The sequence below is a fragment of the Triticum aestivum genome, chromosome 4D (assembly GCF_018294505.1).
Source record: "Triticum aestivum cultivar Chinese Spring chromosome 4D, IWGSC CS RefSeq v2.1, whole genome shotgun sequence".
Lineage (NCBI taxonomy): Eukaryota > Viridiplantae > Streptophyta > Magnoliopsida > Poales > Poaceae > Triticum > Triticum aestivum.
Window position 1 is genome coordinate 279,555,741 of NC_057805.1, and position 72,089 is coordinate 279,627,829.

Sequence of the window (72,089 nt, forward strand, 5' to 3'; positions counted from 1 at the left end):
TGATGCTTTGATGAGGTTTTCTATGGAAAGATGCTACTCTAACGATAAAAACGAATGCTAAACTACTACCGCACAAAGTTCATGACCTATTCAGATTGAATGCTGCTTGAGTTGAAGAACACGAAGAACAGTGAAGAACACCGATGAACAAGGCGAACCCTAATGCTGATCTGAAGCTGAGGGAGATGAACATTTACGGTTGAAGATGGACTGCGGTGGCGCGCCGGCGTTCTCTGGTTTGGTCAGGTCGATGTAGTGGCCTGAGTTGACGCAGTGGACGAAGGTCGACGGCGGCGGAGCTCAAGCGCAGGTGTGGCTGTGCAAAGGAGGAAGACGAAGACGAGGAAGCGAGGGGGAAAATGATAAAGACCCCTGTCCCTATTTATAAGTGGGTGGATACAAGGCATGCGCGGGAATCGAGGAGGCTGAAATCATCATGTGGCTATATGGATGCCTCGGTTTTCGGGATGCTCATTAAGATAAGGATCAGTTAAGATGTTCTAGGCTTCATGCGAAATTAATGCGAAATGACGTCATGGCGGTTTAAGAAGATTCTGTGAGCTGACATCATGGTAGGTTACAGCAAGGTTTATCAAACAAGCGATGCAAGATTTTGACAAGTCAGGTATTGAAGATTGATATGAACAAGTTCAAATCAACCTGGGGCCTAATATTGGGTATGTAACTACTTGGTATGAACCGCCCAGGAGGGGCCGGGTCATACCACTGGTGACTTATTAATGAAGATGGCGGCTCATACAAGCCCATTAACGGCCCAAGACCCAGAGGTGACTTGAGGCCCAAGAGGATGAACCGCCATATGTGTAAGACTTGTTTGTAAGGCAAGCGTAGTTAGTCACCGAGCCGGACACGCTGTGTATGAGCCGGCTGTGACTCCGTGAGCCGCCGGGCGTCTTCCTATGTATATAAAGGACCGACCCGGCGGCAGTTCCGGGCAAGAAACAACAAATCGAGAGCTAAATCAAGCGTTTTCGCTCCCTGGTAATCGAAACCCAAGCAATACAATCCCAAACTAGAGTAGGCCTTGTTACCTCCACCGCGAGGGGCCGAACCAGTATAAACCCTTTGTGTCCTTTGTCCCGATTAACCCCTTTAAGCTAACCTAGTTGCGATGGCTCCATGACTAAGTCCTTCCGCTAGGACATCCGCCGTGACAATTCCACGACAAAACTGTTTGTGGTATACCTGATTATTTCATTCTGTTTTGAAAGACAAAATGGTGTTACAGAGGGAAATTATGGTGTTTGAATTGCTAGAACATTTATCTACAGTGAACATGCAACTAGATGAGTGTCGTGTTAAAATTTGGAATTATTCTGGGTTCATTTGGCATTTTATGCATTTATTGAGTTTCTAGGCATTTAATGTGCATAATTCAAATTTGAACTACAAGCACATGCTCCAGTGCACCAAAGTTTGTTGACAAGTCATATGTGTGTCTTTGGGTGAATTTATAGGTCCCATGCAAGAATGGGAATGAAATTTAAACATTCGGGCGTCGTGGCTTGGCCGGAAACATTGAGAAACTTCGTTTTTAAATTCCTATAAATCCCAAACTTGCCTGAAAATCATGAAACTTGGCATGGTGTCATTTCATGGCACCAACATGATGTGGTAAAAAATTGGCCAAATTGGGACAAGTTTTGGTATAAGCTTCTTGCAAATTGGAGCTTCTCTCAAGAAGGCGTGTGGTTTCGAGGGGGAACATGTCACCTTTGTGTGCGAAACGACATACGCTGCCCCCTCTTGATTTTTTTACAGACCAAACATAGAAGTATATGAGTGTCGTGTTAAAATTTGGAATTATTCCTGGTCCCTTTGGGCATTTAATGTGAATAATTCAAATTTGAACTACAAGCACATGCTCCAGTGCACCAAGGTTGGTTGAAAAATCACATGTGTGTCCTTGGGTGAATTTCTAGGTCCCATGCAAGAAATGAGAATGAAATTCAAACATCTAGGCATCGTGGCTCCACTACTGCAGGATGCTGCTAAGGCGACACTTCGATCAGAGACCCTTTGACGAAACTGCGTGCGATGCATTAATCGCAAAAGGTGATGTAAAAAATCATCAAAAAGATGCGCTGGTGGAGACATCAAACACGGTTCAGATTTTAGTTGCGTGTGCGATGCAGGGCACACGGTTGATCCGTATGAACTGTTTGCGGTGAGACAGAACAGAAACGACAGCCATATCAAGGTGTGTCTGATATACGACATACAGTTCGCTCAGATGAACTGTTTTCTATTAGGGAGTGCAATAGTAACGGTTAGCCAGATCAAGGTGTGTGTGATATACGGCATACGGTTCACTCGGACGAATTGTTTTCGATTAGGGAACACAACAGAAATGGTTCAACTTAACAAGATGTGTGTGATATGCGGCATACAGTTCACATAGTTGAACTATTTGCGATGAGCCAAAAGAACACAAATGAGTCGTGTAAACAAGATGTGTGTGATACTACAGTTAATTCATGTGCGATTCTGTGTGTACAAAAAACTTTGAATGCAAACTAGTTGCTTGCGGTGGCTAGGAGTATCGCACAGGATGCGTCTGCGAGTACTCGTGTGCGATGATTAGTAAGTTACACATATGTTTCCTTACGTTAACACGTGTGTGAATTTGCAATATGGACAATTAATATGAAAATGCCTTCTGGACATCGGTGCTGATCGCCACGTCCAAAACATGGGCGTCCTCTACTTTACCGCTCTACCGGGCACACGCTTAAACTCAATGAACTGTGTACGATACTAATACTTTCCATGAAAATTTAAGAACTTGGCTAAAAACACTTTAGTAACATGTATATAGTGGTTACACTATTCGATAAAAGGAGGATCTTCATACCACGGTTTTGACAACCATATGGTCCATATCTACATACTTAACATAGTAACAACTATCACATTTTAAGAGGCTGAGGGCCCACAACCATATAGTCCATATCTACATACTTGACATAGTAACCGCTAGCACATTTTAAGAGGCCGAGTGCCAGCAACCACAATTATCCGCTGGAAGCAGCTTGACCACGGCGACTCGGCATCTCGTCAATGAAAAGGAAGAGCCCTCCTATGCCTTGGTAGAGCATGAGTAGAACCGTGTCTCCAATTTTCCAATATGGATGCATTGCCACGACAAGCGAGAACTTGTCAATTTGAATGGTTCCATTTCTGCAGGAAATGCAGTACCTTGCAATCACTTTGGCGTCATTAGCAGGCACAAGTGTAATTCGACCACGCCAGGAATTCGATCCACGAACAGGTACATCGGACAATTTCCGTTGATATGTAGAATAAAAACCAATTGTAACATATTGTCGAAGATATATATAGTTTATGAGTATCAACATAAAAGTAAGACTATTTACCAGTGTTTTGTGCGCACAATTGTTCTTGTTCAATGTGTGCACTGTAGGTATAATTAACCCCATCCAAAATCCAGCATTAATACGCTGTGCTATCTCTGTCAGATTATCAACAAAGTTTATGACATGCTTCAAGTCCTTCCAGTGAAATTTAGTACGCTTAGTAACATCAGATCGCTCACTATGCATCCAACATATCCTGCTTAAAAGGTGGAAATGTATTATTTATTCACAACATGGTAGAAGAATATATAGTGCGCATAAATTGGTAAATAAAATGTGTTACTGCCAAGAAAAGAGTCAGAAAATGAAATCACAATTGGTTGCTTAAATAGTGATCAATTAGTCAGAACAAATACCCCGATTTTGCTAAGTAATATGGCAGCATGGAGAAAGTTCAAAGGACACTAACCTCGATCAGACTTTGATCGAATGATGATGTTGGGGAAGTAAACATCGATGTTAATTAGACCAGGTTGTGGGGACGCACTAGAATTTTATTGCCAGCTTACAGTTCATAACACTTAGACATTTTCTCCAAAGGTCCGCATCAAAATAGGAGTGACCATCTTTATCAAGATTTATGCTAACTGTCATTATAAATCCATGCTGCGTTGTCAATATGACATCCATGGAGTCATCAACAAAGTAAAGCTCAAGATTTTCTTCTACTCCTGTTCTTGCAAAGCAAGGGATGTATTGCTTGAAATGAAAATTAAGATCGTCAATTAGATATATTGAAATAATATAGCAAGATACAAATATGGGAGTAACTGATAGAACAGATCAATATATAGATGAAAGCAAAGTACAAAAATATATAATTAAAAATAGATAATGTAACAAAGATTTGATGCAAAATGAGAGTAACTGAATGAACAATACATCATAAATTTGCCTAATATAGGGGGAAAAATCGGCTTCGACATCTAGGCTGCACGTGGCACCGTACCTTTTATCCAAATGTAGCAAGAGACGGTATATATTCACAAATTTAGGCCATGCCGATCATGGTAGGGTGAGATTGGACATACCGAGCGCTTCCTAAAGTCATCCGGAATGGTGAGATAGAACTTCGTTTCCGACTGGCCATGACCATACTTGCCCGATTTGTGCTCGCACTATGGACACATGAATGAAAACCCTTGAATCAGCTAGAAGAAAAATGAATCCACGGGATTTCCGCCGGTTGATTAACAGCGACGGACGGACTGCGATAAGAGATGAGTGAATATTTCACTAACTTGATTACCTTCTCCATGAGAAAAATCCCCAGCCCAATCCACCAGAGTCTAGAATGTCGGTGCAGATAGGCGGCCGAAAGCGGTAGGGGCGAAATCCCGTGCTGTTTGGAGCACAACCTTCGCTCGCCGATGACAGCCGTCGGGCTTAGGGTGGCTGCCGTGATAGAAGTTGATGAGGTGCAGAGTTGCGGAGGAGTCCTCAGCGAGTGGGTGGGGACGAAGTGAGCGAGGGTTTTCTTTTTTCCTTTTGCATGTGTGGGTGAACATACACGGTTAGCGGAGGCGACGGAGATGAATCGTGTGCAATAGTACGTGAACGTGAACCCTGCAAATCACTGTGTTCAAATTTTGCACTTTTCCGGGTTCATTTACAATATTTAGGTGATTATGTGCATTTTCTAGGCATTAATGCACATAATTCAAATTTAAGCAATCGGTGCATGAAAAGGTGCACGAGAACGGTCTGGAAAACCATGATTGTGCTATTTAGTAAATTCTCATGCCTTTTACAAGGAATGGGCAGATATTTCACGGAAATGTGTGGCAATAGTCAACCACAAACATGTCATTTATTGGTTTTTCAACTGTAAAAAAATGAAATACATGCTTGAAAAACACGACGGCTAGCATGGAGCCATGGTATGGCCTCACCATGCCCTGGTAAAAATTTGAGAAGGTTTGGCTTATGTCGTCGTCCACACCATTCATAAATCGAACCATCACCTAGGAATTTTCATGGTTTCGAGGGGGAAATCACCAAGATTGAAGGGGCCAGGAATCCAAATTTCCTTCCTAGTATTATGTGCATTTTCTAGGCATTAATCCACGTAATTCAATTTCGAACAATCGATGCATGAAAAGGTGCACAAGAATGGTCTGGAAAACCATACTCGTGGTACTAAGTAAATTCACATGCCTTTTACAAGGAATGGGCAGATATTTCAAGGGATGCGTGCAATAGTCAACCACAAACGCATCATTTACTAGGTTATCAACTATAGAAAAATGAAATACGTGCTTGAAAAACATGACACCTGGCATGGTGCCATGGTATGGCCTCATCGTGCCCTGGTAAAAAGCTAAGAAGTTTTGGTTTATGTCGTCATGCACACCCTTCATAAATCAAGCCATCACCGAGGAAGTTCCATGTTTCGAGAGGGAAATCACCAAGATTGAAGGGGAATCCAAATTTCCATCCTAGTTTGTCATTCAGTTTTTTTCCAACGATCAACATACCACCTCCAATGCAACGTGTTCAAATTTGACATTTTTTCGGGCTCATTTACCATATTTAGGGGATCATGTTCATTTTCTAGGCATTAATGCACATAATTTAAATTCGAACAATCAATGCATGAAAAGGTGCAGAAGAACGGTCTAGAAAACCATGCTCATGCTATTTTAGTAAATTCTCATTCCTTTTACAAGGAATGGGCAGAGATTTCAAGGAAATGTGTGGCAATAGTCAACCACAAACACGTCGTTTACTGGGTTAACAACTATACAAAAATGAAATACATGCTTTGAAAACATGATGCCTGGCGTGGTGCCATGGTATGGCCTCACCGTCCCCTGGTAAAAAATTGAGAATGTTTGCCTTATGTCATCATGCACGACTTTCATAAATCGAACCATCACCGAGGAAGTTTCATGGTTTCAAGGGGGAAATCACCAAGATTGTAGGGGGGTCCAAATTTCTTTTGTCTTTGTCCATGAGTTTTTTTTCTGCGATGCACACACACCCTGCAAATCACCGTGTTCAAATTTGGCACTTTTCCAGGTTCATTTAACATATTTAGGGGATTATGTGCATTTTCTAGGCATTAGTGCACATAATTCAAGTTCAAACAATCGATGCATGAAAGGTTGCACAAGAACGACATGGAAAACCATGCTCATGGCATTTAGTAAATTCTCATGCCTTTTACAAGAAATGGGCAGATATTTTGATGAAATGTGTGGCAATATTGAACCACAAATGTTTGTTTATTGGGTTTTCAACTATAGAAAAATGAAATAAATTCTTCAAAAACATGATGCCTGGCATGGTGCCATGGTATGGCCTCACCATGCCCTAGTAGAAATTTGAGAAGGTTTGGCTTATGTCATCATGCACGCCCTTCATAAATCAAACCATCACCGAGGAAGTGCCATGCTTTCGAGAGGGAAATCACCAAGATTGAAGGGGAATCCAAATTTTCTTCATTCTTTGCTCTGGAGTTTTTTCTACGATGAACATACACCCTACAAATCACCGTGTTCAAATTTGGCACTTTTCCGGGCTCATTTACCATATTTAGGGGATTATGTGCATTTTCTAGGCATTTAGCGCATATAAATCCAATCCATCTACAGTTGCACCGGTGTGATGTGAGGGACGTGGATTGCCGTTTGATCACGACGCATCCTACGGTGCACTCGTGTGATCCGCGTGGCTGGTGTTCCAGCCAATCATAACGCAACACACAATAAGCTGAGCGCACACTGTTTCCGGAGGTGACGGAGATGAACCATGTGCGATAATGAACGAGCAAGATTGTAAGGGAAGCCAAATTTCCTTCGTCGTTTGTCGTTGAGCTCTTAAAAACCACCGCACTGTATGGCTGCCTGGCCACTCCGTCCCAGAGCTATCTCCAAGCATCGTTCATGGCACTACGGCGCACAGTAACTGGTAAGGAAGCGGTGGCATCCCGCCGCACCGCTTTCCTCGCCACCGGCGACTGCACACATGGTAAGGAAGCGATGGCATCTCGCCACGCCAAGTTCATCGCTGCCGGCGGCCACACAGTTACCTGGGCGGACTTTGAGCCTGCCATGGCCTAATGGGCGGTGGATCTAGAGGCGGCCAAAGCAGCACAGAAGGAGCGGAAAAGGCAGAAAGCAGTCAAGAAAAGAGAGTCCCGCCGCTGCAAGAAAAAAGAGGCCGCACGTCGTGCTGAGGAGAGCTTGGCGGAGATCGAAGCACGGTGGGTTGCCTCCTACAAGGCCGGGAAGGAGAACGCCGACGTCTGGCAAGCATGCCCTGATGGCAGCATGTGAGAAGTAGTTAGTGTGTGTGTCGCTCGTAAGTTTGTATTATTAATTATGAGCATCTACCAGTACTACATAGGTACTAGATTTAGAGCAAATTACCAGTAGTACTTTAAGTTGGTACTATCTATTATTAACGTACAATGTCGGTAAGCGCATCCTTTGAGGGCTTTGAGCATAGATTAGCATGTGTTCACTGAAGTTTTGTAGCCGCACCCCGGCCCTGAATACTCCCGAAACGTCCGCCCGCAGCCACCGGAGGAGACTAGAGCTGGTTGTAGCTGGTTTTTAGTCCCACCTCGCCGCGCGAGTTGGCCGTACACTGTCTTAAATTGCCACGCCGGCGGATGGAGCAAGCTTCTCTCTTGTTGCATAGGATCAAATCTCACTATGCGAGCGAGGCAGGTTGACACTTGATTGCATTTCATAAACCGATGATTGCTCATCGGGTGTCACCTTGCCTCATTCATGTACATTGAATAATCCTGATACAATGAAAGAGATTTTTGAAATTAAGTGCGGTTGGAGATGCTGATAAATAAAAGAATTATTATAAGATCACAAAACGCACGGTTTCTATGGCGTACCCGCGTGTGATTTTTTGCGTTAACGATCCATAAGTCAGTTACCTATGCGATGTTTCCTAATAAACTAGGCGTACCATTGACCCAAAAAAATCAACTACACATGTACATTTTTTTGGAGACAGGATCTGCCAAATTTCTCTTTTCTCGCACACGAGTATTTTACGCGCTTCATCTGCGTTGTGTGTTTCCCCCGCCAAAGTTTCAAGTTTCGCAACAAAATTTTTGTTAGGCGTGCGATTTCAGAATTTATTCCTCCCACTACATCCCCACCCATCAAATTTCCTCAGTATCTCGCCCTCCCCCTCCCCGTACCGGCAGCTCAAACCACCGCCCCCGCAACCACAACTTCAACCACATCTACATTCTGCCCGAGCATCGTCGATCCAGTTAGGTAACCTACGGATCTCTATCACGGCCCCTGCCTAATTTCTTAAATGGCGCCTGCGAAACATCCTCATGCCTTCAAATCCCCACCACCACTACCTCCATAGCATCTCCGCGCAAGCCCAACCATATATCATGTGGAGGTCGAGGAGTTGATGGCGGTCGATGGCGCGATGGCCGCTGTGCGTGTTGACTCGGAGGAACCCCTCGCCTCTGTCGCCGCCGACTTGGTGTAGGCTCTGGCCCACATGAAGTGCCCCAACGACTACCCCCAGGACTTTAGGTATGATCTGACCAGCTCAATCTTACCAATACCACTTGCAATGGCTATGTTTTGTACAGTTGATGTATTAAGCATGTTGGGGCCTTGTTTATTTCAGTACTGCACACTATGTGATGTTCAAGTATTAACTGTCCAACTCAATTTCACCAATACCAGTAACAAACTTACATTATATGACTCAGGATATCACTAGAGATGCTGCCCATTTGCTATTTTTGGTGGATGCTAACCCTGTTGTACTTAACATGCCTGTCCATGTACTTACGAAGGGTCATAACAGCCGATGCTGTTGTTTGCCATCGAGGTTAGCTGCATCCCATGTCTTACAGTATTTCACATCATTTCTGCAATTGCAGTTTAACTTCTAACAATTACTGGTTGCCTGTAGGTACACATGTCAGTGGCACTGATCCACGCATCGACCTAGAGGAAGAGCTCGCCTCCGCAGCCGCTGACTTTCGGCGGGCTTTGGCCAGGATGAAGTGCCCCAGCAACTACCTCTCAGGACTTACCAAGTATGAACTCACTAGTTCAATCTTACCAATACCAACTGCAATTAATGGTATGTTTTGTATGGTCGATGCATTAAACATGTTGTAGTAAACATGCCTAACGTGTTTTAGCTATTTTCCCTACCTTTTTATAGACAACTAGGCCATTCTCTGCTCTGGCAGCACCTGCCTTGTGATGTTTAACTCTGCCAATTGCATTTTTATCAATACCGGTTTCAATGGGTTTAAGCCTGTTGCAATTAACAATTGTATCCATTTTTAAATAGTTGTATTTCAATGGCTACAAACTCACAAAACATGACTTAGGATGCTGTTAAGCCTGTTGCAATTAACAGACATATCCATTTTTTAATTTGTCCCTTTGGCAGCATGCTACTCTCCCCAATGAAGATAAACTAGAGATCCTGCCCATTTTATTTTTTTGGGTGGATGCTAACCTTGTTGTACTTAGCATGCCTTTCCATGTACTTACGCAGGGCTATAACGGGCGATGCTGTTGTTTGCCGTCGAGGTTAGCTGCATCCGATGTCTTACAGTATTTTACATAATTTGTGCAATTGCAGTTTGGCTTATAACATTTACTTGCTTCCTGTAGGTACACATGTCAGTGGCACCGATCCACGCTTTGACCCGGAGGAAGAGCTCGCTTCCACCGCGCTGACTTTGGGCAGGCTCTGTCCAAGATGAAGTGCCCCAGCAACTACCTCTCAGGACTTACCAAGTATGAACTCACCAGTTCAATCTTACCATTTCCAGTTGCAATTAATGGCTATGTTTTGTACGGTCGATGTATTAAGCATGTTGTAGTAAACATGCCTATCATGTTTTAGCTATTTTCCCTACCTTTTTATAGACAGCTGGGCCATTCTCTGCTCTGGCAGCACCTGCCTTGTGATGTTTAACTCTGCCAATTGCATTTTTATCAGTACCTGTTTCAATGGCTATTAAGCCTGTTGCAATTAATAGTTGTATCCATTTTTAAACAGTTGTATTTCAATGGCTACAAACTTACAAAACATGACTTAGGATGTTGTTAAGCTTGTTGCAATTAACAGTTGTATCCATTTTTCAATCCATCCCTTTGCTACCGTGCTACTCTTCCGCAATGAAGATATCACTATAGAGGCTGCTGTTTTATTACCATTTCCTATTTTTGGTGGATGTTAACCCTGCCGTAGTTAACATTGGCTTTCCATATACTTACACAGGGCTACAATGGGCGATGTTGTTGTTTGTCGTCCAGGTTAGCTGCATCCCATATCTTATACACCATCTGTTCCTAAATATAAGTATATTTAGAGATTACAATATAGATTAGATACGGAGCAAAATTAGTGAATCTAGATTCCAATCTAAACTACATCTATAATTCTATATACATCCGTGTGTAGATCATAGTGAAATCTCTAAAAATACTTGTACTTAGGAATGCAGGTAGTTGTATTTTACATCATTTGTGCAATCTCAGTTTAGCTTCTAACATTTACTGGTTGCTTGTAGGTACATATATGAGCAGATCTTATCCATGCTTCGATCCCTTTTGCGTATGGGGCAATGACATATTCATGAACAAGTGTCAAGTGAGGAAACTAAGAAAGATTGTTCGGCGAAAGAAACGAGCGATGGGAATTAAGCTCTTTATTTACACTTTGTCCAAGACAACCGTGAACTTTAGGATGGTAAGTAATGTGTTAGATTTTCCCCCTGGCCACAAGAAGTTACTCTATTAGACCTCAGTATCTGAATTTTTTCTCTTTTAAGTGGTTTCCGAAGCTATTTACTGATGATTACCTTGCAAACTACATGAACAGAGTGGAGGCAACAAAGGTTAAAGTATATAATTCATGCTACCATGATAATGTTCTAGAAGTCTTCCTGAAGGCGGTGAAGGATGGGTGGGCGATCGTCACAAGGGGTTGGATAAAAGTTGTTCATGCCTATGGCATGCAGGAAGGCACATTATGGGCATTCTGCTTGTTCAACACCATCGGCAGTCAAAATGATTTACACTTGTCTCTTCACCTTTACCGTTTCTAAATATTGTGGTTCATCATAGTTAATTGCTGTCTAATCCTGTAATTACTAAAATATTGTACAAACAATTTTATTTATGGATTTGTTGTTGAACCATTGTGCTGAGAATTTGAATTCCACGTTTCATATTTCAAAATTTCCAATTCGAATAATAAATTACAGGGAAAAAATAAAATTATACACGAGCGAATAAAATAATGTGCACACGGTTAGAGAAAAAACAATGTGTGCGATGAAAAATAGAGAACAAACGGTTCTTTGACCTGAAACGCTTGCGGTGCCCGACGGACGCACACACGATTTCGTCTCATATGCGTCTGCGATTGATGGTAATACGACAAATGTTTCAAACCAGTGTGCGTGTGTGATAGGAATACCAATCGCACACAGCTATGAAAATGGACACGTTGGCGTTAGTAGAGGCACCGCACCCATTTTACATTCTTGAACTGTGTGCGATAACGTACCTATCGCAAACATATCGGTAGATTAAATGTTGATGTCCACCTTTTTCACACGACTATAGTGGCGTAATTGTTTGGGATGTCTCTCGAATCAGAAACATAATGTCGAGACGTAACATGTGGGATTGGGGCAGCTTCTCATACGTTTATTCTATGGCGATCGTCAGTAGCCGCTCGCCTATCCCCGACGGTTTCTAGGCCATGTGGGAAGTATCCCCCTATCACAGTCACTCACTTGGCGATGATTCCAAATGCCGTCGCGGAAAGGGGTTACAAACCATTTGTATAGAACCTTACAGTACCAGTGCTCGGCTGGTAACATTGAGAAACTTGGTTTTTTAAATTCCTGTAAATTCAAAACTCGCCTGAAAATCATGAAACTTGGCATGGTGCAATTTCATGGCACCAACATGCTGTGGTAAAAAAATTGTCCAAATTGTGACAAGTTTTGGTATAAGCTTCTTATAAACCGAAGCTTCTCTCAAGAAGACTTGTGGTTCTGAGAGGGAACGTGTCACGTTTGTGTGCGAAACAATATACGCTGCCTTCCCCCCTTTTTTTGACAGAGGCAACACAGAACTACATGAGTCCCATGTTAAAATTTGGAATTATTCTGGGTTCGTTTGGCCTTTTTTATACATTAATTGAGTTTCTAGGCATTTAATGAGGATAATTCAAATTTTAACTACAAGCACATGCTCTAGTGCACCAAAGTTGGTTGAAAAATCACATGTGTGTCCTTGGGTGAATTTCTAGGTTCCATGCAAGAAATGGGAATGAAATTCAAACATCTGGGCGTTGTGGCTCAGTAGGAAATATTGAGAAACTTTGTTTTTTAATTCCTGTAAATCCAAAACATGCATGAAAAGCATGAAACTTTGGCATGGCGTCATGACATGGCACCAACATGCTGTGGTAATTTTTTTGGCCGAATTGGGACAAGCTTTGGTATAAGCTTCTTGCAAACCAGAGCTTCTCTCAAGAAGGCTCGTGGTTTCGAGATGGAACGTGGCACCTCCTTGTGCGAGATGACATACACTGCCTTCTCCCGCCTTGATTTTTTTACACGGGCAGCTTAGACCAATAGGAGTTTCATGCTAAATTTTGGAATTATTGGGTTCGTTTGGCCTTTTTATACATTAATTGAAGTTCTAGGAATTTAATGCACATAATTAAAATTTGAACTACAAGCACATGCTCCAGTGTGCCAAAGTTAGATGAAAAATCATTTATGTGTACTTGGGAGAATTTCTAGGTCCCATGCAAGAAATGGGAATGGAATTCAAACATTTGGGCATCTTGTCTTGGCCAGAAACATCGAGAAACTTGGTTTTAAAATTCCCGTAAATCAAAAACTCGCCTGAAAATCATGAAACTTGGCATGGTGTCATGACATGGCACCAACATGCTGTGGTATTTTTTTTGTCCAATTTGTGAAGGCACACACATTAACAATCAACAAAGTCATTTTGGAACAAGTGCTGTCACGTTACAATCAGAAACCCAAGTATTATTGAAACTGTGGGCGTTCTACTTACCATTTACGTGCCGCCACGCGTCCCCATTTTTGTTGGCTAGGAGGTGCCGTGCGGGGTAGCTATTTGAGTACGGGAGGCATGCGATCAGACCCCTACGCGTGCTCATTAGGAGGAGGGCCCTTTGACCTCTATCCGCCGCCCACCTCTCTCCCAACGTCTCCATTAATGGCGCCTGAGCCCCTGTTTAATGGCGTGGCTATGTCTCACTCGACTGAGATTTAAGAGAGAAAAAAGAAAATCTGAAAATAAAGTTTTGCACGGATCTTGATGCAAGATCTGACGGACCTATATAGCATCGACTGCGACTTATAGCAAGACGGATGAATATAAGGATGATGGCAGTGGATAATAATTGTCTGACCTATTTAGGAAGACAATTGAAAAAGACACATGCGGCAACGCCCGAAATACATAAGGGCAAAATAAGAAGGAAGATGCAGACAATGATCTGGATCGCTAATCTCTACTTTCTTGATGCGTTGCTGTAGGCCGTGGAGACTAGTTCTCGTGGCGAGCGGCAATGATCTCTTTTGTGTCCTCAAGAGGCTACTTGAGAGCATCCACGGATTTCTCCACCAGCCTTTGGCGCTCGATGCGGAGCATGGCATTCTCGTCCATAAGTTTCTTGACGATGACGCCGATCCTCTTCAACAAGGCAGTGGACTCCTCGTGCGGCTTCATTGTTCCGGCAATCTTCGCCCTCAGCAGGTCTGCTCGGTGCGGAGCTTAACCTTGTCCTCCCCTAGTCCTCGGATGATGCTGGTAACATTTTCAAATGAGGCATTCATCCCGTCATGCAGCTTCATCCAGTCGGAGATCCGACCCATCAGGTCATCGAGCATAGCACGCCTGCGCCTATGAGAGTCCACGCCTGCCCGCGAGAGATTTTCCCAGTCCATCGCGGCGCGGGAGGACATCTCTATTGCATTCGCGGCACGGCGGGACATCTCTGCTGCTATGCGGTGCGGTCGGACCAGTCTGCTGCATCGACGATGCAACGGGACCTCTGTGTTGCTTGGGCGGTGTGGCGGGACCTCTGTGCTACTGCGGCCGCGTGGCGGGACATGTCGGCTGCTTTCGCGGCAAGGCGGGACATCTCGCGTGCTTCCGCTTCCATGCTCGCCTCTTCCTGGTAGTAATCTCTCCCCCCAGAACTCATGCGGGCCATGGGAGACGCAAGGGAATGACGATGAATGACTTGTTTGTTTTTATGGATGAGGAGTTGAGGAGGAGTGTGAAGTCATCTTGGAGTAGGTAGTATATGTAACCGAGTACTAATACGCTCCTAAGTGGGAAACCATTTAGGTTTTGATCGGTGTGAACAGGTTTGTAATTAAATATAGCATTGTAGTAATTTGGAATGTGACGGGATGCAGGCTCAAAATTTATTGATAGTTCTATAATTTCTAAGTGCAACACTATTCCCGGACGGCGTAACGTGGGCACGCGTTCTCGACCACATACGTTGCGTTTGCAGGGTGCACCACAATAGGTGATGTTAGCACACATCTTGTTCCATCAACCGTGCATGCTCGTTATTACCATCGCGCATGCTTCTTTTAATTAGAATGTGTGCCCGTCTAGCGCACACACATTGATTTGTCTAACTGTTTCTGTTCGTTGTCACTAATCGCAAAGAGTTCATACGTGTGAAGTGTATGCCGTCAATCGCAGACACCTTGATCTGGCTGACCATCTCTGTTGTGTTGCCTAATTGCAAACAGTTCATCCGTCTGAAGTGTATGCCCTCAATCACAGACACCTTGATCTGGCTGACCGTTTTTGTTCTGTTGCCTAATCACAAACAGTTAATCCGAGTTAACTGTATGCCATATATCACACACACCTTCATCTGGGTATCCGTTTCTGTTCTTCTGCCTCATCGCAAATGTCGGATTTCAGGCTCCGCAGACACTAGATAGATTCAAACTCTGGGGTGTGTGCGAAGAACTCAACCTCCCCAGTCTGCCAACTCATCTATCCCATGGCCTGGCTCGATGAACAGGAAGGAGATGGGACACGACAGTTTACCCAGGTTCGGGCCACCTTGCGGTGTAAAACCCTACTCCTGCTTTCTGGTGGATTAGCCTCGAGGCGGGCTGAGGATGAACTAGTATAGTGAAGAACAACCTCACGAGGTGTGTTCTTGGGTGAGCTGGTGGGTGTGAGGATGGAATGGATCCAATCCGGGTGTCGCACTCTATGGTAGTGGCTAGGCTCTATTTATAGTGGCCTTGGTCCTCTTCCCATATGACGGCGGGAAGGGCTCCCACAAGGGCCAAATTTGAAGGGAGACAACTGGTACATCTTATCCTAACAAAAGGTGGTCTTAGCCTGCAAAGCTTCTGGGCATGACGCCGCGGTGGGCTCGGCGATGAACTTTGTCCTGCCGTCCTGGCGGTCTTGGTCTTGTAGCATGGAAATGGAAACCTTTGGTTGATTCCTCGAGACTCCGCGCCTGCGCTTGCCTCCTTAGCACCAAAGAGGAAACCTGCTGCTCTGCACCCGCTGGCGCACGCCTGGCCTTGGTCGTCATGGCTGGCATCATCCAAACCTCACGAGGTGAGGGCTTGCATAGAAATCTCCGCTCCTCCGGAGCCAGCCTGAGGAGGCCGCTCCTCGTGGAGGTCTTGATGTCGTCCGCCTCGCGAGGCTTGGCCCCTCGCGAGGGTCTTGAGTTATTGGTGCTGAAGATGGGCCGTACCAGGCTGCCGATGGAGCCACGCGATGGGCCACAGGCAGGCAAGTCTGGGTACCCCGGTTCCCAAAACACCGATAGTAGCCCCTGGGCCCAAGGCGCGCTCGGACTTGGCCTCGAGGCGAAGCCAAAGGGAAAGTGCGGAACGCCATGGGCCCCAACCACCCGCGGCCTCGGTTGACGTGTGGCGCTTGATGGGATGTGGGCATCTCCGCTTCCCCAAGCGGCCCCGGTAACTGTTCGACTTGACGAAAGCCTGCTTCATGCAGAAAGCATCATTACTGGGGATCATGGAGGCCGGCGGTTGGCCTCCCTCTGGCTATAAATGAGGGGAGGGGCAGAGCCACCCTGCTCATCTCCATCTTCTCACCGCCCGCTCTTCCTTCTTCTTCTTTGTCTCTCTGTCTTGCGCAGCATCCATGGCGCCGATGAGAAGGTTCTCCGCCGCCCAAGAGAGGTCGTGGTTGCCCCCGCAAGCATGCTGTGACCCCGGCGGTGGCCCCTCGGGGGCGCGGGCACACCTCTTCAAGGGCAGGCGTCGCCTAGGGAAGTCGCAACAGTGCTTCCTCTCATGGCGGGAGCCGCCGAGGACGGGGCAACCCCTGCAATGAGGGGAGTCGCGCCGTGGTCGCCCGGCCTCCTCGGCTATGCTTCCACTCGGCGAATGCGTTCCTAGAGTTTGTCGCGTGGTCGGAGAGGCCCGCTGGCACCTGGATCCCACTCCCGCGCTTCTTCATGGGTGAGCTGCCGACCACGGGGCTTGATGGCCTCTGGCTGCAGGCTGACGACTGCTGCAGCAGGGCCTCGTGAGCTGGGGTCGAAGTCACCCCTGCGGGCAGCGTGTCCTTGACCCGTGGTTGGCAGGCGTTTGCCCGTGCGTGGGGCCTGAGCGGGAGTTGCACCCTCCATTTCAGGTACGACGGCCTTGCGACCCTCAATGTGAGGGTGTTTGGGGAGGACGGCCGTTGTGCGGGGTGCTGCCCGGAGGATGGCAGCGGCGACGATGGGCTTGCCCTTGGTGACGGCCACGATGACGACGAGGGTAAGCTTGCCCTTGGCGACGGCGGCGCTACCTCTAGTAGCTACGGCTCCTCCTCCGGCGGGAGCACCAGTAGTGGCGGCTATGACGAAGCACCACGTCACCGGGCTCGGATCGGGGAAGGAGACGAGCCGTCTCGTCGCCGTGCCCCGGTGAAGCGGGAGGAAGACTCAGACTGAGATCGGGCGCTGCCACAGGCTAGCCTCAGGAGCTGCTACAACCGTGCAACCTTCTTTTGTTTAACCTTTCCTTTCTCCTGCAAAAAAAAGTAGAGGGCCCCTCTGGGGCGTGTAATGAACCATGGCGCTTGCGCCACTATGCTATGCTTGTTATTTTGATGTCGTGCCGTGATACCTGTGTTTCTAGTAGGTTCAGTTAGGGTAACTTAGCTCGAAGTGCTTGTGGTAGTCTCCAACCTCGCGAGGGCACGCCTATCCAGAGGTAGCCCGCAGGGCTTCCTTCCCGACGACTCAGGAGCCATCGAGCCTCAGGAGCCGTCGAGCCTTAGGAGACATTGTATATTTGTAGAATTTATTTGAATTGGGGGGCCTTGTGAGGTGTCTCGTCCTTCCTCGTACAAGCCCCCGAGCGTGGGTTGGTTGTGGCTGGTGCACCACGTCGCGATGCCCAGAGGCACAGACTTAGGGGGTGCGCATGCCCATGAGCTCGTTTGAGGGCATCTCGCGAGGATTAAGGATGCCGAAGCTCTGGGGCGACAGGGCTTCGGTGAGGTGTGGTCGCGGGCGAGCCCGGGCGCACACACCTACCTAGCCCCCGAGCGTGAGACGCGCGAGGAGGAGCAACGGGTAACTGCCGCTCCCCCTGGGACAAGGTCGGAGAGGCGAGCAAAAAAGAGAGAAAATCCCATATTTTGTGAACGTAAGACACGAAAAACTCCAAATTCATTCAAGAAGCTGAAAACCAACTACAGAAATCAAGCAAAAGAATAGCCACGTCATGCACGTAGACTAGTCTTCTTGTCTTCCCACCAGCACGGAGCATGGGGCCTCCACTAGGACGTGGGTGGGAGCCCCCGTGAGGCGCAAGGGCGACCTCAGGAGACTTCGGGGCGTGTACAACCCCAACTCATTATTACGTGAGAGTGTCACGAGGGAGACCTTCACAGGTGGCAGGCCTTGCTTCATGGGTAGAACTTCAGGAGGTGCTGGATGTTCTAGGCGTTGTGGATCGGGATCCCGTCCTGAGTCTCCAGGCGTGCGACGCCAGGCCGGGAGATCCTTAACGGCCCCTCCCACATGGGCGAGAGCTTATGCAGCCCTTCCCTGGAGAGAACCCGCCTCAGGACAAGATCACCCACCTCGAGCGTCCTGGAGCGGACGCTGTGGCAGTGGTACCACCGCAGCGCCTGCTGGTACCTCGCCGCTCGGAGCGAGGCTTGGCGGCGGCGTTCCTCCCCCAGCACGAGGTCCATCCCCCGCGAAGCGTCTTGGCGTGCCTCATCAAACGCCAAGACCCGCGTGGAGCGATGCCTGACCTCGTGAGGGAGAACCGCTTCAACTCCGTAGATGAGGAAGATTGGAGTCTCGCCCGTCGGCTTGGTCGTGGTGGTGCGGATGGACCACATCACGGACTAGAGCTCATTGAGCCAGCCCCTACCGCAGGCCTCGAGCTTCTTCTTGAAGGTCCTTACCTTGAGGCCTCTCAGGACCTCTGCATTGGCGCGGTTAGCCTGGCCATTGCTCCGGGGGTGTGCCACCGAAGTGTAGCATATCTGTGTTCCAAGGTTAGCACAATATGTTTTGAAAAGGTTGCTGGTAAACAGCGAGCCATTGTCGGTGATGATGCGGTTTGGTACCCCGAACCGGCTCACGAGGCCCTTGATGAACATAACTGCCGAGCCAGCTGGGATGGTGCGAACGACCTCCACCTCCGCCCACTTGGTGAACTTGACAACGACGACGTAGAGGTAGCGGTAGCCCTCGGGCGCTCGAGGGAACGGGCCCAGGATGTCCAGCCCCCAGACCGCGAATGGCCATGAGAGCGTGATGGTCTGGAGGCCCTGAGCGGGCTGGTGGATCTGCTTGGCGTGGAATTGACAAGCTTCACTGAATCTTACCAATTCTGCGGCATCATTGAGCGCCGTGGCCAGTAAAATCCGCTGCGGAACGCCTTGGCCACGAGGGTGCGCGATGAGGAGTGATGCCCGCTGTCCCTGCCATGAATGTCGTCCAGCAGCTCGCATCCCTGTTCCCTAGAGATGCATCGTAAAGAAACATCGTTCGAACTCTTCCGATAGAGCTCACCGTCCCGGATGCAGTATGCCGTGGCCTGGCGGGCCACATGCTCCGCATCTTCCTCCTTCTCCGGCAGGGTGCCCTGAAGTAGGTACGCCTTGAACTCCTTAGTTCAACACCCCTCCCGAGGCTCGAGCGCGAGGAGGAGGCGGGATCCCGAGGTTGGACCGCAAGCTGGGGCGCTGGTGGGAGCTCCTCCTGAGGCATTGCTGGTCCTCGGGCGGGGGTAGCTGCCGATGGCTTGAAGAGCCGCTCCTCGAAAATGCCATGCTCCTGAGGCAGACGCCGAGACGCCCTCTTGGCGATGTCGTCCGCTTCCTTGTTCGTGCCGCGTGGCACGTGCTGCAGTTCTAGGCCCATGAATCATTTCTCGATTTGCGTACCTCCTCGAGGTATGCCTCCATGTGCTCGTCCTTCGGCTTGTACTTCTTGTTGGAGAAGTTGACGAGGAGCTGCGAGTCACCCCCTGATGGTGAGGCACCTGACCCCCAAAGCTGCTGCAGCCTTAAGGCCGGCGATCAGGCCTTCATATTTCGCGATGTCATTAGAGACCATCTCGGCTTGCTGGAAGCAAAGCTGCACGGCGTAGTAGAGCTTGTCCTGGGTATGCGAGATGAGCACGGCTCCAGCCCCCATGCCCTAACGCGCAAATTCACCGTCGAAGTACACCCAGCCATCCGATGCCTCATCTCCGGGTATGAGAGAATAGTCCTCGCCCACTTCACGGCCAGGGACGTCAGTCCATTCCGCCACGAAGTCCATGAGGGTCGCGCCCTTGATGACCCTGGTGGTGCTGAACTCCAACTGGAACGCTTGCAGCTCGATGTTCCATTCTACAACCCTTCCCGCATCATTGGGGCTCCGGAGCACCCCCTCCAAGTGATAAGCTGAGACAACCTTGATTGGATGGCCTTGGAAGTAGTGGCACAGCTTTTGCAGCATGGGTAGCGCGCCCGCGCATCACGTAGCATTGTGTTGACGAAGCACAGCGGGTGCTCGACGAGGGACGAGGCATCGGCTGGGTCTTGCACCTCGTGGGGTAGAGGGTCCTCGGGAGCCTGGCTGTCCGGAGGATTTACCGGGGTCTCGGGAGCGCCGCTGACTGGCGGGGCGGTCGGGGCTTCAGGAGCGCCATCCTGAGGCTGAGGCGCCTCAGCTGGGTGCGAGGTGCTTCGTAGTGAGCCCTTGGTCGGGTGCTCCTCCCGCACTGCCACTAGTGTTGCGCTGGAGGAGTGAGGCATGGCGGCCAGGTAGAGCAGCAAGGGTTCAATGGGGCGCGGCGCTACCATCACCGGTGGGTGATACGTCTCCGTCGTATATACTTTTCCAAACACTTTTGCCCTTGTTTTGGACTCTAACTTGCATGATTTGAATGGAACTACCCCGTACTGACGCTGTTTTCAGCAGACTTTCCATGGTGTTATTTATGTGCAGAAACAAAAGTTCTCAGAATGACCTGAAACTCCACGGAACTTATTTTTGGATAATATTAAAAATACTGGAAGAAGAATCCACGTCAGGGGTCCCACACCCTATCCACGAGGGTGGGGGCGCGCCTGCCCCCCTGGGCGCGCCCCCCTGCCTCGTGGGCCCCCTGACGCTCCACCGACCTCAACTCCAACTCCATATATTTGTGTTCGGGGAGAAAAAAATCAGAGAGAAGGATTCATCGCGTTTTACGATACGGAGCCGCCGCCAAGCCCTAAAACCTCTCGGGAGGGCTGATCTGGAGTCCGTTCGGGGCTCCGGAGAGGGGAATCCATCGCCGTCGTCATCATCAACCATCCTCCATCACCAATTTCATGATGCTCACCGCCGTGCGTGAGTAATTCCATCGTAGGCTTGCTGGACGGTGATGGGTTGGATGAGATTTATCATGTAATCGAGTTAGTTTTGTTAGGGTTTGATCCCTAGTATCCACTATGTTCTGAGATTGATGTTGCTATGACTTTGCTATGCTTAATGCTTGTCACTAGGGCCCGAGTGCCATGATTTCAGATCTGAACCTATAATGTTTTCATGAATATATGTGAGTTCTTGATCCTATCTTGCAAGTCTATAGTCACCTACTATGTGTTATGATCCGGCAACCCTGAAGTGACAATAATCGGGACCACTCCCGGTGATGACCGTAGTTTGAGGAGTTCATGTATTCACTATGTGTTAATGCTTTGTTCCGGTACTCTATTAAAAGGAGGCCTTAATATCCCTTAGTTTCCATTAGGACCCCGCTGCCACGGGAGGGTAGGACAAAAGATGTCATGCAAGTTCTTTTCCATAACCACGTATGACTATATTCGGAATACATGCCTACATTACATTGATGAATTGGAGCTAGTTCTATGTCACCCTATGTTATGACTGTTACATGATGAACCGCATCCGGCATAATTCTCCATCACCGATCCATTGCCTACGAGCTTTTCACATATTGCTTTCCACTTATTTACTTTTCCGTTGCTACTGCTACAATCACTACAAAACCCAAAAATACTACTTTTGCTATCGTTACCGTTACTTCCATACTACTTTGCTACTAAATACTTTGCTGTAGATACTAAGTTATCCAGGTGTGGCTGAATTGACAACTCAGTTGCTAATACTTGAGAATATTCTTTGGCTCCCCTTGTGTCGAATCAATAAATTTGGGTTGAATACTCTACCCTCGAAAATTGTTGCGATCCCCTATACTTGTGGGTTATCAGTGGGCTGGTGAGGTACCTCTTGAGGTCTTAGAGGGCCGCATCAGCCTCCAGAGTCCACTCGAACGGGCCTTTCCTCTTCATCAGCTTGAAGAAGGGGAGGGCATGCTCCCCTAGCTTGGAGATGAAACGCCCGAGCGAAGTTACATAGCCTGCCAGCTTCTGCATCTCCTTGAGGGTTTGCGGCGGGCTCATCCTATGTATGGCCTTGACCTTCTCTGGGTTGGCCTCGATCCCCCTATGCGACACCAGGAAACCCAACAGCTTGCTGGATGGGACACCAAACACACATTTCTCTGGGTTGAGCCGCAGGTCTACCTTATCGCTAAAAAAATACACTTCCGTGATGATACGTGTTTGTCACAGTAGGTCACGTTTCCTGTCATGCATGTACATGCATGAAAAATTTATGACAGAATCAAGATAGTCATACCTGTGCTGTCGTAGAAGTGTTCCATGACATTACCAAAATTATCATCACGGAAGTGTCCACTTCCATGACAATAAATCGCGCGTCACAGAAGTTCTTTCGTCAAGGGTGACCGACACGTGGCATCCACCGTAACGGAATGCCGTTAAGCTATCGGGTCCGGTTTTGGATCCGATAACCTGTTAACAGCCCCGACCAATGGGGATTTTCCACGTGTAAAATCATCATTGGCTGGAGGAAACACGTGTCGTCTCACCGTTGGGACAGATGTCGTCCACTCATTGGACCCAAAGCGCCTATGATACGTCGACACATGGCATGGCCCAACAGAGGCCCATATAGGTTAAAAAGGCCGGCCCAGACAAAGGCATGTAGTACTTACTCAGGTTCTAGTGGGCCAGCCCAATTACGGCCTGCTTAATAAAGGCCCATTTATGGCCCGAAGCCAGATCTGGCCCGTTAATTGTTCGCCAAATATTTGGGCCCATTTACGGCCCGAAGCCAGATCTGGCCCGTTAATTGTTCGCCGAATATTTGGGCCCAATTACAGCACAGTGACTTTCGGCCAGTTAGAGGCCCGATGTAGACATGGGCCCATTTAAGCCCGGTGTGACTTTCGGCCTGGGAATGGCCCGTGCTGCCCATGGGCCATATATGGTCCGACAGGACATCGGGCCCACTAACGGCCCGTGGTAAAGGTGGCAACAGTTAAGCCCAACGTGACTTTGGGCTTGTTAAAGGCCCGTCGCATAATTCGGCCCGTTGATGTTTGTACTAAGCTTCCGGCCTCTTAAAGGCCCATGATATCAGTGGGCTATCTAAGGCCTGAGATATGTTTCGGCATGGTAACTGCCCGTGATATAACTGGGCCCAAAAAGGCCCGGTCTACATTTCAGCCTGCTGAAGGCCCGTCGACGACTAGTGAAAATTGAGGCCCAATATGCATTTCGGCCTGCTAAAGGCCCATGGTTTCATCTGGGCCGTAACAGGCCAGTCCAATATTCAGCATGTTAATGGCCCAACGCTACCTGGGCCAAACTAAGCGCTGGGACCACAGAAGGCCCAACTAAAATATAGGCCGGTGTAAGTTGTGGGCCTCACGCAAAGTGTGAAGGCCCCAATGATTCGGGCCCAAGAAAGATGCAGGCCGACCCAATTGTGGGCCGCTAAACACCAGGCCCGTTAGAGGCGAATGCTTCGGCCCGGTCGACTACATCTGATTTTTTTTCAAATAGCGAATGATGGGAGTAACTAGTAGGAATTAAGAACAAACCTACTCTATACAATAAAGAAATTACGACATGGTAACTAAGAATAAACCTACACTATACAATAAAGAATTTATGGTATATTACTGTTGGAGATCGTTGCAGAAATTAAAAAATTTCTACGCATCACCAAGAACAATCTATGGAGTCTTCTAGCAACGAGAGGGAAAAGAGTACATCTACATACCCTTGTAGATCGCGCGCGGAAGCGTTCAAGAGAACGGGGTTGATGGAGTCATACTCGTTGTGATCCAAATCACCGATGATCCTAGCGCCGAACGGACGGCACCTCCACGTTCAACAGACGTACGGAGCGGGGACGTCTCCTCCTTCTTGATCCAGCAAGGGGGGAGGAGAAGTTGATGGAGATCCAGCAGCACGACGGCGTGGTGGTGGAAGTAGCGGGATCCCGGCAAGGCTTCGCCAAGCGCAAGCGGGGAGGAAGAGGTGTCACGGGAGGGAGGGAGGCGCCAGGGCTTGGGGTGCTGCTCCCATGCGCCTCCCCACTATATGTAGGGGTGGAGGGGGCTGGTTTCTTGCCCTCCAAGTCCATTGGGGCGTTGGCAAAGGTGGGGGAAAGAAATCCCATCATTTCCCTTCCCCACCGATTGTTATCCCCCTTTTTTAGGGATCTTGATCTTATCCCTTCGGGATATGATCTTATTCCTTCTAAGGTGGGATCTTGGTGCTCCTTGACCAGGGGTGTGGGGCCTTGCCCTCACTACCCACGTTCATGTGGGTTCCCCCATGCAGGTGGGCCCCACTTTGGAACCTTCTAGAACCTTCCTGGTACAATACCGAAAAATCCCGAACATTTTCCGGTGGCCAAAATAGGACTTCCCATATATAAATCTTTACCTCCGGACCATTCCGGAACTCCTCGTGATGTCCGGGATCTCATCTGGAACTCCGAACAACTTTCGGTTAACCGCATACTAATATCTCTACAACTCTAGCGTCACCGAACCTTAAGTGTGTAGACCCTACAGGTTCGGGCGATATGCAGACATGACCGAGACGACTCTCCGGTCAATAACCAACAGAGGGATCTGGATACCCATGTTGGCTCCCACATGTTCCATGATAATCTCATCGGATGAACCACGATGTCGAGGATTCAATCAATCCCGTATACAATTCCCTTTGTGAATCGGTACGTTACTTGCCCGAGATTCGATCTTCGGTATCCCAATACCTTGTTCAATCTCGTTACCGGCAAGTCACTTTACTCGTACCGTAACGCATGATCCCGTGGCTAACTCCATAGTCACATTGAGCTCATTATGATGATGCATTACCGAGTGGGCCCAGAGATACCTCTCCGTCATACGGAGTGACAAATCCCAGTCTCGATTCGTGCCAACCCAACAGACACTTTCGGAGATACCTGTAGTGCACCTTTATAGCCACCCAGTTACGTTGTGACGTTTGGTACACCCAAAGCATTCCTACGGTATCCGGGAGTTGCACAATCTCATGGTCTAAGGAAATGATACTTGACATTAGAAAAGCTCTAGCAAACGAACTACACGATCTTGTGCTATGCTTAGGATTGGGTCTTGTCCATCACATCATTCTCCTAATGATGTGATCCCATTATCAATGACATCCAATGTCCATGGTCAGGAAACCATAACCATCTATTGATCAACGAGCTAGTCAACTAGAGGCTTACTAGGGACATGTTGTGGTCTATGTATTCTCACATGTATTACGGTTTCCAGTTAATACAATTGTAGCATGAACAACAGACAATTATCATGAACAAGGAAATACAATAATAACGATTTTATTATTGCCTCTAGGGCATATTTCCAACAATTACATCCACTTGGCATCGAAGTTCGCCACCAGTGATCATAATGCGCAACGACGAAGCAGATTACAAAAACTGGGCACCATTGCGGCGTAACAAAATAATACTGAACCGAGACCACTTCCAAGATAGTTCAAGAAAGGTTAGCGTTGCGCGGGAACTGCTGCGCAAGCTGCTGAGCAAGCCTGTGAGACCGGCCTAGCATGTCGGTCATAGCTTCCACGTGTTGCTGTTTAGCGATGAGGTTCTCATTGGTGTTCTCCGCAATCTTTCTTAGAGATAGAACTTCAAGTCGAAGTTGAGTTGCAAAATGCCTTTCTGCTAGAACTTGGGACTAAAGAAGTCGAACTGATTCAGACAACAAATTCTGCGAGCTTGTCTAACTGCGAGTCTCAAGTAACTTGAACACTGCATCAAGACAAGACTTTGGGGTTGTCTGGCTATCTTCAAGATGTTTTGCCTTCATTGCTGCAATATTGTCGGCGTTCTGGGAACGGGGGTCCCCAGACATGCCTGCCTGCGGCCCATGGCGTGGCTAAGTCAGTGGGCCGTACGGCCCATCTTCATCAACAAGGCATCCAAGACCCTCACGAGGGGCCAAGCCTCGCGAGGTGGACGACGCAAGACCTCCTCAGGAGTGGCCTAGCCAGGCAGGCTCACGAGGAGCGGAGATATCAAGGCGTGGCAAACCTCACGAGGCTCTCATGACGTGAGCCATGACGATCGGCGCCAGGCGGGCGCCAGGACGCGCAGCGTCCTAGTTTCCTCTTTGGTGCTAAGGAGGCAAGCGCAGGCGAGTACCGAGGCATCAGGCAAAGGTTGCCATATCGGTGCAATGAGACCAAGACCAGAAGGACGGCAGGATGGAGGTCATCGTGGAGCCCAAGACAGCGTCACCACCAGAGCCTTTCGCAGGCGAAGACCACTTTTGTCAGGATAGCTTGTACTAGCTGTCCCCTTCAAATTTGCCCGCCGTTGTTGGCTCCCTTCCCGCTCAATATTTGGTAAGAGGACCAGGGCCTATATAAGTAGAACTAGCCACCACAGTAGACAGGAATCTCGGCCTGATCTGATCTGATTGAGAGGCTACCCTAGACACAAGAACACCTCAACCTCAGGACGCTGTTCTTCCCCTTGTACTGTTCATCATCAGCCCAAGAGGCAATCCACCACCACACACCGGAGTAGGGTATTACACCACAACGGTGGCCCGAACCAGTATAAATCTCGTGTCTTTCTGTGTTGCGAGTTCGTCGAGTTCATCCGCGAGATCTTAGCGAGCTAGGGCGTGGATCGGTAGGAGGGAAAGACTTTGCGCGCACCCCAGAGTTCGAACCTTAAGTGTTTGCTGGAATCCCACATCCGATATTTGGCGCGCCAGGTGGGGGTGCGCCGTAGCTTCCCTTCCATCAATTCGTCGCTCCGTCGCTCCGTTGTCTCCATGGCGGACGCTCGCCGCGCTCAAGCTGAGCGCCGGGCAGCCCTCACCGCCCGCGTTGCTCAGACAGCTCCCATCGGCAGACCACCTCGTCGTTCTCCGTCTCCCGCCACCAACGCTGCCACCGGCCCGGCGGGGAACAAGCAACAAGCGTCCTCGCTGCATCCGTCGGTGCGGCAGGACGGCCGCACCGCCACTCCATCGCTGACCCCGGCTGGTTCTTCGTCTCATGCATGCCGCGCTCCCATGGAGGCACGGGCCATGGTCCTCACGGCGAACGAGCTCCTGCGCTACCGCGCAGTCGACAACCTCTACGAGGAGTGGCTCGACCGCGTCGCCGAGCTCATCCGCGCCGCAGGGGGCTCCCCGGCGCCATCCCTCTCTCTGCCTCACCCTCCGCCAGCCACAGGCGACGTGGCTCATGGTGCGCCTCCACCGCCTTTGCCCCAAGACTGCGCCTTGGAGCCAAGGCGCGCGGCCCCACGGCGAGATCCGCCACGTCCGGTGCCCGCGCGCGAAGAGAGAAGCTGCCAAGAAATCCCTCGGCCGCGAGAAGCTGCACCTGCGCTCCCCGCGCCGCCTACTCAAGACCGCGCGCTGCCTGCGGTGGCGCTGCGCGGACCTGATCAAGACCAAGCTCCACCTCCAAGGCGGGCCCCGGCAACCACGGCTGGCTGCCGCGCCTTCACCCCCAAGCTGTGTAGCGTCGCCTGGCCAGGCAAGTTCAAGCCGGATCTTCCTCCCCGGCAACAACGGCACTTCCGACCTCGCGGAGTTCCTGCAGCTCTACGAGCTAAGCATCGAAGCGGCCAATGGCGACGAGAAAGTCATGGCGAACTGGTTCCCTATGGCTCTCAAGGATGGTGCCCGCTGCTGGCTCCTGAACCTACAGCACAACTTGATCTCCTCCTGGGATGAGATGCGCGACCACTTCGTTGCCAACTTCCAGGGCACCCGCGACCGCCCGCCGGCTGCGGGTGACCTGCGCCGCATCAAGCAACAGCCAGGGGAGACCCTCCAGAAGTACATCCAGCGCTTCAACAACACTCGCCTCAAGATCCCCAATGTCACGGATGAGGCCATCATCTCCGCGTTCTCAGTCGGCGTCCGTGACGTCAAGATGAAGGAAGAGCTCGCTATCCATGAGGAGCTGTGCACCTCCCAGGAGCTGTTCGACCTGGCGACCAAGTGCGCAAGAGCTGAGGAGGGGCGCCTCTCCCTCCTCGAGCTGCCAGCCGCGGGCACAGAGGAGAAGAAAGCCAAGGCCAAGGACATGAAGCGCAAGGAAGCGACAGTGCTCGCAGCGGAGCCCGACACCAAGCGGGGTAGGGATCAGCCCGAATCGTCCAAGGGCGGCCGACCGTTCTGCGCATTCCACAACTTGAACACCCACAACACCAGTGACTGCCAAGAGCTCAGAGCCATTCGCTAAGGACATTTCGGTCGATGCCCCGAGCGCAGCGACCGGGGCTACGACCGTGGAGGAGGACGTGGAGGCGGACGCTGGGACGACCGTGGCCCGCGCCAGGAGTGGCGCGACAGGCCTCGTGAGGACCGCTGGCAGGACCATCCTCGCGAGGGCGCCTGGAGGGACCAGCCTCGTGAGGATCGCCCCCAGGGCAACGCTGGTCTTCCCCCGCTGCCGCCACCAAGAAGGAACGACGATCACCATCAGGATGAGGGGGTTGGGGGCTTCCAGGAGCCGCGTGCAATCGCCTGCATCTTGGGCGGCGTGCTGGCCCCAACCTCTCAGCGCATCTTCAAACAGTTTGCTCGAGAAGTTTACGCGGTGCTCCCCAAGCTCGAGGCCACGCGCCCGCTTAAGTGGTCCCAATGCGCCATCACTTTCAACTCGGCAGATCAGCTCAAGTGCGCAGCCACCGCTGGCGCCCTCCCGATGCTGTGCTCCCCAATCATCAGCAATGTGCAGGTTACCAAGACCCTCATCGAAGGCGGCTCAGGGCTCAACGTCCTATCCGTCGACACGTTCGACAACCTCCAAGTGCCATATGAGCAGCTTCAGCCTACCAAGCCTTTCTCAGGAGTGACCGATGGTTCCACCACACCGATAGGGCAGGTCCGCCTGCCTGTCACCTTCGGAGAGCGCAAGAACTACCGCACCGAGCTCATCGAATTCGACGTCGCGCACATCTGCCTACCGTACAACGCCATCCTCGGGTATCCGGCCCTGGCCAAGTTCATGGCAGTCACCCATCACGGCTACAACGTCCTCATGATGCCAGGAAGCGGTGGAATCATCACGGTCCCATGTGAAGAGAGAGATGCGGTGCGCTCCCTCGAGCGCGCCTTCCAAGATGCAGCAATCAACGACCCCGACAGCAAAAGTGAGGGCCCTCTGGAGGCCATCCCCAAGAAGAAGAAGCTCGCCGTGCCGGGCCTCAGGAGGGTGGCATCATAGTTGTAGCCTCGTCAGGATCAGCGCCCGCTCCAGGGGCGCCTCCCTCCATCGCATAGGAAGGCGCGCCCGGCGCCCTCCTCGGGCAGGGCTCGGGGGCTCTCTTCTGGTGGGCCTTAGACCTTGCGAACCTCACGAGGTAGGCGCTTGGGAACCACTTGGAGGCGTGCTTCGCGGCACGTTTCCCTCAGGAGAACACAGGGCAAGGAGTGCCCACCACTCAGGAGTTCATCACCAAGACCACTCAGGAACTGCAAGACGCAAGAGCCATGCGCGGCGACAGCCGCTCACGAGGCGCAGCTCCCCATCCAGGCGAGGATGCTGAGCTGCGTGTCTGCATCAACGTCCCAGGGCTCAACAGGGCCGCATCTCAGGAGCGCTTCTGGCCTTCACGTGTGGGCCGTTGCGAGGGCCCGCCACACAGCTACGTTCGCTTGCCCTTCGGCTTGCCGAGTGTGGCGTCAGCCTATCAGCGCAATGTGCGGCGCGTCCTGGCAGCTCAGGAGGCTAGGTACCACGCCGTCCTGGAGGAAATGGAGACGGTCTTCAAGGAACCTCCCGAGCCCCCAGAGCCTCCCGAGGCTCAGGGCCCCGGTGGCTCATGAAGAGTCATTCCTTCGACGCACGCCTTCAGCTGCACGAACTCTACTTCGTCTACAGAACCAGGTGACATTTTCCAAGCTCGTTTAGCTGGGAGCGCCCCTCGGGCTGCATTATTCCCAGGCCGCACGGGTCCGTCCCTGTGCCATGTATCCCTTTTGCTTATGTCTTTAGCTTACCTTGCTGGGGGCGCCTCTCGGGGTGGATCATCCCCAAGCCGCTCGGGCCGGACCCAGTGGCATGTATCTTCCTGCATTTACCCAAGCTGACTTGCCTTCCATGCTTAACCTGCCTACGGTTATCACCTGCTCGATCATCGCCTCCCAAGGGGCCTCCTCACAGGCACGGCGCTGGAGCATGGGTCCGTCCCTGCCACGTCGACAAATATGAGCGGTTGAGCTCTGGCTCGCGGCACGCCCCGCGCACGTCACCTCACCAGGCCCTCAGTGCCTTCACCTCATCTCAGAACAACCAGCGGCAGGCTGGCAGCTATAACGGCAAACCGTGTTTCTTCTTGTGCCTGTTCACAGGGATCCCATGGGGAGGATAGCAGGCGGCACCGCGAGTCTCCTTTTCTCTCGTGCAATTCCCTTGTGCGTTGAAAGGGGGGCTCCTGAGCATCGCGACTCAGGAGCTCTTACTGGCTCTCCAGCCCTCTCTGTCGTGGTTCTAAGTCTGACAGTAGAATGGGGGATAGGGATGTAGAGGCAAGATCCTAGCTATGGAGAAGTTGTACACCCAAGTTTTACGAGTTCAGGCCCTTCTCGGAGGAAGTAACAGCCCTATGTCTCGGAGCCTAGAGGCGGTTGACTGGATTATATGCATGTGTGTTACAGGGGGTGCGAACCCTTGTCCCAGAGGAGGGGGTGGCTTATATAGAGTGCGCCAGGACCCCAGCTCCCCTCTGTTACACAGGGTTCAATGTTCATAAAGAAGGAGCGTTACAGGTAACGTCCGTAGTAAAGTGCTATAAATGACTATTAAGTCTAAGGGTAAATGCCCGACCGTTGCTGCGCGGAGTGTCTTTAGGTCTTCTGCACGTCGAGTGGTTTAGTGGTCGAGTGACCTAAATAAGCGGGGGTCTCCGAGTGAATGGTAGGTCGAGTGGATTGCACTCGACACCTTTGTTGGGTCCCCTCTATTTACTCTTGAACCTCTCGACACCCCAGGTCTATGTCCTCATCATTAGCCCCCGAATGGATTGAGGCCCGAGTGAAAAGGAGGTTGAAGTTGACCTTGCTTTGACTCTTGCTGTCATCTCCAAATGGATGCCAGTTGTTGGAACTTCGGCTTCGTTTCAGTCGCCTTGATCGATTCAGAAATGGCCGACTGGTTTTTATAACGTCATCCGTCGAGTGTTATCCTTGACATGGAATCTTTGGTGTGATCGGTTGTAGTGGATCCTGGATTTTGCGGGATTCAAAATTTTGGTGGAAGCGCGCCAGGCAGAGCGCGCCGTGGTAAGCGGAGTAGATAAAATAGGACGTTTTGATTTCCGCGCCACCTTTTTCGCCACGTATCCCATGTGCGACTGTTAAGTGATTTGACAGGATCGTCTGGGCCCACGCGTCAGCCACTCGGAAGTAGGCCTTTAAAAGCGGCGAGGCCGGGGCGTCCGCACTGTGTGTGCCCATTCTCCATCTTCTTCCTCTTGCTCCTTTACCTCATTCAGCTTCTCCACTCTTGACGCCGCCGCTCCGCCGCCATGGGGAAGGAGAAAACGGCGGCGCTGGAACGCGCGAAGAAGGCGACGAGGGCGGCGAAAAGCAAGAAGACGAATCAGGGATCTTCATCGCGCTCGGGGCTGCCGTCGGGTTGGATCCAGGGAGATTGGATCCGATCCTCACTTCGGCAGGAAGACTTGGACGATATGGCCGAGTTAGGGCTGATCGTCCATGAGTCCGCGCGGCTGCCGGACGGGGAAACGGAGCCACAACTGCGACCGGGTGAGTGTGTTCTGCTCGCCACTCATGTCGACCGCGGTTTCTCGCTTCCTCCACACCCCTTCTTTCGAGGTTTCTTGAATTTCTTCAGGGCTCAACTCCATCATTTCACTCCCAACACCATCACATACCTTGCCGCATTCATGTCCATGTGCGAGAATTTCCTGGGGTGTCGACCGCACTGGGGTCTTTTCAAGCACATTTTCACCATCTGCTCCCAAACAGTGAAGAAAGCGAACTCGAGCGACGAGAAAACCCATGTTATCCAGATGTGTGCGGGTCTGGGTAATCAGAAGAGGAAGAGGAGTTCCTTCCCTTCGATGACTCTTCCTGAGTCGGTCAGGGGCTGGCAGTCGACCTAGTTCTATTGCCAGGATATTGTGACCCCAGGCCAGTCGACTGGGCTTCCCCCTTTCTCTTTTGATCGTGTTCAAACTCCATCTTCGTTGAAAGTGACCGCCGCAGAGAAGGCGGAGACGGGCATGCTTGTCGAGAGAGTAGTTCAACTGATCAACCAAGGTGTCACCGGCATGGATCTGCTGGAGGTGTTCCTCAGTCGGCGCTTTCTACCACTCCAAGCTCGTGACCACTCCATGTGGATGTACTCCGGGGCTGGTTATACCTCTCGGGTTCATCCGGAGGAGGTGGCGGCCAAAACAGTGGCCTAGTGGCTGAGGGGCATCACCGGGAACAAGGACAACCCCAGGGGTGCCAGGAGAGTCAACCCTTTCAGCGACAGCAACCAGCCAGACAAGGTTTGGCCACTACAACTGATTGAATTTGGATGTGTTTTCTGACTGTTTGTTGATCCGACTGATTTCCACTCAGCTCCTTGTTTTGCAGATTTATACAGAGATGTACTCAATGCCCAATGGCGAACAAGCTCTGGAGCAGGACCATGAAGGCGAGGACAGCGCGGAGGAGAGCGGCGAGTGGGAGTCACCAGCCGACGATGATGAAGATGAGAGCGATGATTCGGACGGCGAGGAGGTAGCCGACTCACCACCTTGTTCCGAACGTCGATCCAAGCAGCACCATGATCCCGCGGGCAGGCGTGGCAAGGCTGTGGCCTCGAGCGCTCCATCTCAAAAGCGCGCTCGGTCTTCGACTCCAGAATTGGCTGAGAAGGTCACCAAGCAGCCCAAGATCAATCCTTCGAAGGCTCGGAAGACCTTGCCTAGAATCAAGATGGACGTTCTTGTTGCTTCCGGGTAAATGTTCTCCCCGTATTTTCTTGTTCTGACCGATTCTCTTGTACTGACCGAGTGGATGACGAACCTTTACAGCCTGGCCTCGGCTACGACTGATATGGATATCGACAAGACTCCAGAAGACAAGGAAACTGACGATGCAGCTACCTCCAAAGCTAGTAAGTCTGCCCGACTCGAATTTATTTGGACGACTGGATTGTTTTGTTAGCTATCTCTTTGACTTTCTCTGTTTGTTGCAGCACCACGGGACGTTGTTGTGCTCCCGGACGATGAAGAAGAAGTACCGCTGAGGGAAGGAGGAGGAGGGACAAGGAACTCAGCGGGAAAGCGCCTGAGGCCCAGGTTCCTTAGTCGACTGAGATGCCTGGGACGGCAGTCGAGCGATCGACAGATCTGGCACGTACCAACGTCACTTTCGCTATCCCGCTATCGACTGATTGCCCATCAGGATCAGCTGCTCAGACTTCTGCTGCACCAATACAACTCCACGCATCAGACCCAGCGGTTGCTCCGACTGCTCTGCCATCATCGCTTTTCACTGCGTATCAAACTCCGGACGACCCACCGACTGCCGCCAAGGAAGCTCTTCTTCAGTTGAACCTTGTGATGGGGCAAATGAAAGTGGTGCATGAGGCCAGTCAGGTGGCCTTCAACCTTGATCAGGAAATGGCCAAGAAGAATCTCAAGACTGCTCGTGATGAAGTAGCTGCCATGGGAGGTAACCAATCGTCAACTGTCTTTCTCACTGCTGGCACTTTTCCTTTCCATTTTTTGAACCAAGTGACTCCACTCGAGCAGATGTATGTAGTGAAAACTGTCAACTCCAAGCCCGTCTGAAGAATGTTATTTCTTTAGAGAAAATGAAGCAGGCTTTGGAGAAGAAGGATCTGGATCTTGCTGTTGCACAGAAGGAAGCGCGAGAGAAAACGGCGCTTGCTGACAAGAAGCTTGCTTCAGTCGGCAAGTTAGAAGAGGAGAACTCCAAACTGAAGACTGCTGTCTCTGACGCCAATCGGGAGGTCGAGCGACTGAAGAAAGACAAGGACAAGCTGACTGACGAGCTCGGGAGCCTCAAGGCCAAGAAGGGCGAGTTGGAGTCTTATCTGGGCCAACTTGCTGCAAAGCTGGTCCTAAAACTTGAAGGTACTAATGATTGACTGACTTATTATGGTCGACTCTCAAGCTTGATTATATTGTCGACTCACCATTTACTCAACTGTGTAGAGCTTTGCCAAGACTTTGAAGCGGAAACTGGGCGGGTCGAGACGGGTCTCGATCCCATAAATTGTCCAGTCAAGGATGATGTTGCGATGAATGTGCTACGGTTGGAATCTCGCATGGACAGCGCGGTTGCTTATCTTGCTCGCCTGAAGGCAGCGATGACTCGGGTTGATACTGAACTCTCGCCTCTGGTGGAACTGTCTCAAGACCTCGATTCTCTGATGGCTCGACTGAATCAAATACCTGACCGAGTGCAAGAGTGGAAGAAGTCATCTGCTCGCTGTGGTGCTGATGTCGCGTTGTCCTTGGTCCGAGTGCACTGCAAAGACGTCAAAGAAGACAAGGTGGCGGAGCTCAAGGTTGCTAACACAAAGAGGCACAACTTCCAATCCTTCATGGACACTTTCCTTGACGCTGCCACTCGCATTGCAGACAGCATAGACCTTGACAGTTTCTGCGACCCAGCCAGTCCTTCTCCTGACGCGTGACCGAGAAACATTATGCTCCACCTTTATTTGCCTCGGAATGCCGAGTGATTGTGTAATCGTTAAACTTCTTCGGTCTTGATGCTTGAATACATTTGATCCGTTGTCCGGAATTTTAGGATTTATCTGAACTTGGTTTATCTCTGAATATGCTTGTGTTTGCCTTCGAGTGGAATTCGCTTTTCAATTGGAATAATCTTTGTACTTGAGATGCAGCTATTGTACTTATGGCACAGCTCCGAGGAGAAGGTTGCAGTCGACCTGCACCTCGCCGTCCTTGCGGATAGGGAGGGAGCATACGTTGTACTTGTGGCGCAGCTCTGAAGGAGAAGGTCGTAGTCGACCTGCACCTCGTCGTCCTTGCAGATAGGGAGGGAGCACACGTTGTACTTGTGGCGCAGCTCCGAAGGAGAAGGTTTCAGTCGACCTGCACCTCGTCATCCTTGCGGATAGGGATGGAGTGCACGTTGTACTTGTGGCGCAGCTCCGAAGGAGAAGGTTTCAGTCGACCTGTACCTCGTCGTCCTTGCGGATTGGGATGGAGCGCATGTTGTACTTGTGGCGCAGCTCCGAAGGAGAAGGTTTCAGTCAACCTTCACCTCGTCGTCCTTGCGGATTGGGATGGAGCGTATGTTGTGCTTGTGACGCAGCTCCGAAGGAGAAGGTTTCAGTTGACCTGCACCTCCTCGTCCTTGCGGATAGGGATGGGTTTCAAACTTGGGCGAGTACTGGACTACAGCTAAGCCCCCGAGTGGGAGGGTTGCTCACCACTCGGTAGGATTTTTCAAACTTAGGCGAGTACTGGACTGCAGCTAAGCCCCCGAGTGGGAGGGTTGCTCACCACTCAGTAGGATTTTTCAAACTTAGGCGAGTACTGGACTACAGCTAAGCCCCTGAGTGGGAGGGTTGCTCACCACTCGGTAGGATTTTTCAAACTTAGGCGAGTACTGGACTGCAGCTAAGCCCCCGAGTGGGAGGGTTGCTCACCACTCGGTAGGATTTTTCAAACTTAGGCGAGTACCGGACTGGAGCTAGGCCCCCGAGTGGGAGGCTTGCTCACCACTCGGTAGGATTTTTCAAACTTAGGCGAGTACTGGACTGCAGCTAAGCCCCTGAGTGGGAGGGTTGCTCACCACTCGGTAGGATTTTTCAAACTTAGGCGAGTACTGGACTACAGCTAAGCCCCCGAGTGGGAGGGTTGCTCACCACTCGGTAGGATTTTTCAAACTTAGGCGAGTACTGGACTGCAGCTAAGCCCCCGAGTGGGAGCGTTGCTCACCACTCTGTAGGATTTTTCAAACTTAGGCGAGTACTGGACTGCAGCTAAGCCCCCGAGTGAGAGGGTTGCTCACCACTCGGTAGGATTTTTCAAACTTAGGCGAGTACTGGACTGCAGCTAAGCCCCCGAGTGAGAGGCTTGCTCATCACTCGGTAGGATTTTTCAAACTTAGGCAAGTACTGGACTGCAGCTAAGCCCCTGAGTGAGAGGCTTGCTCACCACTCGATAGGATTTTTCAAACTTAGGCGAGTACTGGACTGCAGCTAAGCCCCCGAGTGAGAGGCTTGCTCATCACTCGGTAGGATTTTTCAAACTTAGGCGAGTACTGGACTGCAGCTAAGCCCCCGAATGGGAGGGTTGCTCACCACTCGGTAGGATTTTTCAAACTTAGGCGAGTACTGGATTGCAGCTAAGTCACCGAATGAGAGGCTTGCTCATCACTCGGTAGGATTTTTGAAACTTAGGCGAGTACTGGACTGCAACTAAGCCCCCGAGTGAGAGGGTTGCTCACCACTCGGTAGGATTTTTCAAACTTAGGCAAGTACTGGACTGCAGCTAAGCCCGAGTGAGAGGCTTGCTCATCACTCGGTAGGATTTTTCAAACTTAGGCGAGTACTGGACTGCAGCTAAGCCCCCGAGTGAGAGGCTTGCTCACCACTCGGTAGGAATTTTCAAAGTTTAGGCGAAACAGATTCGCGGCAAAGTCACCCACTGGGGGATACCAATGAAATAACAATGCCGCAGTCGGGCGTCAAGGCGACACCACATAAAGGGCTTATAATGAAAAAAATAAGTAACAGTGCGTGCCACAGTCGGACGTCCGAAGCGACATCACATAAAGGGCTTGTATTGAAAGTAAATGACAGGAGTGCCACAGTCCGACGTCTGAGCGACATCACATAAAGGGCTTATATTGAAAGTAAATGACAAGAGTGCCACAGTCGGACGTCTGAGTGACATCACATAAAGGGCTTATATTGAAAGTAAATGACAAGAGTGCCACAGTCGGACGTCTGAGCGACATCACATAAAGGGCTTATATTGAAAGTAAATGACAAGAGTGCCATAGTCGGACGTCTGAGCGACATCACATAAAGGGCTTATATTTCACAACTTAATATTTCAGTAGCTCATGAACTTAATTCATTGCAAGGGAAATTTTCAGGTACGAGATAAAATAAAGGTTAGTCCATCCACAGGAATAACAATTTAAACGGGTATACCACTCAAGCTTGTTCACCGGGGATTTACCACGAGGACTGACATAGATATGGATATACTAGCCATGGTCCTTGACCATGGACACGATGATTCGGAAGGATTTGACTCTGCAGAGTTTGTACTTTAACCACAGCCAACGGATTTCAGTAGTCACAAGGACTAGTTCCGTTTATGGTGTTTTGGAAGAAACACATCTAACCAGTACACACCCATTCAACATTACGATGCCAGGAATCACCCTCGGCAACGTTCAAGAAAAACCTTGAGATGGGGAGGCTACAACCTCGCATAGCATGGGATCAAATTTATATACGCGCGCTCTAAGGGGTGCCCCCCTCTCGGTCCCAACCGGAAACACCCATGCCCCCTGACCGGATGACTGGCTTTAATCCAGGGCCATGGAACCCTCATCCCGGCCCCTCTATTTTGTGTGTACACGGAAAGAGGTTAACAACTTACTAAACCGTATTCTTTGCAGAAAATATGTGGCAGCACGAAAGGGAAGAATGATAACGTGACTCAGTCCACGTTAACGTCGGAGTTTATCGGATGACGTAAGACTGGCATGCTACAACAATACCATCTTACTACCTTTCATGTCACCACATGATCAGGTCATCTCTCATCAAAGATCATGATAACTTCGAAACACACGGTCAGTTGCCCCGCATGCAACGTAATACTCACCGATGCTCATATGCCATGCACAAACCTTTCAAGAAAACATGCAAAACACCTATCATATCAAAGGTTCAAACATGCTTGCCTGGTTCGGAGAAGTCGGAGTCTAGCTCGGCGAAGTTCGCGGCTCCGTCACCTCCTCCGGAACCTACGGTATAACGAAACCGTATGCTAACGTGAACATCGTAGCGAGCATAAAAATTGTTCCAAATTTTTTCCAAATAAATACTATAAAAAACTAGACAAAAATACAAGCCTGACAGAAAAAGAATCAATCAAAAAGCTTCTTTTATTAAAAAGTTATAAGGGTTTTAGTCCAAGGACCAATCTGTGATGAAACAGAAAAGATCCAGGGACTTGTTTGAAAAACCAGAAAACGGTTCGGAAAGAAATGCGCCAGCCCAAAGGGAAAGCGCATTTGCCCGAAGGCGCTTTCAGAAAATGGTTCGAAGGGGGAAAAGAGAGAGACTGACGGGGGGTCCCACCCGTCAGGTTTAAATCTCCCAACGGAGTTCGCCGGCGCCCGAAGGCTACGGTGGTCGCCGGCGTTGAACCACGGCGAGGCAGGGAGATCGGAGGGTACCAAGAGGTTCAGGGTGTTCTTCCGCGTCAGTGGGTGGTGGACTTGGTCGTCGGAGAGCACCACGTCGACGGCGACACTTTCTCCGGCGGACGGTGGTTCGGGCGATGGTGGAGTACTCCGGTGGGCGCTGCAAACTCCAAATTGAAGCGCGGGACAGAAGAGTGGATGTACTAGGAAGCTACTAGCAAGAGCTGAGAGGTAGAGGTGCACGCACGGGGGTGAATCGAGCTGGACCCCGTGGCGGGTCGAGGCGGCCGGAGTTGGGGAAGAAGGCTCCCTCGGGGCTCTTCCAGTGGCTTGGCGTGGTATTGGTGGAGTGCAGAGGTGGTCTGGGTTCGAGTTCGAGCTCGGGGCCTCCTTTTATAGGCGATCCGAGGGGGTGGCCGTGAACGGGGTAGCTCCGGCGAGCGATTACGGCGAGGCAGGGGTTGGGAAGGGGGTTTAGGCGGCTAGGCACCATCAGGGAGAATCATTGGTGCCGTTCCCCCGCTAAACCTTGGTCGGGCTTGGCGTAATGCGCCAATACTCGACGGGGCGACCGTACGGGCACGACGGCGGCAGAGAGCGCGCTCCGCGCCTAGCAGTTCACGACGACGGATGCCAGCGTGCACGGGTGAGTGGATGGCCACGCGGCGGCCTCCGGTGGCTTGGGCGGCGCTGGACGGCGCCGTCCACGCCGCGCCTCTCTCTGGCAGCTGCAAAGCCGCCGCTGCCGTCGCTCACGGGTGGCGCACCTCCTCCTGCTCGTCGTCGACGCCCACAACCTTCTAGGCGATCGTGCGGCGCAGGGATAAGAAGGAGGGGACAGGGAGCAAGGCGCCACCGTGGTACTGGCGAGATCGACAACGGGCTCTGAAGAAAACGACAGTGTCCACTGAAACTGTTTACTGAACTTCTGAACATTGACAGCAACAGTGCCCATCAGGTGTTCGACGAAATGATTTGGCATGAAGAATTTTTTTCTGGAGCTGGGACTTGGTGAGGTGACCTCTCAATGCATCCAGAGGCTGCCTGAATTTTCTCAGATTTTTAGGAGGAGAAAACAATTGAATTTCATCAAATTTGGCAAATCTGGTCCAAACTTGCAGCAAGCACTATTTGAAATATTTGAACTGGAGACCAGTGGATCTTCATGGATCTTGGTTGAGGGCTCTAAGGACTAGCTAGGGAAAATGGTTTGGAGGCCAAACTCAAAGTATAAAGGGTAGCTCCTTTGTAAATCTCCAAGAGCCAAAGTAGAGGGCAGAAATTATTTTTGATGAGAAAAAAAAGAAAGAAGAAACATGGGGAGGTTCAACTTGCTGGATTTGAAGTATATCATGATCCAAAGATGGGGAAAGGCTTTTGGGAGGGGATTTCCACTTGGGCCATGGCAAGAGGGATTTTTGAAAGAGGAAAAGATCACTCCAAATGCCATAGGGTTATTTAAAAGATTTTTCAAAAGAAACTTCCCAAATGAAAAGCATTTGGTTTTGAGTCCACATAAGATGGAAAAACCTCCAAGACCAAAAAACAAGTCTTGGGTGAATCCAAACAAAACACTTGCCATAAAAGAAATTTTTTGAGAGGCAGAGTTCTTTTAGAAGAAAATTTTAAATACCCTCCTCAAATCAAATAAAAGATTTTGATAAAACCAAATAAAAATTTTGGGTGTCACAATCACGTCAGAGAAGAACCGCGGGAAGCGGATCCAAGAGCTTGGAGGCATCGGGTGTCACAAACCAATATTTTTTTTATTTTTTACTTTTTTGCAAAACTACTAATGGCGCACCTGGGGCAGTGCGCCATTACTAGTTTAAGCTAGTAATGGCGCACTGCTCCCCCGTGCGCCATTAGTGTTTTTTTGCAAAACTACTAATGGCACACCACCAGCAGGTGCGCCATTAGTAACCAGGGTTACTAATGGCGCATTATGTGGTGGTGCGCCATTAGTAACCTGGGACGAGCTAGATATTTTGGACAGCCACACCTACCCACTCACTTTCCCCACTTCATTCTCTCCACCCTCCTCCAAGCTTGTCTCGGCTGCCTCCTCCTCCTCACCTCATTTGCACCATAAATTCATCCAAATTACGTGGTTAAAGGCCCTTTTTTTGATAGATAAGTAAGGGGGAAGCTATCTTTATGTTGTTCTCCCTCCAACAACGTGCACATGCACTTTTTATGTCCTAGCTAGATCTATGTATGTTTGTGGTGTTGCATATGTTTGTGGTGTTGCATATATGTTTGTGTTTGCAGGTACCGGTATTTGAAATGCGATAGTTGCCAATATTTTGCCGGAATGTTGATTCATTTCCGTTTCGGCGAGAATTTTGGCACTATGCATTCTTTTTGGTCCTATTTTTAGGGAAAGTCATGCCAAATTTTTTCTTGGTTCTAAAATATCGTTTTGCTCTACCCCGCAGGTGACCATGGTCCGCACGATGACCGAAGGCATCGTGAATAGGTTTTTGAGCTCCGCGAAGGCCGAGATGCTTGAAAAGAACGAGACGGAGATAAGATGTCCGTGTCGAAGATGCAAGCTGAAGAGCCTTATTGCGGACCCGGATTCCGGGCAGGTGCGGGACCACCTGCTCTTGCGTGGTTTCATGGATGGCTATCGGTGGCAAGGTGATGAAGATGACTATGAAGTCGTCCATGGGGGTCGGGCAAGAAATGAGGATGGGCAGCAAGACAACCACCGCGGCTCGGGCGGGCGAGAAGACGAAGAATCTCTAGGACATGATCACGACGGTGATGCTGTACACAGTCATCATGTAGAAGATGCCGGACATGATGATGAGGAAGATGCGGGAGCAGACGAAGGGCATGATCATGAAGATGCCGGCGGAGCAGACGACGATGGACCATCGATGGGCTGGGTGGAGGACCCTCATATTCAAGAGCTGCTTCTCAAGCAGACGGATAACGCAAGAGCTGCCGCCCGAGAGAAAGCCAAGCTGGATCAACTGGAGATAGACGCGGTTACTCCATTGTATGAAGGATGCAGGCCCGAGGATACCCGCCTGAAAGTAACGCTCATGGCTCTGCAGATGAAGGTAAAGCACAAAATGACCGACGCATGCTTCGACGAGAACATGTCATTCTGGCACGAACGTCTTCCCAAGGGGAACAAGTGCCCGACCAGTTTCGAGGAGGCGAAGAAAATCGAGTGTCCTCTGGATTTACCGCACGTGAAATACCATGTGTGCATGAACAATTGCATCATTTATCGGGACGAGCACACGGAGTCTACCATATGTCCGGTGTGCGGCGTCACTCGATACAAGAAGAGGAAGAAAGCTCCTCGAAAAGTGGTGTGGTACTTTCCGATCACTCCTCGTCTGCAGCGGTATTTTGCGGACCCTAAGGTAGCAAAGCTCCTGCGTTGGCACGCGGATAGGGAGGAGAAGAAGCGAGAAGATGACGTAAAATGATCCGGAGATAAATAAAAAAGACAAGATGCTGAGTCACCCTAAGGATGGGAGCCAGTGGCAAGCGTTGAACTTCGAACACCCAGAATTTGGGAACGATCCAAGGAACATCGTGCTGGGCGCGAGCACCGATGGAGTCAATCCGTTTGGCAGCCAGAGAAGCACACAAAGCACCTGGCCTGTGTTTTTGTGGATTTACAACCTTCCCCCTGGTTGTGCATGAAGAGGAAGTACATTCACATGAGTATGCTAATTGAAGGGCCGAAACAACCAGGGAACGACATCAATCTGTATCTGGAGCTGCTGGAAGAGGAGCTAGACACGCCGTGGAAAACGCCAGCCAATACGTGGGACGCTGCAGAGAAAGAATATTTCCCTATGAGAGCCGCACTGCTCACGACGGTGCACGACTATCTCGGTTTCGGATATCTCGTGGGGCAGGTGGTCCACGGATTTTCTGGATGTGTCAGGTGCATGGATGACACAACGTATCGCCAGCTAGATAGAGATCCCGGGTCTTCGAAAACCGTGTTCATGGGACATCGAAGGTGGCTTCGCGACGATGACCCGTGGAGGAAACGCAAGGATCTGTTCAATGGTGAAACCGAACCCCGAAGACGCCCGCGTACGAGGAGCGGCAAGGAAATAGACGAGTTGTTAAAAAATTGGAAAGATTGCCCACTGCCGGGAAAGAAGCAAAAATGCGCCAGAGCCGGGAAAGAAGCGAAAGGCGCCAGAGCCACTGCTGAAGGTATGGAAAACGAGGTCTGTTTTCTGGGACTTGCCGTACTGGAAGATCCACCGTGTGCCTCACAGCCTTGATGTCATGCATATCACGAAGAACGTGTGTGAGAGTCTGCTTGGTACCCTGCTCAACATGCCAGAGAGGACCAAAGATGGGCCGAAAGCAAGGGCAGACTTGAAATCAATGGGCATCAGGGAGGAGCTTCACGCTAATGATGATGATGATGATGAGGCGAAGCAGGACACGGAAATTCGTCGCAAAGGCAAAAAGGCCAAGAAGACCAGAAATGACTTCCCTCCCGCGTGCTTCACTCTAAGTCGGGAGGAGATCGATCAGTTTTTCACCTGCCTCGTAGGAGTAAAACTTCCTTACGGTTACGCAGGGAAGATAAGAAGATACCTAGACTCAGTGAAGCAGAAGTTCAGCGGGATGAAGTCTCACGACTGTCACGTGCTGATGACGCAGATACTTCCAGTTGCAATCCGTGGGATCATGGACGCGCACGTCCGTGAAATGCTATTTGGCCTATGCAACTTTTTCGACGTCATCTCTCGGAAGTCGGTTGGCGTGAGGCAACTCAGAAGGATACAGGAAGAGATCGTGGTGATACTATGCGAGCTTGAGATGTACTTCCCTCCCGCATTCTTCGACGTTATGGTGCATCTGCTGGTCCATATCGTGGAGGATATCATCCAACTCGGGCCGACGTTCCTGCACAGCATGATGCCGTTCGAAAGGATGAATGGTGTCATCAAAGGATACGTTCGCAACATGTCACGTCCAGAGGGAAGCATAGCCAGGGGCTTTCTGACCGAAGAGTGCATCTCCTACTGCACGAATTATCTAGGCATCGAGAACCCCGTTGGTCTGCCCGTCAACAGGCACCTCGGCAGGCTCGCTGGATGGGGTCACCGTGAGGGTCGCCGCGAAATGCATGTCGACTTCGATGGTTGACTCGCCGACTTTGAAAGAGCAAACCTAGTCGCTCTACAACACATAGACGTGGTCGATCCTTGGGTGGTAGAGCACAAAACGTTTATTGAGAAGGCGTACAATGACCGAGGCCAATAGAGGACAGACGGAGATATAATCAAAGAGCACAACTCATGTTTCACGCGTTGGTTCAAGCAGAAGTTTCTGTCGTACCCTTTACATGAGGATTCTTCCGCGGAAGAACAACTCATATTCGCCAAGATCTTGGGCAGCGCTGGGGACCGGCAAGTCGCGAGTTCACACCTCGAAGGCGTCATTCTGGCAAACCCAGATAAGGATAACTTCCTCGTGCCTTACTTTCCCGAGTAAGTCATCTCCTAACCGCCCCGTAACATATGATTTCTTAGATTTCGATCGTTCTTTTTTTTCTTCTAACATTCCGTGTTCTGTGCAGTGACACACATTGCACACTCATCCTTTTAAGCCCGAAATATTCCATGGCCACGTATCTCGACCCGGACCGTGACTCCAAGATAGACTACACAAATATCAAGAAAGTTCTTGATGATGCTCTCCCCGGCTACGCCGCATCTGGAGGCACCTTTAAGAGGCCAGTTCATAGGTACGGCAGGCACGTGTTCACCCACAATACGACGTTCCCCTGCGTCAAGCAGCCGCCTGGCGGTCAGAAGGATGCCTACTACGCCCTCCATCACATGCGGGCGATCGTGCGGGACCATAATCACCTTCTGCTACCAAATAATCTCAAAGATTGGGCCGCAAGCTTGGGGGCAATCCAGGACGCGGACATCCGACAAGAATTCTTTTGCATCCAGTCGGAGTTTGCAGAAATCATCCATCAAGATGTCCTTCGTACCTCGGGGCAGTTCTACCTCAAATTTCAACTGTCCAACAGCGAGATAGACACAACGCTACAAATGCAGGCTGACAACGCCCGCGACTTCATGACCATCACGACAGACGGCGGCTTCATCCACGCTCCGGTCCCATGAGTCGAGTCGAAAGTTGTGATGCTATGTGTAGTTCTGAAACATTCATTAGCTCATGTTGTAATTAAACTGTAGTGAACTTGTATGTCTCTTTGGTTTGGACAGTCGTTCAACTTAGATGTAATCGATGCTATTTGTTAGTAGGACCATGAATCGTGCTATTAATGTCTTGCTTTTCTCTTCCGATCCTTTTGTTGCATACTTATATATTGCTTATGTATTGTCTGTTGTTTGGCTAGTGCATAGAGATGCCGTCGTATGTCGTGTACAAGGGTAAGTTTCCCGGAGTCTACGACGACTGGGAGGAGTGTCGGAGACAGGTTCACCGTTTCAGCGGTAACAGTTACAAAGGGTACACCACTAGGGCGGAGGCGGAATCTAGATACGCGCGCTATCTAGCGGGAGAGAGGAGGGAGCGTTGGAGGAACCGGATGAAGACCAGTTTCATCGCGATGATGCTCATCGTGATGACCGCATCTCTCTTCTATGTGATGGTAGTTTAGATGATCGATATCGACTTGTAATGTGAAGACAAACTCGCTACTCATGGTCTCGAGACTTGTAATGTTCTATCTTTGTTCGGTCTTTTGAATTCGGAGACTAATATGATGAATTGTATTCGGAGACTAATCTTCTATTGTATTCGATGAATCTGTTGTTGTTGTGTCCTGCTGCTTATTTTCTGTCCAATAATATATTTTGTAATCTGTGCAAAAATCAGAAAAGAATAAAAAAATCCCTAATATACATACTAATGGCGCATCACGCCAACGTGCGCCATTAGTATGCCAAAGGATACTAATGGCGCATCCCAGAGCAGTGCGCCATTAGTATGCCAGAGGGTACTAATGGCGCATCACCCAGCAGTGCGCCATTAGTATGCCGAAGGATACTAATGGCGCATCACACTGCAGTGCGCCATTAGTATGGCAAAGCACATGGGTATATATGCCCCCCTGGGAGGCATACTAATGGCGCACCGTGGCCTATACTAATGGCGCACTGCCTGGTGCACCATTAATATAACAGATACTGGTGCGCCATTAGTAAAAAATATTAGTGGCGCACCAGTAGTGCGCCATTAGTAGGCAAAACTGGTGCGCCACTAGTAAGCCTTTTTCTAGTAGTGCCAGAAGGACGGCAGGATAGAGGTCATCGTGGAGCCCAAGACAGCGTCACCACCAGAGCCTTTCGCAGGCGAAGACCACTTTTGTCAGGATAGCTTGTACTAGCTGTCCCCCTTCAAATTTGCCCGCCGTTGTTGGCTCCCTTCCCGCTCAATATTTGGGAAGAGCACCAGGGCCTATATAAGTAGAACTAGCCACCACAGTAGACAGGAATCTCGGCCTGATCTGATCTGATCGAGAGCCTACCCTAGACACAAGAACACCTCAACCTCAGGAGGTTGTTCTTCCCCTTGTACTGTTCATCATCAGCCCAAGAGGCAATCCACCACCCACACTGGAGTAGGGTATTACACCACAACGGTGGCCCGAACCTGTATAAATCTCGTTTCTTTCTGTGTTGCGAGTTCGTCGAGTTCGTCTGCGAGATCTTAGTGAGCTAGGGCGTGGATCGGTAGGAGGGAAAGACTTCGCGCGCACCCCAGAGTTCGAACCTTAAGGGTTTGCCGGAACCCCACATCCCACAAATATATGTTGGGTTTGTCTCACAGCCTTCAGCAGACTTGTGCATGCCATTAGGCATATCACCCTGAAACAAAGCAGAGAGATGACAGGTTTTGCACGTGTATAAACAAAGATGATAACTGTGCTGTCAATTCCATCCAATTTCAAATTAGAAAATAAAGAGTAAGTTCAAAATATCAATAGCATAATTTGGCATTGTTCATAATGCGGGGAGCTTCACCACACTACTGGATTACCATGTCAACATAACAAGCATTGATGAAGGGCAAAGAAAATCATTGTATCTATTTTGGTAAATGTGCATGGCATGTTGTTCATATCACCAGCCACATCAGTAAGATAAAACAGGAGATGACAAGGTGCAAACGTGGGCTGCTTCACCACACACCGGATTATAGATCCACAAAAACAAGCATACATATAGGGAGTATTGAGTAATGTGCATGGTATGAATAAGGAATTTGGTTTTACAAGTAAAACATAAAACTTACGGTTCTTGCGAACATGAATTTTGGTAGAAACAGCAAACTAAACAGCAGTAAATGATAGGGAGTATGAGCAAATTAAACAGCAGTTGAGGATAAAGGCTTTAGAAGGACTGACTTACATTAACAGTTAACACCGGCTTTATAATGCCCTTCTCCATGTCAAGGGAAGGATAACTCAAGAATTTCGGCACATAATCGTCTTCATAAGCATTGCCTGTACTCTACATTTTGTAGAGAGTAATTATAGATATGATAATACTGGAAGGTATAGAGGATAATGAAGATAAGATGCAGATTGGTGCTACATAATCAACTACCAATCCCTGGAAGTACAAGCATTACAGTACTGACAAGAGCAATGGGCTACACTTCTGCACTAGCATTGTCTGTGTATTCTACTTTTTGGTAAGATTAAATATAGATCTGATTTTTTTTAGTAAATGGTGGGCGAGGGAGATAAGATGCAGAATGCTACACAATGAACCAATCCCTCTTCCCATAATACAAGAGTGTTTTGAACACTGGTGTACTGTACAAAACGTTCTTATATTATGGGACGGAGGGAGTAGCTGTTAATGTAAGTACAGTGATAGACGATGTTCAGTCCTTACAAGAGGACCGTAGAGCTAAACCTCTTGAAAAGCATTGGGTTGATTCTAAATTTATGTAAGAGTCCATATGGATCTCATAATGTCCACCAAATGGACGATAACGAGGCTAACATGTGCAGAGATGCTACATAATCAAACAACTATGAAAGTAAGTATGGTCTTACAGGGCAAGAGGTACTCACAAGAGCAATGCAGTGTGCAATATAGTTGCGAGATTCTGTGGTCCCTTGAGAATGAATGTTCTTCTGCTAACAGTTTTCGTACAAGTGAGACGTTAAGGCAAATGCAGAAATGTAGTTCAAATTGTGATGTGATATCATAGATAGTACCTTATGTTGCAGCCGAGACCAATGTGTAACAAGATTATTCCAGTCACCGTCGGATAAATGTAGCACTGGAGACTTTACAGAAATTTCGTTTAGAGGCTTGCCATCGAAGTGCGCTTGCCTCAGGTAGGAACGATACTTCATCAATGAGTGCTTGAAAAGCGCAACCAACCCTTACTCGTCTTCACAATCCAGTTTGGTCCTCGCCTATTTAAAAGAATGAAATCTTGTGTCTTCCGTCAGCAGAAACATATGCAATAATGACCATGAATAACAACAGTACATTACTTACATGTAAGTTGCGGAGGAAGACTAGAAATTGTTCTGTGTCTGCGGTGTAATCTTTCCATGAAGGAAAGATGCGCACAAAGTTCCTGACAACAATATGAGCTTTGTCTTCTAAACTAGGAAGAGATGGAACACGGGTCCTATTTCCTGCAATTGGGGCTCTCTCGGGTTCGAAAAGGGATTTGGCAACTGGATTTGGTGTACTCTTTGCTGGAATGGGGGTTTTGCGTCGTAGAGTTGGTGCTATGTCAACTGGCATAATCATAATGTTTGCTGCAGTTGGGGTCTGCTGAGTTGGGGCATCAGAAATGACCAGTGTTGTAGGGCTAGAGTCTGCTAGAGTTGGGGTGTTTTGTGGGTCAGGTGATATTGCAACTATACCTAATGGGCTATTTGATTTATCAGGTGCCACTACCTTTTCCAAATACTTTGCTTGTGCTCCTGCATGATCAGCAATCACCCTCTTCCTTTTGAACATCTGATACACAAGAACAACATTTGAATGGATAAATGTGGTATGATGACAGATGGAATATGTACTGAAAATGGACAGGCAGGGCATATTCACATACACGATGTGTAAACTAAGCTAATGGTTGTTCAACAAAGTAGAAGCAATGCAAAGCATCAGTTGCAAGATATGTGCGACAAATATAACCTTGGAAAGTTAGAGCAAGCACCTTGATGGGTGAATAAGATAGGGTATCTTCCTCTGACTCCTCCACTAGGGAGCTACATTGACTTAGGTCTCCCTCTAGCTCAGAATCACTGTTAGGATCATATTCTGAGCATGAATCTGTAGGTGGAGAGCGTTTGCATTGCATTGCATCCAGACTTGATTTCAGTCCCTTAATGCCAAGTTTGACAGCCATGGCATTGTTCTGCTTTATTATTTTCATGCGCGCAAGCTCATAATCATTATGATGCTGTTCAGAATTTGAGATTCATGAAAACATAAAAAGTAGTCAGATTATCTATGGAATGCATTGCAGATTCAACTCGAAGAGTGTCTCCCTATAAACCCCTGCATATGCAAAGTTCACCCCCAACCGTGCTGACCAGACCACACACAGAAATACAAACCCCTTATGTCTCTATAACAGGCAAACACACATTTCAAAACTGAAGTAGGAACATTAGAATCATATGAAATTCGTATTTGAACAAATAAACTAAGGAATTATGAGTGGCATAATGTTTAGCTTCATGGGTGGAGTGTTGGTAGTGCGACACAAAGCAAGTAGGCAGATTGTATTCATGTAAAAGATCGAAGCCTATGTAAAAGCTAGAAATGACACTTTCTTTCTATACAATGCAGTGTTCGTTGCCCACACATGATGGAAGAGATGACATAGAGAAATACTATTCACTCATGTCTAAGGTTGCAGTATTTAGAGACAGGGTGGTCCACCCTAAAAGAATATTGACAACAAATATGACAAGGCAAGCATAGATGTAGTGAATCAATCATTTACTTGTGAGCTTACTAGGAAAAGTATGCAGAATTGTAACTGCAGTAAGAGACCATCCAAAATCTGAATCAAGAAGTTTGTCTAGCACTTATTGTTTGCAACTAATCGACATGAATAATTGGATATTATATTGAATGAGTAAGAAAGACAAGTAAAATTGTGAACAAACCTGGCTTGCAGTAGTAATCTGGGTCAATGTCACTACGACCAACAATCCAAAATGACTAGTGTCTGTTCCTAGGGCCGGAATTTTGAAAACCCTGTGAACTTTATAGGTACTAAAGATTACCGAAATACATCTGAACCATTAAGTGTAGGTAGAACTGAGCACACAACAAACCGTAATGACAGTCCTGCCTAATGAGTAATGAATCAATTAGAAAATGGGTGATGAGGAGTGGCTGCTGAGTGTTGAGGACTTATCTCAGGATAAATCGGGTTGGCTTAGTGGGTGCTGCACGCCCGAGCCCTGAACGGACTGGGAAGGTAGGCACGGCGGCGCGCCCGGGCAGCGGTGACGCTGTTGGGAGAGCGGCTCCGGACCTCCTGTTAGTCCAGCGTCTCCTCCTAGAGTCATGCCGTCTGGGGACGACAAGTCGCCGGCGAGGCAGGCGGCTGGGGGCGAGTAGAGATCAGAAGCACGCAGCAGAACAGAGGGGAATCGGGGCCTGGGATGACCCAAAATCCCAGGGTGGGCCGGCCCACCGTGGGCACCCTGTAGAGATACACACCCGAGCGGCGAACATGCATTTTTGAAACTAATTTGGGAACATTTAGCTGACCAATTAAACGAATCTGTTTTAATAATATCAGATTCGTATTTGAACAACTAAGCTTGTTTAGCTTGATGGGTCGAGCAGTGCTATTATGACACGAAGCACGTATTCTGATCATATAGTGATCATAAAAGGGGGAAACCGGAGAAATGATATTTAGCAACCATTGTTTGCTTCGAACTAAGAACTAAATTCTAAGAGGTGAAAAGAAAGTAGAGTAACCAAGTTAAGATCTATTTTCTGGTTGAGATCAAAAAGTTGAGGAGATATGAAGTACCACCTCTCTTGCGGAGCCGTGTAGGCATCGGGGGTGCGATGGCTGTCGGTGGGCTTGAAGCAGATCTGCGATGGTAGCCGGGTTCATCGGGGGATAAGTCCCGTTGCGGTGGAAGAGAAGGTCGTGTGAGCGGCCCCGGCAATGGGGACGACGGCGCCGATGAAGCGAGAGGACGTGATGAAAGGCTCTTGGTCCGTCGCCGTGGATGAGAAACATCCATCTCTAGAAGTGGACGGCGCGGTCTTGCTAGGCGCTCCAGCATGGTGGAGGACGGTGGTGATGGATGTGGTGGAGGACGGCGGCGATGGATGTGGTGGAGGACGACGACGATGGATTGGGTGGCGGACGGAGGCTGGTGTGGGGATGGTGTTCTAGCGCGGATGGTGTATGAATGGGAAAATGGAGGGAGAGGTACGTGGAACCATGTTTTTGGGACGCGCCTGTCTGAAATATGGGAAAGTTACGAACTTAGCCCCCGTTTAAAATTTGGACGACTCGTCGGTTGGGGATACGACGGTAATCTCGCATCTCGCCAATATTTGCCCAGAGCGATTTCGGGCGAGGAGAGGGTGGTTGGCGCCCATGGTTGGCGCCCATGGTGTATGAACAGGGCTGATAGGTAGGGCGGTTGTGTCACGCCTGAGTGAAGTTACAAACCTGCCCCTATTGAAAATATTTGCCTACATCGATTTCGGCCGAGTCGAGTTTGTTTTGCCGCCCACTGTGTATGAATAGGGAATGGAGGGAGAAATAGAGGTCTTTCGGACGAGCTTGAATCAAATGTGTTTTGCCGCCCACCGTGTCGGAATGGGCTCAGAGGCGGTCGTGTCACGTCTAATTGAAGTTACTATCCTACCCCTATTTAGAGCAGTGGAAATCGGGCCGATGGATTGTCCGTGTAATGGGTTGATAGTAATTTCCATCTCCCAAACACTTGGCTTCGGGCAGCTGACGTGGGAGTGGACATTTTGCCGCTTCTTTCGAATTTTGGGACAATAAGCATCCACGTTTACCCTGGCAATTAAATTCGAATCCATTTTGTATTCCTATACGAATCTTTATATATCATTCTATGTGTTTTTATATATCTTCAAAAGGACGACAAAGATGTATTCCACTGTCATATATGAATATGGTTTACAAATGTCGATACTCAAATTCAGAAGCTAGAATCCAGTTTAAGGTGAATTCGAATATTTGGAACACTTCATGTCCAACTCAAATGTCACACGCAACATAATGTGTACTCCCATTCAGATATGTACACAAGCGATGTATCAAGGTTCAAATACCGAGTCAATCAACCAAGAATGTACAGAACTAACAGACATATAAACACTTATAGAATATATGGATCAATAATATCAACTAACATACATAAGCCAGGCCGCTGTACTTTTCTTTGCTACAACATCATCCTTTTTTTAGCCAAGCTACTACAGCATCTTGGCCCTTTCCGATGCGTGCCACTTATGGTCCGCCTATACTACTATTATTGCTGAATGCACATTCAGCCCGATTGGCATATTTGTTGGTCTGGCACAGCAATCAAAATGAAATGTCTCCGATTCTTATCAATTAATACAGACTTGTGCTCAAAAAAAATTACAAACCAAAAAACAAAAAACAATTATTACATGATCTCTAAAACAAATGGTTTGATTGATGTTCCTAAAAAAATGGTTTCATTGATTACATGAACAAACAACACAAAGGTTATTCAACGATGGAAAGAACATTTCACCTATGATTTACCAAGTGAGAATTTAATTTCCTTTTTTCCTCCAGGACCTTAACAATGTGGTCAGTCTCATCTTGCTTCGTTTTGAAATCCACCAAATATTTAATGGTTGTCTTGAGTACTGCTACTGATTGTGCTGTTTGCTTCCTCAACATGTCAACTTCATCTCTAAATGCAGAAGTAGAATCTCTTTCTACCACTAGTTTAGCCTCTAGAGCATCAGTAGTTGGCAATTCATAATGCACGATTGGGCCGGTGCCACTGCTGTGGGATGATACAACGTCCATGGGGACCTCTGTCTTTGATCTTGGGCTAACCTATTTTGCCATTAAAGTTCCGATTGCATTCAGAAAAGTTGAAGTTAGCAAAACATCTCAACTGGGAGTTATAACAGCAAACTAGTTAAACAAACAAGGAATTAAAGAGTTTCAATTCGATGCTGAAATGTAGTTATTAACATCATTGTAACCTGTTGTTGCAGCAGCAAAGCAGTTAAACAAACAAGTAGCTATTTAAGTTCGGGCAAACAGGTAATTCTTAACAGTAAGTATCAAACACATAGATAGGCGCAGTCTATAATAGGATTAACAGGCTGTGGCATTATGTAATCATTAGCAAACTAAATTAAGCCAAGCAACGTAATTGAACAATTTTGCAATAAGTGGCTAACTAAAATTCCGAGAAGCAGGTAACCGAACTTACTCTAGTTCTTTGTACAGGCACACTGCAACTTCTTTTTCGCTTACAAGGTTGTACGAAGGAGTCCATGGCATCAATTTCTTGGATATACAGTTCCAATACTTCTTTCTTCCCACACTGCATTGGTAAGTCGAATGGTTAATCTGGTAAGATGGTGCGTCCTTGATATGTTATATGAGGACGTGTAGTCAGACTAGTTGTAGCCACACACATCACACTGGCTTTTACTGTATATATTTCATGCGATTACTTTTGGCATATCGAGATCTAAGAAATCTACAATAGGATGAAAAGACTGGCATCCTTCACATTATTGGCGAACTCAGTTCATAGAAACAAGCAATTCAACCATTCTGTGGGTAAATCAAAAGCGCCACTGGAGTATTTTTCACTACCCCTATCATACACGCACAAAGGGGCAACGCCACCATAGGGGCTGGTATGGGCGGCCGCCTCGGGTGGCTCGAAAGTGTGCACCTAGTTTGAGTCGTCCAGGTTGGCCCAGGCTAGTTTTGTTCGTCCCAACGCACGAGCAGGCAATGTAAAAATGAAGAGAAATGTTTCAATTTGCATAGGCCAATAACATAAGTGCAAAGCAGGCCCTATAGCAAGCTCGCGGCCCAAACGAGCGCCTCCCATATCAATCGACAGCAGGAAAAATCTCAATTCATCTGCCCCAGCCTCCAGTCTAGTTTGCTCCTAACCTAGCCGCCGCTGGACAGACCGACACAACACTTCCTCGCGCCCTCATTGGAGGGCGGTCGCCGGGCTTTAAGCGAACGGAAGGACAAGAAGATGAAGATCCAACCCTGGGTGTAGCCTGCGTGGGAGGCAGCGGCGGGAGCACGGGCATGGCATCGAGCTTGCGCAAACAGACAGTCACAGCTTGCAAGAGTAGCATGCGCAACGAGCGGGTACATCACATCCTTGATTATATCTAATTCAACTCTTCAATTTCTGGCCAATAGTTAAACCTGACGGTGTTGTAAAACTGCTTGTATGTAGGGAATCTATGAGAAAATGAAACCAATTTCTACTTATTTTATAACTCCCCCAATCAATACTGAACTGACTGAATCTGATGTATCTAATCAAGTTTCCGGTGCAAACATCCAAGCTCATGTTGTTCTTGAGCCTAAAGTGTCTAATAAACAGACTGCTAATGAAGGATTTGATGCAAACATTTTACATGCTCCTGGTGATGAACATATAGTGTCTAATGAGGCATCTAATGCAAGCATTTTGCAAGCTCCCATTGAAGGATTTAGTGTCTAATGATGATCTGCTATGTTGAGAGAGACATAGAGATTTGCAGGCATTGATGACAAGCAAATTATAGTGCATTTTCATGGCTTGAGGAAACGTCGAGGCCATCTACCAGAAAGTCCCCGTATCATGACAACGTAGCATAAATACTTTTCTAATCTGTTGTTTGAAACTATTGGCATACTTGTGCAGGATAGATATATTGATATGCAGTTTGCGCACTGGTTATAGGTGCAATTACACTTCGATATTTTCAGCCAGAGAACGAATAATTCAAGCAGGTACAGACCATGTTTGTAGTCCTTGTACACCATGTTGCATTTTGTGTTTTTTGGTGCTTGCATCATTTAGTGTTTATAATCTGAACTACTTTGGATCATTAGCTGGTTATCAAAGTGCATGTAGCTTCACATTTCTCAAGTTATGTTGATTTCTGGAGTGCAAGTGCCTTCGTATTTTTTAAGTTAAATGTTCGCCCCTGGTAACTTGAATTCGTGGATCCGCCACTGCACACAAATCATACACGAATGCCAGTACGAATTAAATGAAATACAGGGACTTACACAAGCTCGTTGTATAGGCTCACTGCAGCTTTGCTTGCGCTTGGGATGTTCCATGTACAAGTCCATGTTACCACTTGCTTGGATGTGCAGGTCTTGTGCTCCATGCATCCCCTTTGCATTTTTGACAGGGTGAATGGCTGATCAAATAAGAGGAATCGACCTTGCTATTGTACCAGAGGACAGATACTTGCAAGGTTATACGGGTGTGTAGGATGTGTACCAGATCCCATAGCGCCGTCATGCTTCACTAAAAATGGATTTGCTTGTTTCAGATGATATCTCTAGAAGAAATAAGAGTTAAAGTCAGAGCTGGATAGGCGTGTAAGCTAAGAGAGCAGTGAAAGGATATCCAAACATTGTCGGAACAGTGCACAAGGGAGTGATGTGTGGATACCTAGTTCGGGCCGGCGTTTGGGCATGCTCGCCTAGCTAGAGTGCGGGTCACTTCAGAGCCATTGAGGGTGATGCGCTGGCATTGGCTGGCCGCGTGCGGATGCAGATCATGAGTGGCAGTGGAGCGCTACGATGCGGTGGAAGAGACTGTGGTGAAGCCCCAGCAGCCTCGGGGGGCGGAGGCGCGACAATGTGCTCGGTGAAGTAGCCTCGGTGAGCTGGGAGACGGCGTCGGTGAAGCGCACCTGATGCGGTGGAAGTCGGTGTCTGTGAGGCACGTCGGTTGCGGCGGCCGACGTTGCCGGTGGACCACCCGGTGCGGTGGACGAGGGCGTAGATGAGGTAGCTCCGGTGCGGTGGTGAAGCGCGACCGTCGTCTTCGGCTTCGTCGTCCAGCACAGAGGTGGGGAAAGAGACGAGACGAGGGGCGATTCGAACTTTGCTTGGGTTGGCGACGAATTAGGGATTTGAGGAATCTGGGCGCGGAAGGGGACGGTGGAGGAGGGAGATTTTGCAGGGCTGGAATTGGGGCCGCCAGATATTTCAATCCAAAACGTGGAGGCGCGAACTTATTTTGTCGTCGTCGTTTTTTGGGGGGGGGGGAGGGGGTGGGTGGCTGGGTGCTAAGCGTCCGTCCGACACATGCGACCACCACGACACGACCCTGGTCTGCCTGGTGCGCCTACATTTGAGAATGCAAACGAATCTTCTTTCATTTGCAAATGAATATGTATGTATTACCATGCCCGTGTTTTCCTTGCAATAATTAGTCATTTGAAACGAGATACTATCAACTAATTAATGAGGAGTTAGTTGAAAAAAATCGAAACGGTATCCACGGTATCCACGCTAACATGGATTAGAGTGTGTGTCACATAATTAGTTATTTGAATTAGAGTGTGTGTCACATAGCGATCTCCAATTCTAATGTGGATTTCGCATTTCACTGTATCCACGCTACTTTTTAATACAAATTCATGTGTATATGATGAACACCATGGTAGTGAGAAAACTTTTGGATGGATTCAAACATATGACCTACAAAATAGCACAACAAATCGAGACAATGTCAACTTTTCGAAACCTAGTATGGCACGAATTCGAAATAATTACCCAGATGCATGGTCCTCACTTCAGATCTTACAATGTACACCGAATTGAAACATCGATATTAAGTCTCGTACTATCTACATTCAAATGTTGTTTTTAGCCCCCCCCCCCGCACACACGCTACATACTTCTTGTATCGGTCAATCTTCCTCTCCTAACCACCTTAGGAAGCTATCGATTTCCAACACACATCCATTCTTTCTCTCCATGTTTCGATCTCTAACTCTCTCAACTACACAACCCCCTTTTTCCACCCTGTTATGAAATGTATTTACCTCACACACCCGCCATTGCACCCCATGCCGAGCTCTCTCTCTCTCTCCCTCTCCCTCTCACCCTCTCGCGCTAAATACATGCATTGCCTATCTAGCCCCCAACCTCTCGTGCGCATGCACGCACGTTGTTTATCTAGGTCACTCCCTCGACACTGTCTCACTCTTTCTTCCACACGGCGGGCCACACTCGCTCAATCTCACTCTCTTTATATGAGTCTCGTTTAACCTCGTTTTCTTTCACACACGAATGATATATCTCACTGTTCGGGCCTCGATCGACACACTCTATACTCTCTCACGTAGATTGTCTATCTAGGTCAGTCCATCAAAGCCGCCCCCACTCTTTCGACCTCATGGCGGGCCATGCTCTCTCTCTCTCCCCCTCTCTCTCCCTCTCTCTCTCTCTCTTTGTATGTCTCGACTGACCTCGCTCTTTCTCGGACAAAAATGATATATCACCATGTTTGAGCCCAATTCGACTTATTCACATTGTATACTCTCTCACGCACGTTGTCTATCTAGGTCACTCTCTCCAACCCGTCTCACTCTTTCGATCGCAGACGACCCTATGTGATCGATTGACCTTGCTTCCTCCCACGCACAAAATATATCTACACGTCTGTGACTGGATCATCTCTCAAGCTCTATTTTACAGCCCTCACCCTTGCCAAAAGCTCAATCGGACAATATCTCTCCAGAGCATATATATTTGTTCAATGAATGTCGGACCACACTCACTTTGTCTCTCTATCTATATGTCTCGCGATTGACCTCGCTTTCTCACGCCGTATCTTCCACACATTGAAGCTACCTCTCCATCCCTCGCAAAACCGGAGCTATTTACGTTGCGAGGGGCACTCCAACCTTGGATTAATTTGTGTAGGCATTTATTCCGGTCGGTTTAGATTATATTTTCGTAGCATTCGGCCCACAACTACTCGAAACACCGTTGCATCCCCCGCAACTCCCCTAGTTGATTTCCCTCTGGCTCGGTCATCGCTCTCTCGCACATCCTTTCTTGCCTTCAACGTCGCACCATGGTATTATTGCAAAAAACTCTGTTGTTCTCTTTAATTATTATAAATAAGCTACAAAAATACACACCGATAGTCCACTTGGAACGGAACAAATTTCGACCCACAAATTAAAGTGCTACAAACCACACACCGAGGGGCCCACATGTCATGAAACAAATTTGGACTCATATGCAAATTAAAAAATAAAGGACAGGATCGAACATGCGACCAGGGCCTTCAAGCCGCACGTTAATAGGCAACATACGTAGAAAACCAATGTTTCTTGTACCTCCCTTTGTTCACATAATGTTTTTATATTACCACAACCTATTTAATTGATAACATGTAATATTATTTTTAGCACTATTCGCCTTCACTTACTGGTGGGTTCCATGTGTGCTCTCTCTCTCCTCCCCTTCTGCGTTTAGACGCACGGGCAAACACGAAGAACTCGCGGGCGATGTTGCCGTTGACCATATCTGGACGCGTTCACAAGTTACGGCACCAGTTTCACGTGCTAGCAGCACTAGTCAGTGTGTACGTGCAATGCACGTTAATTTGGAAGTATATTAAGTGCATGCGGATATTAAGTAGGATATTATTTGTGTGTTATTATGTGATTAGCACTATTTTTGGCATGAAATTAACTGCACGCTAAACGTGTTGAGCGCTCGACATTGAAGCAGTCTAGGTCGTTGGATGACAAGGAATGCATGTGGCTTGATGACGTTTTATATTTAATTTGATATGGCTCTAGCAGAACATTCAATCGATCAAACCATAGATTTCGTTCAGTCTGACTCCGACTTTAAATTATACGACGATCGATCTAAAATAAACGGAGATGATAAACGTTCGGATTTTAAGCATGGCAATCCGAATGTTTTTCATGGCAAATTTAGATTACGGGGCGGCGGCGGGGGCGTCTTGCGGTGGGAAGCGGATCCTCTGCCGTGCTCTGTGTGTCGTCGGGCCACTAACCGACGGCGACGGCGACACCTTGCGCCATTGTTGGCGTACTCCTGGACGTTGGCCTAGCTTCAAGGAAGGCCAAAATGTTCAGGACTTCAGAGAGAGTCAACTGGCGGGAGGAGGCGACTGGCGTTGGCGCAAGGAAGTGGTCGACGGCGGCCATCCATGCTGCTGAGGGGGGCACTGGCACCCGCGCGGGGACAGGCGCTGTCAACGGTGCGGTGGAGACATTCTTGTCCACGGGCACCGATCCGGGCGCGCACATCAGTGCATGCACAGGCGCATGCGCTGGCAGGTGCACGGGCACCAGCACGGGCGTGCGTGTCAGTGCACGCGCATGCGCTGGCAGGTGCACGGGCACCGGCACAGGCGTGCGCGTCAGTGCACGCGCAGGCGCATGCGCTGGCAGGTGCACGGGCGCGTGAAAGTCGGCGGGGACCTCGTGGAACCCCGTGGCATCAAGCTCGGCGACAATCTGCGGCTCCCAGCCCATCAATGCCACGGGGATGGGCGCTGGCGCAGTCGGGGCGACGGGAGCCGGAACGGGAGCGGGGACAGGCGCGACGTCTTCCCGCAAGGCCAGTTCAAGCTCGTCCCAAAGCGCCTTATGTTCTTGAGACTCCGGCTGGGTGCCTTCCTCAGGAAAATGGAAGACTAAGGGCAGACCATCATGATGCGGCATGGCGTACGTTTAGGTCAGGCTGGTTGGAGGTAGACGACAGGAGAATCGGAGAGGAAGAGAGAAGATTGTAGCGATACCGGGTAGTGCGGGGTTGATTTTAAACTACGGCGCCTACGACATTAAAAGTGGGAGCAGTTGGGACGAAGGTGGGTGGCGGAGCCTGGTCAAAGGGCTCGCCTCCCGGTGAGCCTGCACAGCGGTGTGCTCGCACGCCTCCCTGTCAGCCGGTGCAGCGGTCTGCTCGCACGCCTCCCGTCGACTCACATGCTTGCTCGGACGGCACCTGCCGATGAGAAGCAGGACTCGTGGCGGCACGTAAACGCCCACGGTTTCAATAGTGAAAGCGTTCACCTTAACGTGAGAGGTCTTTGTTCAAAAATACCTTGGCTCTTCATTTGTGCAACTTGTCATAAGCAGCTTGTCTCAAATTGAAGAAAAAATTACGAAGTAATATTTGTGCCATATCACGTGACCATGCTCAGTTTCAAGAATTTATGGTCACTTTTGGATTTTCTGAAATTTAAGATCCAGGATTCGAAACAATATCATAACCTGCGTCATGCAATAAATTTTCAAGCCATACATCTGTCCTGTTGTATTTCTTAAGAAAGGATTTGGTCAAACATTTTGCTTAGTTAGACTTTAGACAAGTTATATATGCAGAGCAAAAGGATAATCCCTCTATACCAATGCATTGCCTGATATATTAACTCAAGTACTAGGCACGAACAAACGGGCTCAATTCTGTGCTCATCCTGGTGTAGTAGTAGTAGTACTAGGCAATGCAGTTGACAGGTGACCTTGGCGAGCGGCGACCGAGGGAATTGAACCGTGCTCGGCACGGTAGGTAACGTTGTCTAGTTACTAAAGCATCCCTCCGTTGTTCATCAGTAGTCATTATGGACCGGGGACATGAGGGGAATTTCCTAGGGATGGAATTCTGGCCGCCAGATATTTCGACTCGAAACGCGGAGGCTCGACTGGTTGGGGTTGCCTAATGTGCGTACCACGCACGCCACCAGAAGGACACGAGCCCGGTTTTTTTTTAGGATCAACATGAGCCAAGGTCTGGCTGGTACGCCGTTGGGTCCTACCATTCGAGAATACGGAAGGAACCTTTTAAATTGCCGAATGAATCTATGTGTATTACAATGCATGTATTTTCCTTGCAAATACTAATCTCAACGTGGTAATTGATTTATGACGAGTTGTTGAATTAGAGTGAGTTTGTGATATAGTGATCTCAACGAGGATTTCACATTTCATGGTATCCCTGGTAAGTTTTTTAATGCAAATTCAAATTTAAAAGATGAACAATATGGAGGTGAGAAAATTTTGTATGTATCAAGCATATGACCACACACACACACAAACACACACAGAGAGACACCCACACACGAACACAACAACAATCCAATAAGTATAGTGCATCTATTTTTCCAAACTATGCATGTATGACACGAATTCAAAAATACTCCTTCTGTTCCTAAATATTAGTCTTTTAGAGATTTCGACAAGCAACTACATATGGAGCAAAAATGAGTGAATCTACACTCTAAAATATGTCTATATACATCTGTATGTGCCAGTCCACTTGAAATCTCTAAAAAGACTAATATTTAGGAACAAAGGGAGTAAAATGTAAGACATGCATGGTCCTCAATTCAATATTTAAAACGAACATGAAACTGAAACATGAATATTAAGTCTAGTACTACAGTACATGCAAATGTTGTGTTTAATTAGGCGGAGCTATGATTGTCGGGTGTCACCCCCTCGACCTTAGATAAAATTGTGAAGCTCTGTTTAGGGTTGTTTAGATTATATTTGTCCCCACCCTCCCAACCACCAATTGGTTGTGCACCCCCACCCCTCCTCCCCGGGAGAATATCATTTGCCCCCATACCTTAGATGCTATATGCCGATACGATTTGCTTGGAGCTTGTAGATCTGAGATATAGCAGTTCACATGATGTCTTAATATTTTACAGGAAACCTTGATGAGTTTGAGAATTGCACACAATTTGTACAAAAACTACTCAGATGCCCTTGGATCCCATATCCAACGACCTCGAAGCTCGTATCACCGTAGCATCTAAGATGAAGGAGGACATCATATTCTCCTGTATGTAAGAATATCATGTGCTACCACACGTTAGATGCTTTGGTGATACAAGCTCTTCGGAGCCGTGTGATTTGTGACCCAACACCTCCTCGGTGGTTTGAACGGTTTTTTGTAGAAAAGCCCCCAAAGAGTCCAGCCACTGCTTACAAGCACAAAGACTGCTCAGATGCCATTGGATATCAGATCAAACGACCTCGAAGCTCGTATCACCGTAGCATCCAAGCTGCGAGAACACCTTATGTTTTCTCGCACGGGAGAATATCAGGTGCTCCTGCACCGTAGATTGTATGGTGATACGAGTTCACAGAGATCTAACGGCCCATAGTAGGAGGTTTGATTGTTTTTGCAATATACGGCTGAGAGAGTTTGGGAATTGCGCAGAAAGTACAAGTACTACGCATGTGCCATCTGATCGCTGATCATACGACCTAGATGCTCATATCACCTTAGCGGATAATTAAGCTACGGGGAGCACCTAATATGAGCAACTGGGAGCCGTTGGATCCAAGATGCAGCGGCACACACGAGGCCTGAATGTTTTATTTGTAGAAAAACATTTGGAGAGTTCGGAAATTGCGCATAATTACAAAGACTACTCCCAAGCCATTGGATCTCACTTCCAACGGTGTAAAAACTCGTATCACCATAGCATCTAAGCTGCGGGGTGGATGTGATATTCTATGCCGCTGTCATTTTTGTTCATAAACTTGCAAAATACGTGTAACTTGTGCTGTTACTTGTCTAACCGCGCAGAGTGTTTGTTCAAAAAAACCATCCTGCACAGAAATATCGGAACAACACACGGGGGTCCCACTTGTCATTAATCAAATTTGGACCTAAAACTAAAAAATCTGAAAGATGAGATTCGAACTGGCAACCTGGACTACAAAGCGTAAGTTGATAGCCTGAAACAACAACGGTTGTTGGCTTTGTCCCGTAACTTGATTTTATACAGTATTATGTTGAGTAGAGTAGAGTAGAGGGAGTGCCTCGTCAACACGTGCATGACCGTTGACTCATTACTGGTTGGTCCCAGGTCTGCGATCTCTCTCTTCTATCCATCGTCTAACCTTTGCATGGGCACACACGAAGAGCGGCGCTAGCTTGCCGTGGTGTTATTACAACTAAAAAAAATCTTGGAAAATAGAAGAATTGTCACGACCGGTTTTCCAATAAAAATATTTATTGAGAAATCGATCCCTTTTACGGACCAGTAGAGAAGAATCCTTCTTACTGGTAGACAAAATCTTGATCACAGAAGAAAATACCAGGAGTACCGAATATAATACAAGGTTGAGCGGAGACTGCTCAACAATTTATTACAAGCACGCCGATAAAACATAACAGCGAATAGGGTAGCATAACTACTAACTCACGATAAAAGCGGTGGTGGAAAAATCAAAGCAAAGGGGGGTGACATGACTCCTGAATCTAACAACTCTTCGAGCGTCGGAGTGAGGCTCGAGGATACTTATTGTGGGTGGCGGAAGCGTATATAATACAAGTGACCAATATCCAGGATCGCACGGGACTGACTGGGATTCCTCTAGGTGTCGGACTCACTATCAAACTCTCCATCCATGAGATCGCCTTCGTCAACATCTGGCCAAATCAACAAGCCAGGTGAGTACTATGAAAGTACTCGCAAGACAGTTCGGACTTATGATATAACAAATGTAAACATGATGCATATGAACAGTTTAACAAAGCGCACTCAGACAACGAGATAGCAATGCGTGGGAAAATAAAAGGGGAGTCGGGCGGTAGTCCTCCCGAAATCCCAAAGTAATACTGAGGGCCAATCGAGTGTCTGAATGACTCCTCGAAAAGATACAAATGAAATAACAATGCCGTAGTCGGGCGTCATGGCGACACCACATAAAGGGCTTATAATAGAATATAAATGACAGTGCGTGCCACAGTCGGACGTCTGAGGGACATCACATAAAGGGCTTATATCAAAAGTAAATAACGAGAGTGCCACAGTCGGACTTCTGAGCGACATCACATAAAGGGCTTATATCAAAAGTAAATAGCAAGAGTGCCATAGTCGGACGTCTGAGCGACATCACATAAAGGGCTTATATTAAAAGTAAATAGCAAGAGTGCCACAGTCGGACGTCTGAGCGACATCACATAAAGGGCTTATATTAAAAGTAAATAGCAAGAGTGCCACAGTCGGACGTCTGAGCGGCATCACATAAAGGGCTTATATTAAAAGTAAATAGCAAGAGTGCCACAGTCGGACGTCTGAGCGACATCACATAAAGGGCTTATATCAAAAGTAAATGACAAGAGTGCCATAGTCGGACGTCTGAGCGACATCACATAAAGGGCTTATATTTCATAACTTAGTATCTCAGTAGCTCATGAATTTAAATCATTTCAAGGGAATAATCAGGTATGAAATAAACAACAGGGTTAGTCCATCCACAGAGATAACGTTCAACCAAGTTTACCACTCAAGCTTGTTCACCGGGGATTTACCACGAGGACTGACATAGATATGGACATACTGGCCATGGTCCTTGACCATAGACACGATGATTCGGAAGGATTTGACTCTGCAGAGTTTGTACTTTAACCACAGCCAACGGATTTCAGTAGTCACGGGGACTAGTTCCGTTTACGGTGTTTTAGGAGAAACACATCTAACCAGTACACACCCATTCAACATTCCGATGCCAGGAATCACCCTCGGCAACGTTCAAGAAAAACCTTGAGACGGGGAGGCTACAACCTCGCGTAGCATGGGATCAAATTTATATACGCGCGCTCTAAGGGGTGCCCCCCTCTTGGTCCCAACCGGAAACACCCATGCCCCCTGACCAGATGACTGGCTTTAATCTAGGGCCATGGAACCCTCATCCCGGCCCCTCTATTTGGTGTGTACACGGAAAGAGGTTAACAACTTACTAAACCGTATCCTTGGCAGAAAACATGTGGCAGCACGGAAGGGGAAGAACGATAACGTGACTCAGTCCACGTTAACGTCGGAGTTTATCGGATGTTGTAAGGCTGGCATGCTACAACAATACCACCTTACTGCCTTTCATGTCACCACATCACTAGGCCATCTCTCATCAGAGATAACAGTAACTTCGGAACACACGGATAGTTGCCTTACATGCAACGAGATACTCACCGATGCTCATATGCCATGCACAAACCATTCAAGCAAACATGCAAAACACCTATCATATCAAAGGTTCAAACATGCTTGCCTGGTTCGGAGAAGTCGGAGTCTAGCTCGGCGAAGTTCGCGGCTCCGTCACCTCCTCCGGAACCTACGGTATATCGAAAACGTACACTAACGTGAAAATCATCGCGGGCATAAAATTTGTTCCAAATTTTTTCCAAATAAATACTATAAAAAACTAGACAAAAATATAAGACTCACAGAAAAAGAATCAATCAAAAATCATCTTTTATTAAAAAGATATAAGGGTTTTAGTCCAGGGATTAATCTGTGATGAAACAGAAAAGATCCAGGGACTTAACTGAGAAAACAGAAAACGGTTCGCAAAGAAAAGTGCCAGCCCAAAGAGAAAACGTATTCTGCCCGAAGGCGCCAACAGAAAACGGTTCGAGGGGGGAATAGAAGAGAGGCTGACGGGGGGGTCCCACATGTCAGGTTTAAAACTTCGCCGGCGCCCGAAGGCTGCGGTGGTCGCCGGCGTTGAACCACGGCGAGGAAGGTAGATCATAGGGTACCAAGAGGTTCAGTGTGTTCTTCCGCGTCGGTGAGTGGTGGACTTGACCGACGGAGAGCACCACGTCGACGGCGACACTTTCTCCGGCGGACGGTGGCTCGGGCGATGGTGGAGAACTCCGGTGGGTGCTGCAAACTCCAAATTGAAGCGCGGGTCAGCAGAGTGGACGCACTAGAAAGCTACTGGCAAGAGCTGAGGGGTAGGGGTGCACGCAAGGGAGCGAATTGAGCTGGGTCCCGTGGCGGGTCGAGGCGGCCGGAGTTGGGGAAGAAGGCTCCCCCGGGGTTCTTCCAGTGGCTTGGCGTGGTATTGGAGGTCTGTAGAGGTGGTGTGGGTTCGAGTTCGAGCTCGGGGCCTCTATTTATAGGCGATCCGAGGGGGTGGCCGTGAACGGGATATCTCCGGCGAGCGATTACAGCGAGGCAGAGGTTGGGCAGGGGGTTTAGAGGGCTAGGCACCATCAGGGAAGATCACTGGTGCCGTTCCCCCGCTAAACCTCGGTCGGGCTTGGCGTAATGCGCCGATTCTCGACGGGGCGGCCGTACGGGCACGGCGGCGGCAGAGAGCGCGCTCCGCGCCTAGCAGTTCACGACGAAGGGTGGCAGCGTGCACGGGCGAGTGGGTGGCCACGCGGCGGCCTCCGGTGGCTTGGGCGGTGCTGGACGGCGCCGTCCATGCTGCGCCTCTCTCTGGCAGCCGCAAAGCCGCCGCTGCCGTCGCTCACGGGTGGCGCACCTCCTCCTGCTCGTCGCCGACGCCCGCAAGCCTCCAGGAGATCGTGCGGCGCAGGGATAAGAAGGAGAGAACAGGGAGCAAGGCGCCACCGCGGTACTGGCAAGATCGAGAACGGTCTCTGAAGAAAACGACAGTGCTCTCTGAAACTGTTAACTGAATTTTCTGAACATGACAGCAACAGTGCCCATAAAGTGCTCGACTAAATGATTTGGCATGAAGAAAAAAATTTCTGGAGCTGGGACTTGGTGAGGTGACCTCTCAATGCACCCAGAGGCTGCTTGAATTTCTCAGATTTTTAGGAGGAGAATTCAAATGTATTTCATCAAATTTGGCAAATAAGGTCCAAACTTGCAGCAAGTACAATTTGAAATATTTGAACTGGAGACCAGTGGATCTTCATGGATCTTGGTTGAGGGCTCTAAGGACTAGCCAGGGAAAAAGGTTTGGAGGCAAAACTCAAAGTAGAAATGGTAGTTCCTTTGAAAACCTCCAAGGATCAAAATAGAAGGCAGCAATTATTTTTGATAAGAATTAAATGGAAACAAAAACATGGAGAGGTTCAACTTGCTGGATTTGAAGTATAACTTGGCACAAAGATGGGGAATGGCTTTTGGGAGGGGATTTCCACTTAGGTCATGGCAAGAGGGATTTTTGAAAAGGGGAAAAGATCACTCAAAATGCCATAGGGCTATTTAAAAGATTTTTCAAAAGAAATTTTCCCAAGTGAAAAGCATTTGGTTTTGAGTCCAAATAAGAAGGAAAAACCTCCAAGACCAAAGTCAAGTCTTGGGTGAATCCAAAACAAACACTTGTCATAAAGAAAATTTTTGAGAGGGAGAGTTCTTTATAAGAAAATTTAAATACCCTCCTCAAATCAAAAATAAAAGTTTGGAAAAGCCAATTATAAATTTTGGGTGTCACAACACCTACCCCCTTAGGAAAAATCTCCTCCCCGAGATTTCTGCTGATCCTCAAATAGATATGGGTACTCTGCCTGAAGAAAATTTTCTCTTTCCCATGTAGCTTCATCCTCGGTGTGATTGCTGCACTGGACCATGAAGAATTTAGTTGTTTTCTGACGGGTCCTCCTTTCAGACTCTTCCAAGATCTTTACTGGTTGCTCTCCGTAGGTGAGGTCTGGTTGCACATCAATGCTTTCATGAGATACATGCTTCTCCGGGTTGTTCACACATTTCCTCAACTGTGAGACGTGAAACACGTCGTGGACGTCTGACAGCTGTTTGGGTAGGTCTAGCTGGTAGGCTACTGTGCCTCTTCGGGCAATTATACAGAAGGGTCCAATAAATCTCGGGGCTAGCTTCCCCTTAATTTTGAACCGTTGCAGGCCCCTCATAGGAGACACTCGGAGGTATACGTAATCACCGGGTTCAAAGCTGACCTCACGATGTTTTTGATCGTAATAGCTCTTTTGTCAGCTTTGAGCTGTCTTGAGTCTGTCCCTGATCTGCTTAACCTTCTCCTCGGCCTCCTTGAGCATGTTTGGGCCGAAGATACGACTGTCACCTGTTTCTGACCAATTCAGTGGGGTACGACACCTCCGTCCGTACAATGCTTCAAAGGGTGCCATTTGTAAGCTGGCTTGGTAACTGTTGTTGTAAGCAAACTCGGCATATGGCAAACTTTCTTCCCAACTGGATCCATAGGTGAGCACACAGGCTCTCAGCATGTCCTCTAGGATTTGGTTCACTCGTTCCGTCTGTCCATCAGTCTGAGGGTGGTACGCTGTACTGAATGCTAGTTGAGTGCCCAGAGCTTGTTGTAAGTGATCCCAAAATTTAGAGACAAATTGAGTGCCTCGGTCGGATATTATAGTCTTTGGGACTCCATGCAAACAAACTATACGGGAGAGATATAGCTTGGCTAGCCTTTGAGTGGAGCAGGTCGTCTTCACGGGAATGAAATGTGCTACCTTGGTTAGCCTATCTGTGATGACCCATATGGCATCATTTCCGCGTTGCGATCGAGGTAGTCCGACAATGAAGTCCATTCCAATTTCATCCCATTTCCACTCAGGTATCCTGTTTGGCTGGAGTAGCCCTGCTGGCTTTTGGTGCTCGGCTTTAATGCGCTGACATGAATCGCAACAAGCAATAAATGCGGCTATATCCCTTTTCATACCGTGCCACCAAAATCTTTCCTGAATGTCTTTGTACATTTTGGTTCCTCCAGGGTGGATCGAGTATGGAGCGGTGTGGCTTTCGGTTAGGATTTGTTGCTTGAGTTCCTCAATGTTAGGTACGCAAAGTCTGTCCCCGTACCATAATATTCCTTCATTGTCTGTGACGAACTCTGAAGCCTTGCCAAGGTTCATTTTTCTCTTTATACCTTCGATGCTGGGATGTCCCTGCTGAGCCTTCTTAATTTGTTCCACTAGGGTGGGTTGTATCTCCAGATTTGATACGGTGCCCTCAGAGACTAACACCATGTTGAGTCTAGCGAACTCCTGCTGAAACTCAGGCCTCAAGTTTTGTGGACTGTCGTTGCTCGGGCTGGGGTTCCAACTAAGAGCATCTGCTACTACATTTGCTTTCCCTGGATGGTAGTGAATACCGACATCATAGTCCTTGACCAATTCCAACCAGCGCCGTTGTCGTAAATTTAGCTCTGGTTGCGTGAAAATATATTTAAGGCTCTTATGGTCCGTATATATTTCACAACGATTTTCCAACAGAAAGTGCCTCCACTCTTTGAGTGCATGGATGACTGCTGCTAGTTCCAAGTCATGAGTTGGATAATTTTCCTCATGCTTCCGTAGTTGCCTAGAAGCATACGCGACAACTTTGCCATCCTGCATCAGCACACATCCGAGGCCCTTCCGAGATGCGTCACAATACACTTCAAAACTCTTGTGTATGTCTGGCACGATCAAAACTGGTGCTATTGTTAGTTTCTTCTTGAGTTCTTGGAAGCTTTTCTGGCACGCTTCCGTCCATACAAACTTCTTGTCTTTCTTGAGCAACTGTGTCATTGGTTTTGCCACAGTGGAGAATCCTTCAATAAATCTCCTGTAATATCCGGCCATTCCCAGGAAACTCCGCACATCTGTCACGTTGGCTGGTGGTTTCAAGTCAAGTATGGCTTTGACTTTTTCTGGGTCTACGGCCACGCCTTCTTGGGTTAATACATGGCCTAGGAAACCAACTTGCCTTAGACAAAATTCACACTTGCTAAATTTGGCGTACAATTGATGTTTCCTTAATTCTCCCAAAACAATTCTGAGATGCTCAGCATGCTCTTCTGGTGTCCTTGAGTATACCAGAATATCATCAATGAATACCACAACAAATTTGTCCATGAATTTCATAAACACTTTGTTCATGAGGTGGACGAAATATGCGGGGGCGTTTGTCAGTCCAAACGGCATTACTGTGAACTCATACAATCCGTACCTGGACGTGAATGCTGTCTTAGGGATATCTTCTGTCCGTACTTTCAATTGATGATATCCCGATCTCAAATCAATTTTTGAGAACACCTTGGCTTGCGCGAGCTGGTCAAACAAATCATTTATCCATGGCATCGGATATTTGTTTTTGATGGTGACCATATTGAGAGCTCGATAGTCTATACACAATCTCAGTGTCCCATCCTTTTTCTTGGCGAATAATACTAGCGAACCCCAAGGTGAGGAGCTGGCTCGAATAAATCCTTTGTCTAGTAATTCCTTGGCTTTGGGCACTGTTTGGCATAGTGCCCTTCTTCACCACAAGCATAGCAAGTAACCCCTGGACAGTACATGAAGTCCTTGTCCCTGGAATGAAACTGTCTGGTTGGCCTTAGATCAGTAGTCACGGATTTTCTTGCTTCAACCCTCTGAACATCAGTCTTGCTTCGGTTGTTGCGAGCAAGAGTCGTCTTGTCCCTCTTTCGCTTACGAATATCTTCCAGACTGCGGCGCTCATTCTCCAAGGTAATGGCCTTGTCAACCAGAGTTTTAAAATCTGGGAAAGTGTGTACGACCAGTTGGCATCTTAATGCTGGCGCCAGGCCGTCCAGAAATTTTTCCATCCTTTTGTTCTCAGTCATATGCTCATCGTAGGCATAACGAGATAGCTAGGTAAACTGACCGTTGTATTCCATCAGGACATGCCTCTCTGCTTGAGGTCATCAAATTCTCTTTTCTTGATTTTTATGATGCTCCTGGGGATGTGTGCCCCACGAAAGCCTTCCTTAAACTCTTCCCAGGTGATGTTGTGTTCGCTGGGATGCATGTGTAGGAAGTTTTCCCACCATGCTGCAGCTGCTCCAGTGAGGTAGTGGGTGCATAAGGCACTTTCTCATGATCTGAACACTGCGCAATAATCAGCTTTCTTTCGATGTCTCGAAGCCAATCATCGGCTTCAAGCGGCCTATCAGTGTGAGCAAACGTTGGAGGGTGAGTCTTCTGTAATTCAGACAACTTGGAGTGTGGTTGATATGGCTCACGGTGGTTTCCCAGATTGATGACGTGTTTCATCATCTCTTGGTGCTGCTGTTGGCTTTGTTCGAAAAGGCGGCATACTTGAGATAAGGCTGCTTCACTGTCCTGTTGACTAGACTGTCCCTGAGTGAAGTTGTTGCTTGTTTGTGTTCCATAAACTTCTTCTGGTTGATTGGGCATGGAACGAGTCCACGGACGAGACATTTTCCACTCTGGGGTATTATTTTGCAAAACTCATGAGAAGAACTGTGTGGCACAAGGAAAAATCTCGCGAAGGCAAAAATTTAAAAGACCTCACGATTTTTCAAGAAAGCATAAATGATTTCGCACGGAGAAGGACTGCTTAGCACAAATCTTACATGCGATACGCAAACATACGATAAAACACTCAGGATGTGCGTACACATTCCTGACATGTTATTTAGGCTAGCATACTCCTCCGGGATCCTACATGAAGCACACACAAAAACTACAAACTAACGTACATATAAAACATATCATACATGCAGACACAACGCGCGGCTACTCGGCGCACTCAGTCAGAGATGGTGAAGATGTCCTTCCCCTTGCCGAGGGTAAGGCCCAGCGGTGCAGGAGACTCAACCTCCACCTCCTCCCTAGTAGGCTCCAGGCGTGTAGCACTGCGCTGAGGTGATGGCGCGGGAGCGACAGGCGGCAGTGCGGGTGCGGTAGGCGGTGCAGCTCTGACTGGAGTAGGAGCGACGACTCGGTCGAACTCCTCAGTGGTAGGCAGACGGCGAGCAGTGGCCAAAATGGCTGGTGCATAAGATGCTGAGGACGAGACGAGAGTCAGTGGCGGTGCCATGTGGAGAAGCTCCTTCCTGCTGGCAGGACCGCCCCGAACTAAGTCCATGCGGGCAGCCACAAGATCGTCCAAGAGGTTGTCGAAAGATTCCTCTAGAGCTTTGAGATACTCCACAATTATCTTGACGGCTTCATCTCGCTCTCCCCTATGGCAGGCGAATGCATAGTGACAAGTATATGGCACATGGCATGGGAGGTAGCGGTAGCGACGAGTCTTCATCGAAGGAAGAATGTCCCGAAGGCGAGCTATCGCCTCACGGGAAGCCATCTGCATGGCATGCCTCTCCGTAGGCATGGCCCTTCCTACAAAACGGAAGTGGCGAGACGCAGAACTTCCTCCCTTGAATTGCACCACGGCCTGGCGCATAGACACGTCGTCGCTGAGCATGTGCTGGTAAAGCGTGAACTCCGGACGAGTCGCTGGCCCGATCGCGAGCTTGGTGATGGAGACGAGGAGTTTGACAAACCCCTCGGGCACATTAGTGAACACCCGAGTCTCACAGTCGTTGCCAACCATCTACAAAAGTAGGCAAAAATTCTGAGTATTCATGTCATAAATTTATGATGACCAACAGAAAATAGCTACATTTGCAAAATGATGAAAAAGCACTAAAGACGCTAATAACCGAATAGCGATCGCACCTAGTGGCTTCCTACAGTCAGCCTGGCTCTGATACCAAGCTTGTCACGACCGGTTTTCCAATAAAAATATTTATTGAGAAATCGATCCCTTTTACGGACCAGTAGAGAAGAATCCTTCTTACTGGTAGACAAAATCTTGATCACAG